This window comes from Haliotis rufescens, unplaced genomic scaffold (genome assembly GCF_023055435.1).
Source record: "Haliotis rufescens isolate VD_foot unplaced genomic scaffold, xgHalRufe1.0.p SCAF_4, whole genome shotgun sequence".
Classification (NCBI taxonomy): Eukaryota; Metazoa; Mollusca; class Gastropoda; order Lepetellida; family Haliotidae; genus Haliotis; species Haliotis rufescens.
In genome coordinates, this window is record NW_025964112.1 from 4,622,337 (window position 1) to 4,673,084 (window position 50,748).

The 50,748-nt window shown below is 39.9% G+C and overlaps 3 protein-coding genes across 3 annotated transcripts; 1 reads left to right on the forward strand and 2 right to left on the reverse strand.

Moving 5' to 3' along the window:
* Nucleotides 1-17,259: 17,259 nt before the first annotated feature.
* LOC124143002 (heavy metal-binding protein HIP-like) lies at nt 17,260-19,517 on the reverse strand. Its single transcript, XM_046511780.2, has 2 exons — nt 19,071-19,517; nt 17,260-17,931 (listed from the first exon to the last, which is right to left on the reverse strand). The coding sequence occupies exons 1-2, from the start codon at nt 19,480-19,482 to the stop codon at nt 17,528-17,530; spliced, it is 816 nt and encodes a 271-aa protein (XP_046367736.1). The 5' UTR covers nt 19,483-19,517; the 3' UTR covers nt 17,260-17,527.
* An 8,704-nt stretch (nt 19,518-28,221) lies between these two features.
* Nucleotides 28,222-32,123, reverse strand: LOC124143003 (GATA zinc finger domain-containing protein 1-like). The gene is made up of 4 exons (XM_046511781.2): nt 31,687-32,123; nt 31,008-31,070; nt 29,986-30,166; nt 28,222-28,569 (listed from the first exon to the last, which is right to left on the reverse strand). Exons 1-4 carry the CDS (start codon nt 31,996-31,998, stop codon nt 28,250-28,252), a joined length of 876 nt encoding a protein of 291 aa, XP_046367737.1. The 5' UTR covers nt 31,999-32,123; the 3' UTR covers nt 28,222-28,249.
* A 4,757-nt stretch (nt 32,124-36,880) lies between these two features.
* LOC124143004 lies at nt 36,881-49,809 on the forward strand. The gene is made up of 9 exons (XM_046511782.2): nt 36,881-36,977; nt 37,988-38,161; nt 38,974-39,058; nt 39,921-40,067; nt 41,109-41,175; nt 41,781-41,924; nt 42,451-44,821; nt 46,941-47,022; nt 47,417-49,809. The coding sequence occupies exons 1-9, from the start codon at nt 36,921-36,923 to the stop codon at nt 47,857-47,859; spliced, it is 3,570 nt and encodes a 1,189-aa protein (XP_046367738.1). The 5' UTR covers nt 36,881-36,920; the 3' UTR covers nt 47,860-49,809.
* Nucleotides 49,810-50,748: the final 939 nt, after the last annotated feature.

Sequence of the window (50,748 nt, forward strand, 5' to 3'; positions counted from 1 at the left end):
AGAAGTCTGTGCCATATATGGAATTGTTACTGGCCTGCCTGACATCGAAGTGTATTAATCCCATTGGTTGACTGTATGTAAATTGGATTGCCGTTCTGTGACAATAGCAAAATATTAGCCAATGAAATATCGTAACATGATCACATGATTACATTCTCGTGAAACTTGACCCAGTTCATTTGCATGCTCTACTTGGCCTGCCATTGTGATAGGAGAGTTTTGGAATCTCTGATTAGTGGTGCGTGAAATCTCAATAATCACAGAGATTAGTCTGCCCTTGAGGAACTGGGGAGCCACTATCGATGGAGACGTCAAACTTCGTCTTAGTGGATCTGAGATATTGTGTTTAACCCGTTGAATAAGATGATTTCGGTGAGAAAGCAGGAATTATGTGGCCATCCATACCTGTGCAGTTTGAAGATCTACGTGCATCTTCAGTATGTTATCCAATGCACTATGAATGAAACCAACTTGTTCCAAATTCATCTCAACTTTTGTGTCACAAGGTCGGCCAGTAAATTCCTCACAGTTAACAGGGGGAAGTACATGTCTGATGCCTGCTGCAATCCAGTTCATATACATGCTTATATTTTTCATCTGCTTATTAACATTGTCAAATTCTTTGAATTTGTTCATCTCAACATTTATCCTGGTAATAGTTTAATAGCATTGTCTCCCTTTCTGAGGATAAGGCATGCTGAAAGCTTTACTGGTAGCAGCGTTTAAAACCACATTCATTTTGCGACCACATTTTCAGTGAATTAACCTTCCCTCTTTTCTACAGGATTTTCATAACCAGCCCGTTCAATAAGCACCGGATCCTCTGCATCGTTGCTTGGTGGCTTGACAGATGGGATCAATTGATGGATTTCATAAACAATATCTTCAAAAGTGTTGTCGTTTGATTTAAACGTGAGTGTACTATTAGCATCCTCCTGAGAAGCGCCCGGAAAATCCTCTCGGTCGTACCCCCCCGGGCTCTTACCACTGGGGTGAGACGGTATCACGTGGTATATGGTTAACTCTCTGCTGCGACTCCTGGCTCGAGCTGCACGAGGATTATACTGTATAACTGTAATAGTTAGGTGATACATAACTGTCCGAGCTATAGACGCGATTCTCAATTGTGACTGTGGCTGAAGGAGCGCCCTTTTGTAATGGAACCTTTTAGTTTAGCACGATTTTCTTCAATGAAAGTCGTGTTAGGTTGATAAGCCCGGCTGGAAGAATGGTGTTTATTTTGTGAGATTCTCGTGATACATGTTTCTTTTCCCGAGAAGCACGGAAAAAGAATTGGAATAGATTTGGGCTCCACAGTTACTTTAAAACCATGAGTTACCAAACTACCCATAACACCCGGGCATAAGGCGGTGGTCCCAAGACAAGAGCTGGATGCCTGCTCCTTAGCTTTGGGCAGGTGGGTTGAGCAACGTGATTTTCCCTCACAGCAAAAAACCGGGTTCTCTTTTTGCATCACCCCTTTAGTGCCCGTGTGTTTCTCTGAGGAAGTCAGTTTACCTGAGAGACAACACTTTTGATTTACATTTGATTTAGATTTAGTTTTGGTTTGGGGAGAGATCGATGAAGACTTTTTGTCCGATGATCTAGTCTTCCGTCTGGATTTAGACTTAAGACAATTTAGAGCGTTATAGAGCTTGTCAATTTTTTCCTTTGATCTGCAGTATGTGCATCTTGATCTTGGAGTGCACGTGCTCTTTCTACAAGTACACATCTCGGGTGAGGGTCCCCGATCGCTTGATCAATTCCACACCCTGAGCAGAATCCCGATGACGGTAGTGGGGAGGCATCCATACCCCACACTACGTAAACTAAATTTATTTACTTACATCAACGATCTTGCTTCTTATGCCACTGTTCCCAGCAAGCTTGACTGTAGTAGGTCGTCTGCTGCAAACTTGACGATCGTAGGATGTCTGCTATAATCAAATGACGATCGTAGGTTGACTGTTGTAATCTTTTTGGATCTTGTACTAGCTGTGAATTATTAACCAATACGTGTTTGGATTAATGAGCAAACCATTTTGCTTGTTGATCCAACTCACACAGGAAAGAAGTGATGTTTTCCCGCCTTACGCATGCACAGATTCAGTTTGACAAGGGATAGGGTTTACCCCTAAAGTATGGGATAATTGGCAGTGAAGAGGACGTCTGTTGGAGACAAAAATCTAAAGACTTTATAGTGTGATTATTGCCAAAATGGGAATTGTGGCTATGATGTAATAGAGGTAGGGTATTCGCAGGAATTATATATATACCATAACAGTTTTTTTGTATTGAGGGTGATTTGTCTTTATTATTCTTTGATCACTGTGATTTAGTCAGATTATGCACTTATAATCATGTATGTGCTTTATCATGTTTTCCCAGGGACTTCCCCCCCCCCCCCCCCCTCTCTCTCTCTCTCTCTCTCTCTATCTCTCTCTCTCTCTCTCTCTCTCTTATTACTCGACAACAACCATCGGTGGTACATGAGTTGTACAACAACAAAAACTACAGTACTAGTACTACAGCTTGATGGCATATGTTGAAGAATACGTCACAGTATAGCATTCAAATGTCTGAGGAACTTGGAGAGGCTTATTTAAAGAAACCAACTTTACCATTTGTGAGCAGTTTACGATATCTACTTATGTTTAGCCAGTGTGTGTAGTATTCATTAACTCATTCAGCGCATAAGGTTAAAGAGGAATTACAGTTGAATACATAATGGCATTCGTCACCAATTCCTTGGCAGTCACACAATATACATATCTTTTTCTCTCGTGATATAATTTCCCATCGGCCTGTTTCTATTGGTAGTTTGTGCTTACCAGTTCAAGAAAGGGTAAAAGTTTAGAAATATAATCAGGGAAAAGTAAATATTATATATCATCATGTTCAAAAAGACAACACTAAATATTGGAAAAACTTGGACACTTTTAATTTACTCCATAGATGTACATTTGACAAAATTATCAAATCTCACACAAGATCATCCAAACACAGCTGCCAGATCTCTCAATCCACATTTCATCTTTCCCTACGAAAGCTGCTGGCCGTCTAAGCCGGTATACACGTACGTCTAGGCCGGTATACACGTACGTCTAAGCCGGTATACACGTACGACTAAGCCGGTATACACGTACGTCTAAGCCAGGATACACGTACGTCTAAGCCGGTATACATGTACGACTAAGCCGGTATACACGTACGTCTAAGCCAGGATACACGTACGTCTAAGCCAGGATACACGTACGTCTAAGCCGGTATACACGTACGACTAAGCCGGTATACATGTACGTCTAAGCCGGTATACACGTACGTCTAAGCCAGGATACACGTACGACTAAGCCGGTATACACGTACGACTAAGCCGGTATACACGCACGTCTAAGCCGGTATACACGTACGACTAAGCCGGTATACACGTACGACTAAGCCGGTATACACGTACGACTAAGCCGGTATACACGCACGTCTAAGCCGGTATACACGTACGTCTAGGCCAGGATACACGTACGACTAAGCCAGGATACACGTACGTCTAAGCCGGTATACATGTACGTCTAAGCCGGTATACATGTACGTCTAAGCCGGTATACACGTACGACAAAGCCGGGATACACGTACACGTCTAGGCCGGTATAACGTACGTCTAAGCCGGTATACATGTACGTCTAAGCCGGTATACATGTACGTCTAAGCCGGTATACATGTACGACTAAGCCAGGATACACGTACGACTAAGCCGGTATACATGTACGTCTAAGCCAGGATACACGTACATCTAAGCCGGTATACACGTACGACTAAGCCGGTATACACGTACGACTAAGCCGGTATACACGTACATCTAAGCCGGTATACATGTACGACCAAGCCAGGATACACGTACGACTAAGCCGGTATACATGTACGTCTAAGCCAGGATACACGTACATCTAAGCCCGTATACATGTACGACTAAGCCAGGATACACGTACGACTAAGCCGGTATACATGTACGTCTAAGCCAGGATACACGTACGACTAAGCAAGGATACACGTACGTCTAAGCCAGGATACATGTACGACTAAGCCGGTATACACGTACGTCTAAGCCAGGATACACGTACGACTAAGCCGGTATACATGTACGTCTAAGCCGGTATACATGTACGTCTAAGCCGGTATACATGTACGTCTAAGCCGGTATACACGTACGTCTGGGCCGGGATACACGTACGTCTAAGCCGGTATACACGTACGTCTGGGCCGGGATACATGTACGACTAAGCCGGTATACACGTACGTCTAAGCCGGTATACACGTACGACTAAGCCGGTATACATGTACGTCTAAGCCGGTATACATGTACGTCTAAGCCGGTATACACGTACGTCTAAGCCGGTATACATGTACGTCTAAGCCGGTATACATGTACGTCTAAGCCGGTATACACGTACGCCTGGGCCGGGATACACGTACGTCTAAGCCGGTATACACGTACGTCTGGGCCGGGATACACGTACGACTAAGCCGGTATACACGTACGTCTAAGCCGGTATACATGTACGTCTAAGCCGGTATACATGTACGCCTAAGCCGGTATACACGTACGTCTGGGCCGGGATACACGTACGAGTAAGCCGGTATACACGTACGACTAAGCCAGGATACACGTACGTCTAAGCCGGTATACATGTACGTCTAAGCCGGTATACATGTACGTCTAAGCCGGTATACACGTACGACTAAGCCAGGATACACGTACGTCTAAGCCGGTATACATGTACGTCTAAGCCGGTATACATGTACGTCTAAGCCGGTATACATGTACGTCTAAGCCGGTATACACGTACGTCTAAGCCAGGATACACGTACGTCTAAGCCGGTATACATGTACGTCTAAGCCGGTATACATGTACGACTAAGCCAGGATACACGTACGACTAAGCCGGTATACATGTACGACCAAGCCAGGATACACGTACGTCTAAGCCGGTATACATGTACGACTAAGCCGGTATACATGTACGACTAAGCCGGTATACATGTACGACCAAGCCAGGATACACGTACGTCTAAGCCAGGATACACGTACGACTAAGCCGGTATACATGTACGTCTAAGCCGGTATACATGTACGACTAAGCCAGGATACACGTACGACTAAGCCGGTATACATGTACGACCAAGCCAGGATACACGTACGTCTAAGCCGGTATACATGTACGACTAAGCCGGTATACATGTACGACTAAGCCGGTATACATGTACGACCAAGCCAGGATACACGTACGTCTAAGCCGGTATACATGTACGACTAAGCCGGTATACATGTACGTCTAAGCCGGTATACATGTACGTCTAAGCCGGTATACACGTACGTCTGGGCCGGGATACACGTACGACTAAGCCGGTATACACGTACGTCTAAGCCGGTATACATGTACGTCTAAGCCGGTATACATGTACGACTAAGCCAGGATACACGTACGATTAAGCCGGTATACATGTACGACCAAGCCAGGATACACGTACGTCTAAGCCGGTATACATGTACGACTAAGCCGGTATACATGTACGACTAAGCCGGTATACATGTACGACAAAGCCAGGATACACGTACGTCTAAGCCGGTATACATGTACGACTAAGCCGGTATACATGTACGTCTAAGCCGGTATACATGTACGTCTAAGCCAGGATACACGTACGTCTAAGCCGGTAAACATGTACGTCTAAGCCAGGATACACGTACGTCTAAGCCGGTATACATGTACGTCTAAGCCGGTATACATGTACGACTAAGCCAGGATACACGTACGACTAAGCCGGTATACATGTACGACCAAGCCAGGATACACGTACGTCTAAGCCGGTATACATGTACGACTAAGCCAGGATACACGTACGACTAAGCCGGTATACACGTACGTCTGGGCCGGGATACACGTACGAGTAAGCCGGTATACACGTACGACTAAGCCGGTATACATGTACGTCTGGGCCGGGATACACGTACGAGTAAGCCGGTATACACGTACGACTAAGCCGGTATACACGTACGTCTGGGCCGGGATACACGTACGAGTAAGCCGGTATACACGTACGACTAAGCCGGTATACACGTACGACTAAGCCAGGATACACGTACGACTAAGCCGGTATACATGTACGTCTGGGCCGGGATACACGTACGAGTAAGCCGGTATACACGTACGACTAAGCCGGTATACACGTACGACTAAGCCAGGATACACGTACGACTAAGCCGGTATACATGTACGTCTGGGCCGGGATACACGTACGAGTAAGCCGGTATACACGTACGACTAAGCCGGTATACACGTACGTCTGGGCCGGGATACACGTACGAGTAAGCCGGTATACACGTACGACTAAGCCGGTATACACGTACGACTAAGCCAGGATACACGTACGACTAAGCCGGTATACATGTACGTCTGGGCCGGGATACACGTACGAGTAAGCCGGTATACACGTACGACTAAGCCGGTATACACGTACGTCTGGGCCGGGATACACGTACGAGTAAGCCGGTATACACGTACGACTAAGCCGGTATACACGTACGACTAAGCCAGGATACACGTACGACTAAGCCGGTATACATGTACGTCTGGGCCGGGATACACGTACGAGTAAGCCGGTATACACGTACGACTAAGCCGGTATACACGTACGACTAAGCCGGTATACACGTACGTCTGGGCCGGGATACACGTACGAGTAAGCCGGTATACACGTACGACTAAGCCGGTATACACGTACGACTAAGCCAGGATACACGTACGACTAAGCCGGTATACATGTACGTCTGGGCCGGGATACACGTACGAGTAAGCCGGTATACACGTACGACTAAGCCGGTATACATGTACGTCTGGGCCGGGATACACGTACGAGTAAGCCGGTATACACGTACGACTAAGCCAGGATACACGTACGACTAAGCCGGTATACATGTACGTCTGGGCCGGGATACACGTACGAGTAAGCCGGTATACACGTACGTCTAAGCCGGTATACATGTACGTCTGGCTTGTTAGATTTCCTCCAGCTACACGCTGTGTTTGCCTGCCCTTATTGCACTCCGGAATGACAGACCAAACATGAACGAATGTTTCGTGGGCTTGGTACAAACACTTTTAACAACGATGAAGTAACTTGTTCCTTATCTGCAGGTGAGATTTTGAATTAGGGATGATACATTTATTGTCGGACCTCACTAATAATTCATTCTACGTGTGACAGAAATATGACTAATACACCCCATCATGACATTCACGTGACAGCATGACTGGAGCCGCAACGCTGATGTAGGCGGCCTATTCACGAAGCTGTCTTAGCTCTAAGAGTGGCGTAAAGGTGTAACGAAAAACGTCTTAACTTAGCGCTAAGACAGCTTCGAGAATAGACTTAGCTATCTTAAGTTTAAAAAACAAATAAGACAGGGTCGCACCTGTCGTAAACCACAGGACCATGTAACTGATAATAATAATAATAATAATATACAAACTCGCAGTCGAGGCCGAGAAGCAATGCAACAGAAAATTCCAAACTCGCCCGCCTCCATGTTTTGTCTATTCTTCGTCTTTTCATCTATCACGATAAAGGTATGTGCAAAACTGTTCCGTATACATTCCCCAAAATCCATTGTATTGAATCACCCACCTGTCAATCAAAATTTAATCAATAATGTCCGTAATCCATTCTTGCTCGACTTCCGGGCTGTCCGGAGCATCGAATAAAAAGGTAAGTGAAATTATTTATAATCGATAAGAAAAAAATATTCTGGAATAGAAATAGGGTAAGTGTATTATTTTCATTTATAATTCACGCATAAAATCTTCCAAATTAATTATTCTTGATAAAATTCCGGGCAGACAACTCTTACACTGACGGGGAAAAAAGCACGTAATATGAATAATGACAGCACGGACTTGGTATTTGCCATGATCGATAATACCATAATAATGATGTTATCAGCTGGTAAGATTTTCACATCTTTATATGATCCTTTTTTATTCTGATTGTTGATTTTCCACCTAGTGTAGATTCTTGTTTTATCCAAAATCAACAGCTGTCACGGTTTTTCGGCTGACAACTTGGATCAGATTGGTCTATTTCTATTGAAAACATGATCATTACAATTTACAAGCGTTTTATTATCTGGTGCTTTTGTTTTCAATTTTAAAGATGAATACCCCACGCACTGTGACTCAGATACAATATGCTGCGTCCGAGTCAACCAGTGTTAACTTGGCTCTTCACGCAGACGCTATATCCACTAGACCAAGTATACAGTATATTGTGAGTTCTAAAATTTGAAGGGAACAAATAACAGTCTGAGTGTATAGCGTAAATTAATATATTTATTGTTTTGTCAGAGGGCCTTGTTGTGGTTCCAATGACAGACATGTACTCAATCTCTGTATTTTTTACATGGATGTCAAATCTGAGGGTGTGATGGCATGTGCATTACTTTCCAAAACTTGCACATATATATATTTACTGTCCAGTAAAATATCAAAATAGATAATAGCACCTTAGCAAAAGTAAAAAAATAATTTTAATTATTTTATCCATGAGATATAAGCATTTAGTTGTTTATAGGAAATATTTAAAAATTACATGTAATCAGAACCACAACATTTTCGTATAAAATCATACAAATTATTCTGCCGTGTGACATTTTCTATGAATCAATTTAAGTTCCCAAACAGTAAGTATAACAAATGTGTTTTCCAGAATATGCAGGTACTCAGGTTCGTTAAAAAAAGAATACATAAGAAGTTTACTGTTCTCACATGAGCTGATATGTTTCTCCACAGCAAACATGTATCCACACAATGAGCAATGCAATTACCACGAAACCTTACACACTTTCTCTTTTTACCTTTCGCTATCCATAGGGCGGTGGGGTAGCCTAGTGATCAAAGCGTTCGCTCGTCGCGCAGAAGGCCCGGGTTCGATTCCCCACATGTGTACAATGTTTAAAGCCAATTTCTGGTGTCCCGAGACATGATATTGCTGGAATATTGCTAAAAGCGGCACAAACATATCCACCCACTTACTCGATCACTCCCTCTGCAGACGATTTATCCACTAGAATACGGACGCAGTTGATTCGGTTTTGAAGTGATCCTCAGAAATAAATATTTGTTTTACTGGGCGATTTCATTAATCGGATGTTCAGGTTTGGCGTACACCGACGTCCTGGATCTTTGCTGTTAATATCAATCACTACACTATTTTTCCAGGGCCAGATTTGATTATTTACAGGCCAACTTCATATAACTGCAATATAGGAGGGTTAAACAACAGCACCCGGTGTGTATGTAGGCCAACACTTACTACAAGTACCAGTAACAGCAAGGATGAGCATGCAGGTAATATTCCCTGCGTCAAATGGCGACCCTGGCTTAGAATCGGTTACCAGTAAACGGCGCGTTTTGTTAGAAGCGACTAAAGAGCCTCGGGTAGTCAGGTTCGTCATTTGGTTGATTGCGACATAGTACCTGTTGACGTGGAACGTTGTTCATACTTAAACTACTCGTTTGTCTGGCCAAGCCTCGATTACATGTACTTATATCGGGGTACATGGCACCACACATTCAACCAAGTCACCAAGCATGCCCATCCGGTCCATCGATAGTCGTCTCACGTAAAGATGAAACGTCTGACACCAGGGCCCACTTGCACAAAGCGATCTTAGTGCTACGACTATTGTAAACCTATGTTAAAGCATGGGAGTTACGATCATCTTAGCGCTAAGATCGCTTTGTGCAAGTGGGCCCAGAACTGCTGGACATTAAATGGAGTGCTCACATACGGTATCCTACAGTGCAACCAATTCGGTGAGCACTCCATTTAAAAGCCTGCAGTTCCGACAGTTTCCTATCATCAGTTCTGGTGTCAGAAGTTTCAACTTTTACGACTATAAAATTTTAATAATCAGGGACAGCTAGAGGACTTCGGCTGTGTACATGTGTGAGCTCGGTTTACTCTTAACCGCTCTTCTCGTTGCGCATCTCAGTTTCAGCGTTGCCATCAAGATCGACGGTAGTCATGAAAACTTGGATCTGTAACTAACGCAATCATTATTTCATTCTACATCGTGAACTCAGTTTCTGTTGTTTGCCTTACCCAAAGTAATTGGAATCTATCAATTTAAATTGAATTGAAATCTCATAGTTTTTCAAGAATTCAATATTTATTTTGAAATAATGCCTTACGCACTGACGGATTTCAAGTAAGACATAGTTTAAATATAGTGTTTATACAGTGAAATAGTAACCAATTTTTATTAAATGTAGATGTTAAAAGAACTTTCACCAAAATAGTCATACATTATATTTGAGGAGTAAAGTGGTGTCACGGTAGAACCCTTGGATAGAGTTTGTATTCGGTTAGTCAGGTCTTAATTATACCTTATTCTATTGTATTTATTTTGTGAAGATTATCATTATACCTGAAATGGAAGAATGACGATTTTCATATTAGCATATGGGAGAGCGTAAGCGGAGTTTCATAACTGTACGAATGGTTTATATCTACAAACCTTTATCGGGTCGACATAACTTGAGCCGACACAGCTGTACGCAGAACTTAAAAGGAAAACTTAACGATAAAGCAGATTCTACACAACACGATCGTTTATGCCTGGACAAAAAACAGCACTCAAACATCTAGATTTGAAAAAATGGTAGTCTATCATACAGACCCTGAAACAAATATAGCAAATACAGCCCATACAAGTCTATAATTGTTTGGCAAGTCTAGATTCCTGCAATATCAGTATCTGAAAATGAATTCTCTGGGCTCCTTTCTATTATATTTTATAACCATAATTTAACAACTGTTTTTTGCAGAGACTAGATGTTAGTCTACCACAATGCTTACTCCCAGGAAAGCTGTCTCGAAAGCATTCAGGTCGAGGGAACGCGAGTGTACATCCTGTCGTTGACCTCTCTTCCTGAGAGGTACTACATTCCCCAAGCATAGCTGTGTGATGGCTGTGTAAGGTTGGAGGAGGTCAAAGGTAAGCTCTCCAAGGGGGCGCGTTAGAACTGGTATTCAGCAACACATGGTTCTCGTTGGTTTGGTTTGTTGATTAACGCCGCACTCAGCAATATTCCAGCTATATGACGGCGGTCTGTAAATAATCGAGTCTGGACCAGACAATCCAGTGATTGACATCATGAGCATCGATCCACGCAATTGGGATCGATGACATGCATCAACCAAGTCAGCGAGCCAGACCACCCGATCCCGTTAGTCGCCTTTTACGACAAGCATAGTCACCTTTTACGGCAAGCATGGGTTGCTGAAGACCTATTCTACCCCGGAATCTTCACGGGTCTACAAAATGAAGGACAAAGAGCTATTGTTAACATTATATAACGAAGATAAAAAATGTATTGTTATCCAGTGGATAGAGCACAACATCGGGATAAAGTTAGCACATACAGAAATTATTAATCAGACTGAGTGAGTTGGGTTTAACGCTGCTTTTAACAGTATTCCAGTTATATCACGGCGTGTCAGCCTAATGTGGGGGGAAAGCCCGAAGTGATGCAGGTCTCGGACGTTTACCACTTCGCTGAAACCACAAGAACGGGTATGGTGCTGACAAACCTAGAAACATAATCGGGGCGAACCGGGATTCGAACCCACAATCATAGGTTTCTGGCGTGCCCAAGGGACGCAACTCTCACAGCGAATCGCGGCGCCTTAGACGACTGGGCAACCCGTGGCCCCTATGAATCAGAACTAAATATGAATGGAATAGATATGCCCGTCCCCATATCTCAAATTTCAAAGTTTGAGAAACAAAATGGCATTCCAACCAATGTATTAGCTTGGGGTGAGAAGAATGGGGTATCTCCTTCACATATATCAAAGTTCACATTTTCCACCCGGATAGACATTATTACTAATAAGGAAGAAAAGAGAGATTCTGTCTTATTAGAAACATGCGTCGTTTAATGGAAGACAGGACTACACATGAACATAAAACATTCCATCGCCCAGGTTCAGCAACAAGGACCTGTTGGAGTTGCAAACACCTTACTATGTAGGACAGAGTATGCAGGTCAAAGTACCACAAACTGAGGAAGAAAGATGGGACAGGCTTAATCATATATGTCGTCAAATCTGTGTACCTGTGTGATATACTGCGACCTAGAATCCATTACTAGAAAGATTCGTGGCTGCCACGGATTCCAACCTCTTCTCACGCAATATTGTTTACAATATCAGAAACATGTATCATCAGGTTACTGGTTTAAAGCTGTGTCCACTGATCCCAGATTCAACAAATGTTCTCTCATTCCTAGGGGAGCCAATGTTATTCAGGACGTAATGAAGGAAAAACAACAGGACATTGCTGAGTGCGGCGTTAAACAACAAACAAACAAACAAACTTATGAATTTGTCTTCTCAGGAAGATAAAGACTTTCAAATGGCTACCATGTGCGACATTTGTCAGAAAGAGTTAGGTACCGACCCTGTTCGAGACCGTGATCATCTCACTGTTACCTTTCGAGGGGCCGCACATCAAAATTGTAATTAATAATTTCAGTTCCGAAAATCAAAAGGCAAAAGAACAAATATAGTGAGCGACAAGAGTACTTCATTGCTGTCATTTTCCATAACCTCAAAGGCTATGATTCACTCCATCTGATAAAACATTGGGATTGCAATGAAAAGAGACAGACTGATTGTCATGCTGGCAACATGGAGAAAAACTATGAAGTGAAAAAAACGGTTCCAAATATTTTGAATAAATCAAAGTATGAGTTGCAATGCAGAAATTTACAATTCCACTCGAAACGGTATGACGCTGATTAAATCCATAGGGCCATTCAATTTAAACAGTTTTCCTGATTGAAACCTTTCATTGATTTCAATACAGAAATGAGAAAGTAAGTAAAAATAATGAAGCAGATTAAGTGCATTTCAAACTCTTTAATAACTCATGTCTTGGACGTCCAATAATGAATGTGAGAAAACATGTAAATGTAGAATTGATCTATTCATGTAAACTGTTCAGAAACCTATGTGCCAAACCCACTTCATTACAAATCTTTAATTCTGAACTGGCCACTGGCCACTGGCCACACTCTATACCTTTACCAACCTGTTTATGCAGGGTTTGCTATTCTAGATCTATCAAAAGAATTTATGTGTCAACATCTTGATTATGAGGAACACAACGTTTCGGAGTATATCTAATTTAGGTAGTTTGCTCAGAGGTTCCCCCCTCTGTTTACGGGACATCATGTTCTCACATGATGCTGTAGATCATGACTATTCTCAAACATAAGAACACACTCGTCACAAGTACAGTACTCCAATCTGTCTAGCAGGGAGATGAGCTCCATGTAGACGATTTCCAATCGCCTGACCCGTAACTCGTACTCCAGTAGCCAGATCAAAGCAATTGCAGCAATTCTATTTAGTAGAACCTAGTTTCGTATTAATCGGTCCTGTACTCTTGTCCTCTTCTTTGAGAGGCATTTAGAAGTAAGGATAAGATATATGGATGAACAACTTCTTTATTACAATTAGGAACGACGTTTCGGTGTAGGTTCTAACACTGTTATCAAGCAAATGATGTACAGAGTATGGTTGATATGTATACCGGATAGGAGGCAGTGTTTATACAGTTGAGTAGGTTTAAGATGCAGTTACACTGCTGGAGTGGAGAAGCATGTTATGTACACAGAAGGGTAAAACATGTTGGCCGGTGAAGCCTGTAATATAAGCAAAAGGGTGAACCAGTAATATAACAACAAAAGGACTATGACTGATTGGGGTCTTCGATGAATTGGTGGTACGCCGGTGGTATGTAATAGCCTTGGTCACGGTTGATTGATGGTTGGACTCTTTGCATGTTGAAGACTTCTTGCAGTTGTCTGATCTTGAAGTCTTTGAGGTTGGTAGTGAGGGCTTTGACTTTGTCCACTAGATGCTGTGGCTTGGGTTGTCCCGGATATGGTCTGATAGAGCTGATTTAGAGTCATCTTTGGAGACTGACTTTGATGTTCTTTAATTCGGGTTTTAGGGGCCAAGATGTTTCGCCAATATAAGCTTCTCCACAATTGCACGGAATGTGATAAACTGCTTCTGATGGTTCTAGCTTGTGGCTGGATGGTGGTTTTCCCGTAGCTTTAGTTGTGTTCTGAATGCTGTGACTTCTTTTGAAAACTACATTTATGTTGGCCTGTTTCTTTAAGAGTCTCTGGAGTTTGTGGCTAACTGTTCCAAAGTAGGGAGCCTGATCACAAAGGGTGAAGGTCGTTGACGGGCAGATTTCTGAGATTTCTTGGTGATGTTCTGTATCGTCTGTTGTTCCAGCTGCTCAGGGTAGAGGTTATACTGTGTGAACACTTGTTTGAGGTGGCTAAGTGTAGTGGTAAGATGTTGCTTCATAGAACAGATGTTTTAAGCTCGTCTTGTAAGGGTTGAGATGATTCCTCTCTTGACTTGAGGTGGATGGTTGAGGCATAGTGAAGATATTAATCTGTGTGGGTTGGTTTCCGGTAAACAGTGGTCTGGAGTTTGTTGTTGTGGTCTTTCTATACAAGCACATCAAGGAAGGGTTGTTGACGATTGGCTTCTTCCTCCATGGTGAACTGCATTCGTGGGTTTTGGGTCATTGTTGGGATGTAGAATGACAAAGGTGTCATCTACTTTGCGGAACCAGCAGATGGGGTTATGTGAGATGTTCTAGGTGGGTCATAAACATCTTGGTGATGCAGGGTGATAGTGGGGACCCCATTGTGAGGCCGTGGGTATGCTGATAGATGGTATCTTTTCGGATGATGCTGTCAGTTGGGATCGGTAGATTTCATCGATGCTGGTTCTGATGATATCATTGGCCTCGTCCCGGGGTACATTAGTGAACAGATCGACAACGTCATAGCTGATAAAGGTGCCTGTTGGGGGATGTCGTGGATCTTCTTGTAGAATTCAGACGAATCTGCCACAAAGGACTTGGCAGTCTTCCCAAGAGGTGCGAGGAGGCGGGCTAGGTACTGAGCCATATTGTAGTGGACAGTGTCTCTGGAGCAGACTGGGAGGCTTTGACGGGGTCTATATGAATTTAAGGTGGCTTGGGGTGAGGGGTGATGAGATGACTTGGGACGCCCTGAACAGGGTCGATCGTCAACATTTTGGCTTTGTTGGTGCCTGTCCCATTGTCTGCTTATCACAGCCTGTGAAACATGGAACGTATTGGCCACTGCACGCTGACTTCTGCCAGTTTCCAGCCTCATCCCGTAATAGCAATAGCCCATTTCCAGCAACAGCCCATGCCAGTAGCCCGTAAACGATCCGCACCGCTGCTTCGTACACAAACAATGAATAAAAGCAAGAAAATCACAACCGTTTGATAAGCAGGATCAATAAGATTGACAGAAATAATGGTCCCAAGAGATTAATCGACCTTCCTTGAAAGTGTCAAAATCAGGAATAACCTCCTACGCACGTGTGGCGCTACTGTGTACGGCACGTGCAAACTATTGAATGTGTTTTGGTGTTGTGCTTTCTTGAATAAAAGCAAGAAAATCACAACCGTTTGATAAGCAGGATCAATAAGATTGACAGAAATAATGGTGCACAGAGATTAATCGACCTTTCTTGAAAGAGTCAAAATGAGGAATGACAGCCTACATTCATGTTGCGCCACTGTGTACGGCACGTGCAAACTATTGAATGTGTTTTGGTGTTTTGTTTTACAGACATAAACGCTCTTGCATAGGATGTTTGTTGCAAACACTTATCTTTGGTTTAATATAACATCACGATCCCCTACTTTTTGCTGGAGTATATTTTGGGCCATATTTGACAAAGATCGTTATCGCCAACAATACATACGTCTGCTGTAATTATATGCAGTCTCATTAGAGCAGCAACAAATTGTGGACTGTATATCATGAGCCGCCAAGTCCACATTCTGCAACACGTTGCTATAACTGAACAACTTAAGAAGTTCGTATGGGTAAATGAAACTGTAAGTGGTTCCTGAAACTGTAAGTGGTTCCTGAAATTTGAAATATTGTGGAATTAATGCAAGTTTTTTGTAAGTTAAGTATCAATTCCCTTGTTTGCAGGAATCAAATTCAGAACCATTCGGTCTTTTTTCTAACTCAATGAGTCTGTTTTGGCCAAACGTTTTAGTTTTGCTGTGTGTCCTTCCTGGTGAGGCAATGTTGTAATGTAAGGGAGAATCCATTTGACTTTCAATTCTATTTTTTCCCCAGCTATATCCGACAAACTATTTCTTTACTGAGTACCATCAAACAACTTATTCATATTCACTATTAACACAAAATTATGACGCTTGGCTATTACCTAGTTAATAATTTGGTTATTTTTTAAAAAAGAATAGAAATCTTTTTTTACACTGCCTACAAACTATTCATTTTGGGCATGTTCTTTAACAAACTATACATTTTGTTATTGTACCACATAGGTGTGGGGCGTTGATCGTGCTATTTAACACTGGTATGGCAAGTCCATCTGTTATTATCCACAGGCCACCCTATATTTGCCAGGTGAAAATCCCCAAGACTTGAATATATGACACTTTTTGGTAACAACTTCATTTATTCTTTGTCACGACGTATCGGAGCTACCCCTTGCTCCTTTATCAGATAACTTGGTTAATGAATGCCATCGTATCCCAACTGCGTATATCGATGTTCATGTGTCAATCACTGGAATGTCTGGTCCAGACTCGAATATTAACAGATTGCCACAATATAGATGGAATGTTGCTGAATGCGGTGTTAAACACAATGTAAACACATAATGTATTTGGCAGAAATCATAAGTTGACATGTTACTGCTGTTCCAACAACAGACGACCGCCTCCGTGTTATAGTGGTAGAGCGTCCGCCCGGAGAGCGGAAGGTCCGGGGTGCGATCCCGGCCGCGTCATACCAAAAGACGTAAAAAGATGGTACTTGTTGTTGCCCTGTCTGGCGCTCGGCATTAAGGGGTAATAGCAAGGACTGGTCAGCTCGGAGTCAGTATACTGTGTCTGAGTGAGGTATTCATGTTAAACTGCGGCATGGTATCTCAGTGGGATGGCACTATGAATCGACATCGGTCCGTTCTAATACAAGCAACCACACACACACACACACACACACACGTACATGCACGTCGCTATATAAGTGCAATAATCTTGGACGCGACGTTAAACCCAATTTCACCTCACCTCCAACAACAGACAAGGACTTGATACCACATATTTATTATTGACCAGTGTACATGTATCGGTGTGAATTTGCAGTGGCTTATTACTTTATGCTAATTTTTACACAGCGAAAATTTGATTTCATAAATGAAGACGAGCCTGTTGAAGCGCCAATAGATCGGAATTTGCAATTATATCATTAGTCTTTCATTCTATGTCAGAATAAAATAATAATTAAGATGAGTTAATATGTCACTGCTGTTCCAACAACGGACAACAAGGGTCAGACGTGAGACGACGCATTTTGCTTTAATTAGTGCGTATGATCGTCCCTCCATAACTCGAGAATCCATCTCCCCTGAGTGGAACAACACCTGTTCCTTTGATGCTCATCCAGACCTGGTCTCCTCCATGGAGGTGTGTAGCTGTGGTGATGGATGCTACGCCATATTGAGAGCCCAAACGAGTGTGGCCAAGACCAATCAGCTTCTTATCTTTGTGGATCCTGACGTCCATATTAGGTTTTCCATTCGACATAACATATGCCCAAAAGAGATATGTGCCCGACACGGGCGCTGTGAAAATACCAGTCGCCATGTTGTAGGCATCGCCTTGGTTGTACAAGATGTGGTCAAATTTCAGATGCGTTTCCTGGGGCTGGTTTGTATCGGAACTCAGAGACACCTCGTATGCTACATCAGTTGCCTGTGTTGCTGAAATATAGAAAATATCAGAACCTCAATTTTAGACAAGAATTTCTGTTGGAATTGCGCTGTTATCCCTTAATGAATCAAATTCCCCACAAGAAAAAAATTCAGAATTGACATTCGACCAGACAGAACATTCGAATTCATCTGGTAGACAAGGAGACAAATTCCTTTCCCGCTAAATGCTCTATTAAGGCACTATTCAGTCAACACATTTTATACTGTGTTTAAATGTGATATTGTATTATTCTTTTTTAAATACATATGTATGCATCTGGTATTACTTTAATTCAACAATACAGTTCATTGTGGATTGTAGATGTGCTGAATTGATCGAATATTTAAGTTACTGGTTAAAGATATTTGAAATGATCTTTGGAACGATAGGTTTACAGGTACGAAAGCACTATGGTATTTGTTTCGCATATTTTGTGATAATCTTCACACTGTTTCATTAATATTATACAACATACTTTTGAAAGAAATACGCTACCTGACTAATCAAATATGTTTCGGACTTTTGACAAAAAGAAAGAAATTGCCTGCACAAAAATTACATTGATGCAAGGTGTTTTTGTTTCACAGAAAGTCAGGCTAATGTTCTAAATAATAAAATATCTGGTGTTGTAGATGTAGCTGATAAAAAGTTGTGCAGGATCCAACATAAACAATAAAGAAAGCCCTGTGGGGACTCTGGGTTAAAATGTGTCACCATCCTATATCTGTAGTTACGGGTCACTAAATGGATCGGGGGGTCAGGAACTGGACTTGCATGTCATCGTACTCCGACAGCGTTTATCGCTCATGATGTGAGTCACTAGATTGTCTGGTCCAGACTTTATTTACACGCCGCCTTCATATACATGCCGTTTGAATACTGAGGGCATCGTTAAACAACAAACCTTATTAACATGAAATAATTTCAAAAAATAAAAATGTACAAAAATAATACTGACTTTGTCCATGACAAGAGTTCTGACAAAAGTGGTAAAAGTATGCATCAGACTTGGTACCACAGTTGGGGACACCAACTAAAATCATATCTTACTTCACACTCTTTACTTTACACACATGAACAGCTCGTTTATGTATTAAACGTATTAATACAGCCCTCTTGTCATGCAGACAAGCGTTTTTGTACTCACCAAGAGAACGGGTAATATTCTTGAAGAAAGCATCCTTATCACTTAGCTCTGACTTCATCGATGACAGTCTTTCTTCGCTTTGTCGCAGCTGTGACTCCACCGACTCCACCTTCGTGGACAAAGCATGCAGCGCACGTTCCAGTCGGAGCACATTAGTGGTTTCACTGTCCATGTAACAGTTCTGTATGTGGTTCACTACAGGCGTGGCGGTGGTGGTGGGTGTGAGTGTACTGGTGGGGGCGACGGCAGCGACAGTCACCACACTCAACACCAGCACGCAGAGACAGCGCATCATGGTCATTGTGCTGAGAAATGTAGTTGGGGAGTCCTTGGTGGTGTATATGTCTTTGTGCCTGGTGTGACGCATTGCAACAACATTGGCTATCCCAGTACCAGTCACGAGCACATCCATCAAGTGCCCCAATATAATAGCTTGCGTCGTACATCACTCTCTCGACCCGCATCCTTGACCTCTCACATACAATCCTAAATGTAAATGATGTTAAACATAACGCGAAGAAGATACTTGACTGACTGACTGACTGAGTTGGGTTTAACGCCGCTTTTAACAGTATTCCAGTTATATCACGTCGTGTCAGCTTAATGTGGGAGGAAAGCCCGAAGTCATGCAGGTCTAAGACGTTTACAGATTCGGTGAAACCCACGAGCACGGGTATGGTGCTGACAAACCTAGAAACATAATCGGGGCGAACCGGGATTCGAACCCACAATCATAGGTTTCTGGCGTGCAAAAGGGACGCAACTCTGCACAGCAAATCGCGGCGCCTTAGACGACTGGGCCACCCGTGCCCCCAGAAGATACTTGAAGATCAATTAATACAAAATAGAAAATCTCAAAAATTGTTTTACTCAGAATCTTAAAGCAGAATTGACTCTAGAACACTTTCTCCCGCGGTCCATTAAAAAACTGCCCTCAGTGAAGGTTAACATAATATACTCAACAACAAAAGTTCCCGTGACACCAATATTTTAGTGCATTTTTCAAACAAGAAAAATTTGGTTTTCAATATTGTAGTACATGTATGGAATCAAGTCACAAAAACGCAACTGCTACGGAAAAGCATGCATTCCATGCAAAAGTTGACTTTTATGCAAGCCCCATGCATTTCACTACCCAAGAATGGGTATAAAAACATGTTCGTTAACGGGATTCCATATGCATTGTTTAGCATCGTGCTGACAACAACCACTCAGAAAAACAACAAAATTACGCAATTATTCAACATTACGAAATGCCACGCCTGTCCGAAAATGAGCGTCTGCGAGCCATTGGTATGCTTGAAGCAGGATTGAGTCAACGTGACGTTGCAAGACAATTTAACGTCCACAGAAACACCATTTGGTGTTTATGGCAACGTTGGCAACAGACGAATGCAGTCAGAGACCATCCTCGGAGTTGGCAGGCCACGCGTAACCAATAATCGACAAGACAACTGGATTCGAACAACACGCCTACGAAATCGACTCCAGCCAGCAACAATGACTGCAAGAAGCATCCCTGGCCTTCGACGAATATCTTCACAAACCGTACGTCGTCGACTCAGATGTGCAGGGATTGTCGCCAGAAGACCCGCCAGACGTCCCATTTTGACAGGAAACCACCGCCAAGCACTTCTACGTTGGTGCACAGGAGCGTCTACGCTGGACGGCCATGCAGTGGGGACAAGTTCTATTCACTGACGAGTCTCGTTTTCACCTCAGCCACAGCGATTGACGGATTCGAGTGTACCGACGTCGAGGTGAACGTTACGTCAATCATTGTGTCATGGAAGAAGATCGGCAACGTCATTGTATGGGGTGGGATTACAGCAAGACAGAGGACTCGTTTGATAGTGATAGAGAGAAATCTCAATGGACAGCACTACCGCGACGAGATCATCGGCGTTTTTGCGTCGTCATGGCCCAGGCATTACCTTTAAACATGACAACGCCCGGCCTCATATTGCTCTACTTGTTCAGGATTCTCTTCAACAAAACAACGTGAATGTCATCCCCTGGTCGGCTCGCTCCTCTGATCTCTCACCAATCGAGCACATGTGGGATGAGATGGATCGGCGCCTTCGACGTCAACCACGTGTTCCACAGACAGTCCAGGAACTTCGAAACATGCTCCAGCAGATATGGACAGATATCCCCCAGGACTTTGTGCGACGCCTAGTCCATTCCATGAGACGAGGATGCGTTGCTTGCATCGCAGCGGGAGGTGGACACACACGCCGTTGATTTGTAAATTGACATTTTGGCATGTTCATGTTTTTTTTATGAAATCACGCATTTTCTGAAGTCAGTATGGCAAATTAAACCATTTGAACGCTTACATGCGTCTTTTATCTGTTGCAAACCGAAATTGTTTCAGATTTTGTAAAAAACATAACTTTGCATTAAATCTTATTCAATGTTACGCGAACTTTTGTTGTTCAGTATACATTCCTTCCCAAGCCTACCCCACACACACACTCACACACAATATTCCTAAGAGCGAGGGGCTCTCCTGCCTCTTGGCAGCTAGTTAATTAAGTACCTGGTATCCTCCCACTTGTTAAAACATTTCCAGATAAATGCACCGCAAGGTTTGTTTGTTTGTTGTCTAACGCCTCACTCAGTAATATTCCAGCTATATGACGGCGGTCTGTAAATAATCGAGTCTGGACCAGACATTCGCGTGATTGACGTTGTTAGTGCCCTTGGTTCCTCTGTCTCGTTGTTCCAAGGGAAGATTTTTATTTTCGCATATTGATATGATTTCATTTTTTTCTTAGGCTGCTCTTTAAAACAGAAGGGAGAGATGCCAAGCTCGGCCCTGCATGACCAGTTTTGTTTGTTGAGAAATTACCAGAACGCGTTTGCAAAATTTTGGTTGTAATGTTTCAGTAAATGTATCTTTATGCCAGTGCAGAACTGAGTTCGGCCAATCGACTCTGATTTTGGCAGAGATTTCTTATGAATGTGTAAAAGGATTTTGTCGCTTTTATTTACAATAGATTCCAAACCATGTTTAAATGTAGAATTTGATGAAATACAACACCTTAGTTTTGCGTGTTTAACGCCGCACTCAGCAAGATTCCAGCGGTCTCTAAATAATCGAGTCTGGACCAGACAATCCAGTGTTTGACATCATGAGCATCGATCCACGCAGTTGGGATACGATGACATGCATCAATTAGAACAGCGAGCCTGGCCCGTTAGTCGAATCGGATAAAAGAAGCCAATCATCAGCAAACAGTAAATGACATATTTTGAAGCCATCTAGAGTTTGGCTATTTATATCTTTATCAAAATAAGATTCAAGATCATTAATCTGTCCAAACTCATCACAGGTACAGCCATTGAAACATTGCTTGAAAAAAACGTTATTATGCAGTTTTGAATTTTGATTCCGACAGGAAAAATACTCGAAAACTATTATTTTTGCCCATTCTCAACTTGAAGAGTTTCGTTTATAGTGTTTGAATAGAGAAGGATCTCTTATCCAGTGAGGTGTATGTCCAATAGTTGTTCGAGCACCTTGAAAGATGACTAATAGAAACCATTGAATGATCATGACGTCAAATCATTGCCATGCAATGCAGAAGCTTGGATGTGTTATAAGATCTTTCTACAAATGTCCAAACGTTGGTAGTTATTAAAACAAAACAAACTCAAACAAAAATACACTTGATATTCCTTGAGAGCAACTTTATCGACACCTTTTCTGACAGTCATGATCTCATTTTTTCTGCTTTTCAAATGTTTTTGGTGTGGTTTTTTTAGTTGAATTTTGATGTTTCATCTCGTATGGTATCGAAACAATCCCATACTTCCTATTTTTGCTGATTTATTTCAAATATATCTGCAAATTAAGAAAACAAAACAATAGAATTAAGTTACTTTAAAAAACTACCCTGACATACAATAGACGGCAGTCATATTATAGATAAGTTGTTTAAGATGGTTTGTAATGTATTCATAAATACAGTTCTGATATACATATTCGCTACTGACTTTATCAGATACATATAGCTTTCATTGGCAATAAAGAAAAAAAGGAATATTATGTTCGTGTCGCCAAATTGAAAAATCCCAGCTTATTCACAAAGGGGAACAAACGGTACTTCACTAGGCTCCCGAAATAATAGTGGCCTAAAGGTGAGGTGAAATGGTGTTAAACGACGCGTCCAAGATTATTGCACTTACATAGCGACGTACACGCGCGCGCGCGTTGCTGCTTGTACTACTCTGCAAGCCCACTGAGATACCATTCCGCAGTTTAACCCTCTTGGTGCCACGGACCATATATGGTCCCTCACTTTTCACACCCGCATAGTGCCAGGGGACCATATATGGTCTCGAGAAAATGCCCTATTTAAACTGTGAATTTTGATATTTAACACTATCACGTATGTCCTTAAATGTACATGTACATACCTAGCTAGGTGTAAATACACTTCTAAAGTCGCATTTATAAATCAAATGAATAAATAAAAGAAAAAGTGGTATTTCATGGACTGGCCATACAAGTATATTTTGAGCAAAGGTCTAAGTTAGGCAGCCAAGTGCGAAATACGAGCTGATACGAGGATGTATGTTTTCTGGTGGTCATAGTGAAACAATGACATATGGCGCCCGAGTTGCGAGTGATCGAAAATAGGTTTCTTGATTAGATTTGCTGCCCATGAAAACGTTTCAACAATTTTGATTGAATCTACATGTACTTACTCTTGGGTGGTATTACGTTAGTATAATCTTGTAAATTATTAAGAAATAATAATGATGCCTGATATTGAGCGATGTCAATTTGAGTATTGTTAGGGCTGTTTAGCGATCTTTCACATTTTGTCCTTTGAAAATGTACGATGTCAATTACCCCGAAGTTGTTTTTATAACTATTAAAAGAGCACGGTCATTGAAACATACATGGACGTAACCGGGATTTCTTCAAGATATACATTCCAAACTGTCATTCGTTTTGTGACATAATATTTGAAACAGTCTGCGTATGAATTAATCACGACCACTTCCGTCAATTTTGTTTTGACGTCAAAAACACGCACAATTTCATCGGGATTTTTTATCGGTAAATGTAACTCACGGAAAATTCTCAGTGAATGTGTACTTCAACATAAATATCATATGTCTATCACTGTTAGGACATGTACTTGCCAATGATATGAATTATTGGTCATTTAGATTTCAAACAAGGGCGCTTACTTGACTTTACTTGCCATATTCGGGTGCGTCCATATTACGATTAATGTGGAAAAGTAGGAAACTTATAATACCAGCACTTTTATCGATGGCTGGGCAGTGCATAGATCTTTTGGATTTGGTGACTTTATAGGATACTGTTGGAAAGACAATCAACTCGAGTTGCATGTTATACAATTTGGTTACACTGTGTGGAGAAATAAAGACGTTGCAACACTTTTGATACAATGTATACGTTTTTGTAACCGCGACGTCAGCACAGTGCGGCACTGAGCGGTTTGCAGGCTGACTGACGTCCAGGCACTATTCGTTCAAGGCTCAACATTTTCAGAATGTGCATTAGGAAGGGAATCGGAGGAAGAATTAGGGAAATTAAAATAGATACATTGCAATGATTTGATATTTTCAACAGAAGTTGTCAAAGTTACCGTTCTGTGTGACGCCATGACTGACGCAAAATCACGCACAACGACAACGGTATTTATCGGAATTTCTGACTATTTCCGTTGGTTTCAATGAAAATTATGACAACAAATAACAGTACATAGATTGTCAGAATGTTTCTGATTACTTACATGTCACATTTATGTGTATACGATCCCTGAATCAACGAAAGTCCCCACGTAAAATCCCGCGTACTGTTGACAGTGAACACGCCATTTTGTAAAAGTCGGTCACAGGTAGTGATGTCATACGTCAACATTGTTGTACATATTTGGTAATTTCTTTGAGGTGAAGGTCCTTGAATGAGAGTGCACACGATCATTGTATCATGCTGTTTACAGTTTCAGTTACGATGTAGATTTTGCATATGTTTTATACATTTTTTCACACAATTAATTTCACTTTGGATATTTGTCAATGTTCAAAATGATATCATACGTAAATATAGGCCGCAACATGTATGAACGAACCTTTGAAAATCTCCTGTTTGTTTGAACATAACAATTGATATGTTTATAGTGTCGACTACGATATTTCTTTCCTTTGGACAAGTGTTACAAGATGAAGTGTAAATGTAACTGCATCATGTACGTATTTCTTGGGATGTGTAATAGTCAATATTATATATAAGTTCATAACCAATGTCCATGAATAGCCGTTTCATTTTATTTTATAACTAAAACTGAAAATAGTATTACTTTAACAAATGGATAATATTTTTCGGTAAAATAAATGAACACATTTGTGAAATGTCTTGGTCTTGGAATTGTCTTTTATGTCGTTGGATACAGAGAACAGTGATATCTAACAATTCGCCAGGTGCGCGTTCGTCACAAACAATTTACGAATTATTCCTCTCGTTTTGCATTATATAATCAATGGGTTCATTCTTTTTTCAATATTGTGATCACAGGATAGTAAACTGTTTACTTTATTTCTCCAGGAATTGTAAAAAGTATAAAAATATAACCTATGCCAGGTACCCCGTTGGTTCAAACGTATACGATTATCCTGATAATTCTATACCAATATAACTTTCTTCGCATCTTTTAGTGTGTAAGAAATAATAACATAATAATGAACAAATATATGTCCAATATTGAATATAATTTTGGTTGTTTTGTAATATTCTTTCGGGAATTTCATTACGTAAATTGATACCAAACAGGTGCGTGTCTTGTCCAATTAAGATACACGATAAACTATCTAATTGTTTACATATTCAAGACATTATTTACTTGGTGAAGGCAGTCATTTTATGTTGTGTCGTCAAATTCCGTTCCAAACATCGAGATTTTCCATACCATGAACGAAGATTAGGGGAGATATATATTAATCAAAATACCAGTGTCGTCTTTCTCCGACGTTATCAAAGACATAAAACCAGCCATGACGTCAAAGGGAATGGTGTTATTTTTAGGGTATTTCATTACATTTGATGATAAGGCTAGCGCTCCATTAATAATGATGCAACATTAGTGCATCACAGTTTCCGTAAAGCTTCTTAATTAAAAAAATCGTCGCACAGTACTTTTATCGGTGTACGATAAAAAGCGGAGAAATTGTTTTTCAACGCAGAATAAATTCTCGGACAACACTTGCAAGTGTCTTTTTTTTTAAACCGGTTTAATATTTGTAGTTAAATTTACACCATCAAATAGGAAATTTAATATTCTCCACCCATGCGTAATTTTATAGCCAGAGGTAGATCCAGTGCCGCGTGAGCGCAATTCTCGCACAACCTTCACTTTTCCGATCTTAGGAAAATGTGCGTCAGAAAAAAAACCTCGGCATCCAGAGGGTTAATGCTGAGCGACAGGCAGGGTAACAACAAGTACTATCTATTAACTTCTTTGGTATGAGGCGGCCGGGTATCAAACCCCCTGAACTTCCGCTCTCCTGTATTGTGCACCGCCAATGTAATTACTTTGAAATAATTTGTATTGATTAGTAAACCTAGTTACTTTAAAATACAATTGTTAATTTATAGCTGTTCTTGGTTGTTTTTTGGTTTCACACTGAATTCTTTAAGCATATATTTCTGGGTTAACTTATTGTTTCAATTTGGAAGTCGGGTGGCCCAGTGGTCTAAGGCGCCGCGAATGTGCACAGTTGCGTCCCTTGGGAACGCCAGAAACCTATGATTGTGGGTTCGAATCCCGGTTCGCCCCGATTATGTTTCTAGGTTTGTCAGCACCATACCAGTACTCGTGAGTTTCATCAAAGTGGTAAACGTATGAGACCTGCATCACTTCGGGCTTTCCTCCCACATTAAGCTGACACGCCGTGATATAACTGGAATACTGTTAAAAGCGCCAACTCACTCACTCAAGATGTTGTCAAACTTCAGATGCGTTGCCGTGAGATGGTTTGCATCGGAACTTAGTGTTCAGCTTCAGATTATCCAGCTTCCATATAACGATTAATGTAGTAAAATAGCAAGCTTTCACCGACAGCTAGGCAGTGCATATGCCTTTTGGATTTGCTGAATGTAGATACTGTTGGAAGGACAATCAACTCCAGTTGAATGTTATACGATTTGTTTACACTATGTGCAGAAATAAGAACGTTGGAACACTTTTTACGAAATGTATACGTCATCACAGTGCAGCACTGGGCAATATACAAGGCCAGACGACGGCCAGGCACCGAGTGAGTTCAATGATGACGTCAAGCTATTGTTCTTGCAGTTGATTCTGAGCCAGGAATTCACCGACCATTCTGATCATGCATTCTCTGCAGCACCTCCAGAACTGTCTCTCCACACCCCCCCGCTGGTGCTACAGGAGCAAGGTATTACATATTTGACATATAATATTGACAAAATGGCAATAATTTCTTTGATCTTATTTTCGAGCATATAATTGATAAAAAATTAGACAAAGATTTCATTTCTTTCTAATTGGATGTACAAAACAGGTGTTGGAAAGAAAGTCCATTTTGCCAAAATAAGTACCTCTTAGAACAGAAAAAAATGTCTGTCTTATTTGAACACGTTAGTCGGCAATAGCTGGTGATATACATTGTGTACAAGTTCTATATTCTCTCAGGTGAGGTGAGGTGAAATTGGGTTTAACGTCGCATCCAAGATTATTACTCTTATATATGCATGCACGTGTGTGTGGCTGCTTGTACTATTCCAGATAATCAAGTCTGGATCAGACAATCCAGAGACTGACATCATGAGCATCGATCCACACAACTGGGATATGATGACATGCATCAAACAAGTCAGTGAGCCTGACCACCCGATCCCGTTAGTCCCCTCTTACCACAAGCCAAGCATAATGGCCTGTTACCCCAAGTATGGGTATGCTGAGGACCTATTCCCTAGTCAGATCTTCCAGGGTAGCATGTTAAAAGGAATTCCCTATCAATACCCATGGTCAAGTTCATGACATGTAAATAATTTGAAACATGGTTCCAATTCAGACCAAACATTTGATCAGTCATGTTCCACTGGACAACTGCCAAATAACACGAATAATGACACAACAAAAGAAATGATAAAAATCTTCACATTTATTCATCTAAACATCCTTTTCTACTTTGATCAGTTTTTCATGCTTGTCTGTATCCTTATCCTTCTGTTTATCATGCTTATCTAGACGTTCCCTGTCCTTACTGTCCACTTTGGTTGTTGCACTATTTTGTGTCTTTTTTAAGCCAAACATCTCATCAATGGATGGTGTTGGCTGTACCTGAGGGCCAATGTTTGTCCATATGTAACACAGGTCTGGCTGGGAATTGAGCGAATGGTAGGGGGCATTCTTTGCCTTATAGTAGTCCGATGGGGCATGACAAACAAATTCCATGAATTCAAGTTTCCGTGGCAAATCCTCTTCTGGGCCTGAAATCAGAAACATTTAAGAATGAATAACAAGAAACATCTTAGGGTGGGTTTCATGAGCATATATTTTTTATGTCACTTCATGACCACAATCATGTTTTCATAAAATTGTTTTTTCCTAATTGTTGTAATACTTTTGATTACTAGTTTATTTACAGTCGCATGTGTCTTCCAGAGTTTGGTGGGATCTACATGAAAAACAGCAATGGAAAAACATGAAAACGATGTTATATTAAAATCTTATTATAATACAGTATTACCATTGCTGTAACTTATACAAAGCCTTTCAGATAATAAATAAACTCATTTTAGAGACACTAAAATCAAGCATGCATCTAAATGTTAAAGCAGAGATTCATCCAGGATTTTTCACTAAGCCCCCTGGCAGGGAAATTAGGAAGACAGAGTTATTTTTGTTCAAAATTATCATTTATTTGACATGTTTAAGGCCTTATTTATATAAATTCAGAGGTAGGCCTTTTTTGACATTTTATTTTGAAATTGCATCCAATGCAATAACATATAACTGAGCATCACAACACCTTCCTCTTTATCCGTCCTGTGATCATTCAAATACAGGTTATTGCTACAAAGCAATATTAGTCACATATAATAAGATGAATTGGAAAAACTTTTAATTCCAATTTAGAATTTTTAATAACATTTGCTGCAGACTTGTAAAAGTGCTGAATAACCTCTTTGCTCAGATCATCCATGCAAACTTTAACCTTTGAATACTTTGTGGTTTCAGCTGTGCTCATGGATGTTGAAAAAAAACGTTTACAACTCGCAGTGGAACCTTTCATAAGCATTGATAAGATGCAACTGAGCTGAAATAACATAAACCTGTCAGGACGATTGAGTATATAAACATGACATCCTTCCTTGATTATCCAGTACATTAAATCTCCATTCCAATATTATCCACTGGACCTATCGCTACCACAACATTAAAGTGACGCCACTTGATACTGAATTTCTCTTGCTCATGAGCTTGACAACTTATCAATATGCCTCTCCGAATGCATGTTTGGCATAGATCTCTCTAAAGACAATAGGATCAGAAAATAAATTAACTCTCAGCTGCAAAAGATGTTTTACTGAGTATTCAGACTTAAAATGAAGACATGGTGGCAAATAGGTCCAGAGTATTTATGATAATAAAATGAACAACACTGCCCTATGTCCGATATTCTGTTTAACATCGAAATCAGCAATATGAGGTTGGTCTGTAAATAATAATGTCCAGGGATTTACATCATGAGCATCAATCTATACAATTGGGATACGACAGTCTTCAACTGTCAGCAAACCTGACCAGCGAGTGATCCTCTTAGTCGCCTCTTATGACAAGCATGGGTTGCTGAAGACATATTCTAACCCAGCTCTTCACGTATGTCCAATACTCTGACTCACCGAGAGTGTAGGTGCATGGATCGAACCTATCCTTGGGACTTGATAATGTGGGAATCATCCATGTTATGACAGCACTCTTCTCATTGTACTGGTCTTGCATGAAGCCACGAATCTGGGCATAGTACACGGAGCTGTCGTGATCAACCAAGGACACAATGTCACCAACTTGAAAGTACATGCCCTGCAAGAAAAAAACACAAACATTTGTGAAACAACAAAAACAGAATACTGAATAGTACTAGTATTATTACTGTCAAAGAGCACAGCGAGCACTTTGCATCTCAGGGGTGCATGACAGTAGATAATGAGGGGGAGGGGATTGGGGGTGGGGCAAGGCATGAAATCATGTTAATAGATAAACAGTGACACGCCCTGAAAGATACAGACTTGTCTCCTGAACAAACAGAATAGTTCACAGATCCTATTTTGGAATGAATTATCTAATATGTCTAAGTGTGTTTGAAATAAAAAGAATTGCCAGGGTGCCACAGTCTTTAGAAGCTGCAGGCCCTGATTAAACTCTTCGGGCCCATTTAAAACTACAGCCTATTGTGATAAATCAACATGTAAATTTACTGCAGGTCATAAGGAACCATACAGTTTTAAAACAATGGGTTCGATACAAGATCTACCTGCCATGGGCCTACAGGCAGGCACTTATCTCGAAACACAAACACAAATGTCTTCAATGACTATGTTTGGTCTTTTAAATGAAAAGGTTTGTCATAGCCTTACCACATGTGCCATGTCACATTTCCTAAAGATAAATTGTATCTACATTTTGCAACAGCAATAACATTGATGATTTGTTTGCTTTTTACTATCATATCTCAATATGCCTACTTTTATAACTATCAGTGCACTGGAATCATAATTTTCAATAAACAATGATAAAGAATGACCAAATTGTACATTCTAGATTTTTGTAACATATTTGAAACTTGAGTTGTAGACACCTTTATTTCGACTTAATATCTCTGCTAGGAAATGGACATCGTGATCGTGATAGTCCTGATACTTACATTATGGTATACACTGTCACCCGTTACTACAGTTGCAACAGCTGTTGGGGCCTTAATGGGTTGCTGGAAGGACAAGATGAAACAACATTTCAGTGAGGTAGTGGGAAGCTGCTTTTTCTGACGGCAAACATAAATACAAAATCAAATGTTTTCAAACAAAAACATTTTTCAATATCATGTAACATGTCTATCATAGTTTCAGGAGCACACATCCGATACATCTGCAGCTCCAAATACAAAACAGTCTCTGGAGAATTTCAGAGCTGTGGTACGTACAGCATTTCACATGCATATTTTGACAATGGCGAAATATGCCTGATGTAATTTGGAAAGAAAATAAAAATTAGTTGGTTTGTTGTTCAACGCCGCACTCAGCAATATTCCAGCTTTCTGACGGCGGTCTGTAAATAATCGAGTCTGGACAAGACAATCCAGTGATTAATATCATGAGCATCGATCCACACAATTGGGGTCGATGACATGCATCAACCAAGTCAGCAAGCCTGACCAGCCGATCCTAAAAGGATTTAACAATCAAATTATAAACATTATCCTATTGACAGTGAAAGAAATAGAATGAATAGAAGTTCATCTCTAAACCGAGCATGCAGAAGTGAGAACTCTATTTTTTCCTACAATAATTCACTGCGTTTGGTCATTGTGTTGTTTGTAATCTTACACTTTTCTTGAAGATTATTCGTCTGCTTTTCCCTTTCGTTGCTAGAGCCTTGGTCGCCGCTTGGAATTTACTTTTTGATGGTCTGATCCTAGAGCTTTTCCTCAACACGGGTCCACCGACTAAACTCGACAAACCATTGTTTTTACCCAAGGACGTCCCATTCCCGTTTGATCCTGCCTCTTTCCCGCCGCCATTTCCAGACTGTTTGAGAAAGCAGGTATTGCACATCACCTCACCTTGAACCCCTTTCCTCCATAGTGTCGAATTTGATATTTTACAAGAGTTACACGCTGGTTTTGCACCGAGGGGCATGTTAAACAAACCAGCAAACAGCAGTCTTTTGCAAAATTAACAAAAACCGCTTGTTTCAGGGTAACTTTTAGTCGTTTCCGGTATTGAATTAACTGGTCTCTAGAAGTGAAGATTCAACAGAGGGAGGTAACTCTGTCAAGTTCCCGGCATGTAAATCGAGAGATTATTTTGAAATCAATATACTGTTAAAGTTGGAGTGCTGTTTCCCTTTAATAATAGAATTTAGTCCTACCCTACAGGGTTCATCATTGTGATTATCAAGGGTACATTTTTACATTGAAAATTACAAATATTAACCCATCCGAAGGTCAATATATATATTTATAGTCCCTGTGGCTGGATAAAAATGGCCCCATTCCTCAGTGAAAACGGCCCCACTCCACATTGGCAAAGCTGCCCAGCTAGTCAATTTAAAAAAAAATCCCCACTCGATCTTGTTTGGCGACAACGGACCCATTCCTCATTAGTGAAAACAGCCCCATTCCTAATTAGCGAAAATGGCCCCACTTTTCATTGGAGGAAATGGCCCTTATCCTCATTGGCGGAAATGGCCCCACTCATCATCAAAAACTGCCCCGCTCCTCATTAGAATCGGCCCCACTCCTAATGAAAAAACGACCCGTAAATGAAACGACAACGGATACGATAGAAATTAGGGCTGGGACGGGTAACTCGGGTACCCGGGTCGGGTGGGTACTAATTTAAGTAGCACCCGGGTACCCACAGGATTACCCGGACCCGTGGTTAGTCACGTGATACGTTGATGATTGATAAAAGTTATTTAGAACTCTATGGTTACACTACAAGTCACTAATGTTTGCATTTCTTTCTGACTATGCACCCATTCCTTCTGATTTTTCATATGGTTGAATAAAGATATAACTTAATTCAACTTCAGTGTATGAATGACCAGATTGTTTAATACATGTATCCAAGTACGTTTTGCCAGGGCTATTCTAAAAATGTTCCCATTCGGACATTTTGAGACATCTCCTGAGACATACAGTGGGTACCCGGGTCGGGTAATAGGAGGGTGGGTACCCGGGTCGGGTAATAGGAGGGTGGGTACCCGGGTAGTAAATTTGGACTCGTCCCAGCCCTTATAGAAATGTAAGATTGTGTGTTTATATATTTCAAACATTTACACAATATCATAGATCGTTTCCCCTACAACCCAAACCATGACGTTCTACCCTTTCACAGGATGACGTACGCGTATAACAGTGGTAAGGCATGACGAAAGTTAAGATCATACTGTTTCATTTCTACATGTACTTCCATCACAACTTCTTAACTGGATGGCTATGTAGAATTACGAAAAACACGAACGATATCTCTTATGTAAAATACCTCAGTTTGTCATAAAATGAACGTGTAATCTGGACGTCAGTTTGTTTCGCGAATTACATGTCAGGTATACTATGCATGGGCGGATACAGCTTATTTGAAAAGGGGGGGGGGGGGGGGTGTGTGTGTGTGTGTGTGTGTGCACAATTAAGATCTATTTATTGTCTTTGGTGGTAATTTATACAGAAATACAGATTTTTTTCGAAATAAAAAGGGAGGGTGCGCAACCACTCCCCCCCCCCCCCCCCCTGTATCCGGCCATGCTATGCTACTATGCATAATAAAATTAAGACGATTGTCCACACCCCTACACCCCCACACCCAGAGACAGACAGACACAGACACAGACAGAGAGAGAGAGGGGGGGGGGGGGTCTGAGTCGGATTCCAGCCTCGCGAAGATGGTTCCTGACAGTCTGGTCCAATATCCACATCAAACCAGGGATGCGTCCTGCAGTTTTCGTAGCTGTGACATTGCGATGACGTAGGTGGAACAGTCGAATGTAGCGATCCTGTGTAGGGGTGATATCTCTTGGTCGGCCGGTTCTCGGACGGTCTGCAGTGGAATTGAACTGTGTGTATAGGTCACAAAGGCGGCAAATGGTGCTGTGGTGGACGTTCAAAGGGCGTGCAACAGAAAACTGCGATTCCCCTCTTTGGATACGTCCAATGGCGATGTTCCGATCGGCAGCGCTGAGTCTCGGCATTTTCGAACTTGAAAAATGTTGACATTTGAATGACAAATTATTAGCTTATGCTTGCCTTTTTAAAGCCGCTGCACCACGAGTAACGAATGCCATAAGTTGCACGTGTATTTTGCTTTAATGTTTTTCTCCATGACTTTTTTTGAACAAGTGTGAAAACAATGCCGTTTAAGACATTGCAAATCAGCAATGGCTGCGTTTTGACGCAGCGTTTGTCGAATATCAGGCCACCAACATTTTCCAATAACATATAGCAAATTTATATACCGGATTTTCTTTGTTGTCAAGTTCAATGAACTACATACTGCCAGTGCGTTTCTTTTTTTGATGAGTGTATGTGTTGGGTTAAGGGTGTTCATCATGCTAGAATGCGCTCTCCTACCCACCAGAGTTCCATGCGGCCAGCATAGCATCTCTGCAACATATCTGTCAAGTTTACACATCTTGATAAACATTATGTCATGGAATGGTTAACTTTTATTGAGAAAATATCCTAAATCGTGAAAAGCTATTTCCATTTGCGTAGTTATCCTTTATTTACATTGGTTGTACGACCCCACGTGCTGTCATCGAAGCCCTACAGAGAGTTGGCGATATGATCACTTTGATGGATTATATTGTCATGCACCTCACTGTCGCAATTTAAGGATAAGGATAAGTTTTGTTCCACACTGAAAGGCCCACAGTACAACATCGGGGATGGTCGCAGATACGTTAAATTAACAGGTCATATTCTACTTAGCATAGCATGGTAAATGAACATTAATAGTTTTTTAAGGGTATGATTAATCGGTTGTGGACACGATCGATATACATTTTTGTTGAGTGGGATGCACATAAAAAAGGCAGTTCTATATATTTACTTCTTAGATAGCCGTATTTTGGACAAACTAACAGAAAATGAAACTTATCTTCAATCACATTTAAATCACATTACTCACACATTCTCATTACTCTAGTTATGTTTCTATGTCTGCCTACGTAAACCATAAGTCTATTAGAGCTGCATCCTGTGCTAAAGCTATTCTTAATCCTTTCTAATTGATATCAAACAAATAGTATTCTGGGGAAATGTGTGTAAAAACTGCAAACACGCCGTAGTAATATTTTTGATAGATACCCATATCAGTGTTACAAAATGTTAAAGGTACTTGATGATAATGGTAAAAATAATTGGGTTTCAGATGTGAGAAATCTATTATTTGGCTTTTCATATGTATGGATTTCCCAAGATGTGGGAGATCCACAGTTATTTTTATATTCATTTAAGCAAAGACTAAAGGATATATTTTGTCAACAGTGGCACCAAAGTATTTCTGAATCACTTTATCTTAGCAATTACAGCAAAGTAAAATCATTGTTACAAACTGAAAGATATTTAACTTGTTTAAATGATAAAATTCCAATAAGAGCTTATTGTAAACTTAGAAATTTATTACACAATGTTAATGTACATATATGTCGCAGGTCCAAAGACGGTTATATTGCGAGCTCTATTTGTACAAACAGTTCATCCGGAGAAGTAGAAGATGAATACCATGTCTTACTTATATGTGAAACGTATTCCAATTTAAGGTATAAATTTCTCCCAATGTTGCAAGGTATTTTTAAAGACCGTCAGTTAATGATAAATCTGCTTAACTCTGAAAATCCTGTTATGATCCATGCGGTTTCTGTATTCTTAAAACATGTCTTTAAAATGAGGAATGTGTAACTAGATTTAAAATCTAATCATGAACATCACGTGACAAATGTTATCCAATCTGCATTGTACTATGGGCCTTGATGCCTCAATTACTGAATAAACTGTCTGTCTGTAATAACTGCATTTTTCTGAACTTAAAACATGCGATGACCATTTTCGAAAGTAGATATCCTCAAGTCTTTGGCGAATAGAAACTGAAAACGAATCTAGATTGTTGGGCACACATTAATTATCCCAAACATATCCATAACCGCATTCATTTAATAACGATTTTACATCATATACCCAATCGCGAATTCCATGTCTTTCATGCAATAACATCATATTATAACATTTTCTTGGTAATCTATCAAGAGGCATTTTTAGAATCTTGAACCAGAACCTAAGAATTCTAGCAAATTGAAATATGTAATATATCACATCCACCATATACCATAACACTCGATGTACACTGTTTTAGCCAAGGAATTATTTACAAGCATAAAGATGGACCAGTTCTATAGCTCTGTATACATTATGACACCTGACCTCAGCCCTATATAAAAGAAGGGGTTTTGTATAAAATATTTAAAAAAAACCGTTTTATATAAAAGATCAGTGAAAGCGTTTAAACTATGTAAGTTACCAATCGGTATCTTTTTTTGCCAGCATTGCCGCATTCATGGTGTGACAATTCTTCCACGATAATCTCCCCTCATGGTTTATTCTCCCTGCAGTGTTTTATTGCATGACAAACAACTTCCCTTCGTCATTTATTTCTTAAATACAGTATTTATATACCGCAACTCCATTTACATTTTGATAAATAATCCACAAAAAATTACTCACTTTGATACTCACATCATCTAAAAGAAATAATGACCACATTCTATTTCTGTCGCTGCTGTAGTAGCATAATCTTGATATAATTATGCAAAATAATATGTAAAGCGCCCCAAACGGCTTGCAGTAGGCCAATCTGTTCTGATTTCAGAGTGCGTTTGTTTACCAACAAGAGAAAAGTCCGGTCACGTGGTGTTATGCGCAGTCCCAAATTAGCACCGGTGTGAAAGGAGAAAGAGTTATCGCCCGTCTTTCAAGATCGTGTGAAATCGGAACGTTTCGATGCGACTTTAGATATCTCGACGTCAGCAACTTATACGTGCATGTACGACAAGTTCTGAATGTATGGTGCAGACGCCATGGTTCCCTACTTGCGAAAAATATGATGTGTCCAACTTCAAGGTAGGGAGCAATGTAATGATGTGGAAAGGAGAACTTTAAGCGTCACGAAAAGTATATCTTATACATGGACCTTGTGATAAAATCGCATTTTACGATCTTTGTTTTATCACTGAACGGTGCCTGTCAAGGTAAGATACGAAAAGTATATCTTATACATGGACCTTGTGATAAAATCGCATTTTATGATCTTTGTTTTATCACTGAACGGTGCCTGTCAAGGTAAGATACGGCCACTAGGCCTAGGCAAAGGAACCTTTCAAAATAGCGAACTAGGCCTAGTTGGCTGTATGACCAAAAAGGTCTACCCCAGTCTGGAAAAAAAAGATGTCAGACATTTCCATCAAGAAATGAGCGCAGAAATGAACATCAATCTAAGTAAATATTTGATTTGTCCACAAAGCTAGGTTAGATCAGACCTACCTGTGCGAAATCATCATTTAGCCTAGTGACAAACTGACAATGTATTGAAATTGTAAGTTCTTTAATTTCCCACTGCATGTGTACCTGCATAGTGGATGAGAAGGGTGCCCTGTCAATTATTAGATGCATAGAATCCAGAACTGTATCTAGCCTAACCCTAGACAAAAAGGTTTTAGTTTCATAACCATTGGAACAAAGATTGTTCCTTACCGCTCGAGATCCTCAAACAAATTTAACTCACTGTGCTTTTAATAACCAACGCCCCCCCCCCCCCCCCCCCCCCCAATTTTTAAAACTAGATTTGGAGAAATCATAACAGGTCCGTCTAGATTTTCACTAGTCACAGACAAGTTACATCTAACCTTGCATCTGTACCCAAACTTTGCTTTAAAAGAATAAACAAATCAAAGATTTAGGGGTTACCTAGATTCAAATACTATAGGATCAAATTTCAAGAACCCAAGGCCCACCTTAATTATGTAACACTGATATAATACAGTTTCTAAATGTCATTAATTCTAGCGACATGGTCCATTCCACCTTAAAGTTGGACTTAAATAGTTTATTTACTTCATGTTGTATATTTGCAGCTATGTTCTTCAAAAGTCAAAGATGAAGAAGCATGTCAACTGCCCCTGTCAAAGATGTCTGAGCTGTGGCCAACTGGAGAAACCAAGAATACATTTTTCCTTTACATTGGAGGTGTGATTGGTCTATTCTATCTAGTGGCAGTGATGATTGGGTTTTTACAGAGAAGATGTCAGGTAACAGGCTTAAACAGAAAGTATCACGTTTATAATTTATGTGGGACTGTTCTGATATTATTGTACTCACAACTTAACAGGTAATTTTATTGTTATCGAAATGTTCTGAATCAATCCACGACAATGTGTTTTGTTGTGTTTTTTAAAGTTCAGATGTATATTATTATCTTCTGCTTCCTCAAATTTGCCAAAATAATTTGTGAAAGGTCCAATCAGCTTTAATTCATGTCAGAAGAGTCATTAAACATGAGTGCATGCACTGCGCCATGTGCATCTAGGTTGTTCCACATAGAACTTCAACACAAATTGTAGAATGTTGTTTCCCACTGTTCTTCAGGAGAACAGATAAAAACAATTAACATATTGATAAATATTTTGAGACTTCCACATGACTACTTTGATCTATCTCTGAGTGTAAAACAGATTGTTAAACCCCTGTGTGGAAAGAGGCCAAACTTTAGCCCAGCCTGACTGCCATCAGGTTATATTTCTTATAAATGTAGGTATCATATTGTTTTAAAAGAGAATTTTAAGAAGCATGGGTAACAAATATGGCAGGGAAGAAATGTTCCACAGTCCTTGGGAGACGCAAGGTAGCAAGATAGATCATACGATAATGATATGGCAAGAAAAACTCTGCTCATAGTCCCCTTTACTTGAATAAAGACAATGTTCAGGGGTAAACATCCAGTGGAAAAGTATGGTGGAAAACCTGGCCTTGATGGGGAAAGATGGTCTGAACACCAGTTGTTAAAATAATATCTTTCATTGCAGGATAAATATGTGTTTAAAGTTTCTCCCTATTTTTATAGCCCATCGTTGTGCCACTGACAAACCCAGAAGAACACGAGAGAATGCATGAATATATCTTCGTGGTGAAAACATCACTACTGCCATGTAAGTAATGTAGTAGCTAACAGTATCAGGAAGTTAGTTATCTTCAGCGGTCTATATTCACCCACAAGTCTGACACAAATTTCATTAAAAAAATTCTCAAATTGCAATATGAAGAATTCCCATGTCAAGTTACTATAGGATTAATAATGTTATGGCATTGCAGAGGTTACTTGGATTTCACTGATAACAGGACCAATGAACAGGAAGAGTATTTAATGCTTAAAATAATTTACAACTTTGACATTTTCTTATTACTTTTTACAAGGAACAGACTATATGTTTTATTAAAGGCATTTAAAGTCTTAGATACAGGAAGTGACTCTTGAATAATGATATATCTATTTTGTCTAAACGCATGTTTATCCCCACGTCACATGTTTTCGAGCCCCTTAACAGTATGTGACCACACGCTTAATGACGTTATCAAGGTACCGGTAGACTCTTAAAGCCCACGGAAGACACCAATAAGCTACACAAAGTGAGACATTCAGAAAGTAATAAAAACATACCTCAAACTTAATTTAATGATACATGGTCATTTGACCATCCTAGTGTTAACAGAATTTTTTTCTCGAGGGCTCAATAACACAGTACACGAGGGATAGCTAGGGCAACAACTCCTGCAAAAATAGCACTTGTCCAGACTATACCTTTGGTCACACAAGTCAAGTTTAGGCAGATTCCACTGTAATCTAATGATACAGAATATGATACTACAACTTTCAAACATTATTTGACAGAAACCCAATCTTAGATTGACATTTTCTAGATTCAAATAATGGTAAGACTAAGAATTAACGGCTGTGTTGCAGTTTTATGGGCTCCTACCACAATGAATGAAAAGCTGAAGAATTCCTTTCAGATTCTGGGTGTCCTTCGACTACCAAGGTGTTTGTCCAGCTTCATGGTCAGTTTCACAACTCAACTTTTTTTCATTTGAAGAAAATGTCGGCCACAAAAGACATTCTCACAAGAGGCAGCACTGACATCTTTGTCATTCACACATCAGGTATGTACATATATATTTAGGTAAGACCCAGACACAAAATATGTGTTTTAAATGTTTCAGACCATCCCAAAATAGTGTAGGCTGGGGTTAGGATTTTTTTAAAACTTTATTTATTGTAAAGACCTAGTAGTATAAAATACAGACAATTTCAAGGGTAGTGATAAGAACTATGGTGCAACATGAAATGAATGGTTTAAGCTCTTGGGCTGCAGATCGTTGATAAATCTTTTTTTCCTTTACACTTCATGATTGTGCTATTATATAAACAGATTTTGGCGTAATAGTTACCATTTTGAGCCTAAACTTACTATAATGATAGTGTTTTATATTACTTATAGGTTTCAAACCCAATAACTATGGGAAGGACAGATTTCAAGTTCATAAGTTCCTGTGATAAGGATGTATCTGACAGTGTTACTGCCAGCCTGCAGGATTGTCATCCTGGACGTCTCATATATTTACAGTGAAACTTCATTAATATGAACTTTGATGACTTAACCTGTATCATACCATTAGTATTCCAAGCAGTAGTTGAATGTGTCAATATGTTGGAAAAGTTGATGGCAGAATCACTGCAAAAGCTCAATTAAAACCTCCCTGACAAAACTGAAGCAATTAATATGGTCAACTAAACCTACATTAACAATTGGAACACGTACAACACTGACCAGTACTTACTGTAGTGTTTGTGGACGCCAAAATATTTAACCATTTGTGATCTCAGTCTGTTTCAGAAAACCTAAGTCTATAAAAGTGTCTTCTAATCCATGAATTCAGCTTGGCTATACTATTGTTGTCATATTTGCTGAGACCCTGTGGCTTAAGGACTGACTAGTAGTTGCAAAAGTTAGAAAAAGCTTTAATTTTCACTTTCTGAAGATTGTAATTCGAATGTTATGAAAATTTTAAGTGAGGATGATGAACAACATCTGTACATCCCTTGATTATGAATGACATAATAAAAACATGCCTCCTAATGAAGTCAACTTATTACATTTGAAGGATGATATTTTAGTATCTCAGTTATAATAATATTTTCAGAGGATCTAGGAGAAATTACAGCAGTTGGAATTGAACTGATCAATGAAATTGGTGTCAAGTCTGTATGGTAAGTGCTCTTTGATTTTTAGGTTATTTCACATGAAATGTCTCCATAATGTAAAAATTCTTTGGCTTGACCTTATTTCATGGCAGGTTCCCCAAAAGTTGCCTGAAAATCTTTTATCATGACTCACAAACCAAAAGAGCAATGAAGCTGAAACTTTGCATGGATGGTCAAACTGATGACCAGTTTAATTTTGATTAAATGACAGCCACATTTGAAAACAATTTGAAAGATATTGGCCTTTTACTTATTACCTGTGGAGCTTATTGTGACTGACATGGATCAAGTGATCAGGCTCGGTCACCTGGTTGATTGTACGTCATCATTCCCTGATGGCGTGTGACGTTCATCATTTCAACCACAGGTTTGCCTTTGGCATAAAAAAACATTCACTCTGTCACCTACAGTAATGATTTATTGAAATTGGTGTGCAACCAAAGTCGTCAAAACAAAAACAAAATAATCTGCCTCATTTGTCATCGATTTTTTTATTGTATTTGTTGTACATGTTATGTCCTTCAATTGCTTGTACTTTTATCAACTGCAGACTTTATGCAGTCAGAAGGAGACTGTCCATGTTAATTCTTGTCTCTATATATCTTTATTAGGAGACCATCACATCTAGAGGTTTATTCTCCGGAATTGTGTATGTTATGGTCATCTGATGACTACATCCCCAAGATGCTGTGTGTACAGAATCTGGAAGCCCATGTCACACTGACAGCCTGTGAAATAACAGCCAAAACATTCAGGTGACTTAATTCAATTTGAATTTCAAAAATTCAGGACTACTCCACATGGTGCTAGAGATTAGCCTGGGGAAATTCGGTGGGAAACCCATGTTCAGAGCAAAATTTTTAAACCATTGCATCCTGGATTGCATAACATTGATACTGTGAAGAAGTCAAGTGCTCATCCCAAGAATCATGGAATGGAAACACTGTTATTATTCTTCCTCTTTCTGTCGATGATGAAAGATGCCGAAAGTTTTAAGATTTTGTTACAAATTAACTGCTGAAAATACATAACATTCTTGAAAATAGTTAAATGAAGATAACATTTTTCTCCTTTTGAGTCTTGAAATAATAAAAAAAATTCATGTTAAGACCTATGGATTGAGACAAAACTACATGTCCAGCCACACTTTCTTAGTTGAGAGAAAATGTTTGCCGTAAATAATTTCATCTCATCTAAGTTCATTGAGTATTTTGGCTAATCTGAGCTATCCTCTACCTCTGCTATCTATATATTCATTAAACCAAATCATATTTCTTGCAGGGACAAGGGCGTGAAGTATCTATCTAACCTGTGTGTACAGCATCAGTGGTTATCCATGGCGTTGTGTTCTGTCAGATTGGGTCCGTTTTCTACAGTTGTAAATCTGATCCTGTTCTTTTCCATCCTGGCTGTCCTCCTTGCTGCAAACCTCATGACTTTGTTAATGATACAGGACACAAGCACTGTGTTCAGCCTGGCTGATGATGAAGTTATTGGATGTGTCCTTGTCGTTATTGTCGCTGTCTCATTATCATGGTGTCTAGAGATTCTTTTGAGAAATGTGAGCCCCTCTCCAAAGCTTCGGAAGCGTTTCTCCTTTAATGGTTTACAAGAGTTGAAAAAAGAAAACATCGCCTTGGAAACATCTTACAAAGTAGATGACTCTGCATTAGATGACACCATCATTGAAAATTTTGGAGCCAAAGCAGTAGATGATGATAGAAGCACACACAGACTGAGGTCAGGTCATTCTGATGCACACATATCTGCTTTACAACTTGCTGCAGAGGTCAGTGAAGATGATAAATTCTTCTCGAGTTCAAAAGAGACCAAAGAAATCGAACATGTGGACATTTCCAATGGTTGTCTACTGGAATGTAGTGGTGTTACGGATGTGGATAAAGAACAGTTTGCTAAAAATCTATTCCAAGTTCTGATGACAGAATCTCAGTTCTCAAGTCCATTTTTTCTGGCTGAGCATTATGCTGGGATTCTGCTTTCTTCAACAGGCCTGCTTTTTAACCAACTTACCCATGACACAAGGGTTATGGAACAATGCCTTCATCAGCTACAACACTCTCTGAATCACAGTATGTTATTTCTTGTGAACAGTTTTCCAGACAACTTTCAAGAACATGTTCAGAAATCATCACCAACAAACACAAGTTTAACTAACACTCAGACTGATACAGATAGCTCGCATATGATTGAATATATATCAGTGTTCGATCGTCTCAAGCACAACATTCCCTATTTGGGACAGACACTTGACACTCGTGGTTCTGTTACTATGTGGATTGACAGCTGTATGACTCTGCAACATATACAAAGAAATGCAGGCTGCAATATCACAACTCACAAGAGTGTGGAAGATAGAGGAAGAAAAACGGATTCAGAGGAAACAGAAGATGATAGTATATTCAGGACAGTTCGGGTGGCATTACCACTGATCTTAACCCCAAAAGAATGTTGGTTGATATCTACAGATGTCTCAAGCAAAAGTGTACAACTTTCAAGAGATGCTACAAGTGTCATGGCATGCTACTCCAAACCAGGAAGTTATGGTCAGGGATTGCTTGATGCTTGTAGAAAAGTTAGCAGTGACAAAATGTTACTCACCCACTCGCTACTTAAAGGACTATCACTTGTCATGATTCGGAACTCCTTCTGTTATGTACTTGAAATGTCTCAAATTGAAATGTGCTGGAGTCAGCTTGATATTCAAGAACTCAGGAGACACATGAAAAGAAGGCTTAGTGAGATGATTTATTCCTTTGTGTGGAATGTCATTTCTCTCTCTGGGGAAACAGGCTCAGTTGCATCGATTGATGAATACACCTTGACAACAGAGATTATTGCTGCTGTCATCACCTATGGCGTATTGAACAGGGCTGTGGAAGTTGTGAAAAACCAGGAGCACATGAAACTTGTACAACATCAGGCTCACATCATTACACAGAGGGTTCTTGAAGCATCAGTGATGTACCTTCAGTTTGAATTTCAGCTGGACAGAACTGTGAAGGACTTATGTGAATCTGTGATAAAAACTGCCTCAGATGAATTGTTGGCTGATTATCAAGATCATCTGTACGTATTTTCAGAGAGTGTCTTGAAACAATCAATGTTGGATCTTATAACCCAAATGGGTGATGATGTCCTTGAGAAAACACATCATGATCTTAAGCTCACCAGTGAGCTTCAAATTCTTCAAGAAGCATCAACAGGATGGGTCAGTGAGCTTGATGAACTGCCTATGAGTCCAGATGTTCTCCTGGCTCAGAGTCTCATCTTAAAATTCAAACTTGAGCGTTTGAGTCTATGTGACTTTTTCAAGTCTTTGTCAGAATACAATGAATCAGAATGGGAAGTTCGCAAACTGTGCTTATCACAGGCAAAGACTTTAGTGAAACATATCCTGAATATGGTTCAGAAGGAGATGTTCATGACACATGGACAACACAAGAAGGGAACAGTAGCATCGGTAAGAAATAAACTTGACATACACCTGCTACAAGGCATTTGTGTCTATGTGGAGAAGATACAACTGTCGTCACAAGTTGTGTTGCAAAAGGTCTTTCAGCAACTTCTGGCCAGAGCTATTGTTGAAAAGGCGACCAAGGATGCAAAGTTGAGCTACAAGACAGAGTGCCAGGTAGGAGTTGTTGTATTGGAAGTAAACTTTCATAAAGCCATCTTTGACAAGTATGTCAATTAAAGGTTTATATTTTCCAATATTACCCATTAGTGTCGAGTGACTGTGTTTAATAACTTTCAAATATTTGGACGTGTGCATTTAGCATTTTTCAATGCTGATTGGTAGAGGTGTAATGATGTAGTGGTTTACAGCATTTTTCATTGGGTAACCAATATCTTTTCACTCATCTATTCATCACTCTATTGGGTTTTCCCAAAATGAGTAAACATTTTAAGATTTCAAGGAAATGAAATAGTGTTTTGGTTTTAGAGAGGCCTCTTTCAACTGTATTTCAGTATATCAAGTAGGCCAGTACCTTGTATACTGCAGGATAAAATGTTTGTATTCATGTTGTGGTATTTGAAACTTGATGCATTGAAACTTGATGGCGCTGCCAAGTAATTGCAAAACATCCACCATGTTTGAAAATGTTCTGCTTAGCAACTCGGACCACGCAAACTGCATTATTTTATTCGGGAGGTGATTCATCTGATTCATTTACTCACTAACAATCTAAACTAAAATAACAAAACAAAAGTCATTTCGTTGTGTCTTGTAATATTGGACTTTTGAATGATACTGGTTCCATCGTAAGCACACACATTGGTTAATTTCAATGTCGTTTCATTTATGCGACACAAACTGCAGCTCATGAAAAGTGTTTCACCCTTGTTTTCAAAAATATGTCATGGAAACTTTGTTTCCCATTCTGTGATTGTTCGTTTACTAACACTTCTGTGTTGTTTCTGTCTTTCCATGTACATTGTCAATAACTGGTGTCAAAAGAGCATTAACCAACCAGTCAGAGATCAGACACATGGAAATAACCTTATCCAAAATAATTTCCACATTTTGATTGGCTTCACGTTTTGCTACATGCATACGGTCATGCAGGCAAACAACATATTTTTCTGTGTCGTTCGCTGCAATGATTTTCTACCTAGGTGAATGGAATCCACTATTTCCCCACAACAAACAGTAAGCTACGTGCTTAGAATTCATTTCAAGCTCGTGACAGCAAAGTACTTGCGATTATCAAATTGGGAGGAAGTGCTATCACATAGCATACTCTGCAGCAGAGTATATAACGGTTCTAATTATAGCCTTGACTCGGAAAGGATACATTAGCTAGTAATTGTTTTTTGTAAATGAGCTCTGTTGTACGTATGCTTAAAAAGCTTCATTGGGTATTTATGAGTGCTGTTTTTATACATTTCAGTTTTTCATTTAATGCATGCGTTTCTGTACGCAAATTAGTTAAAAGTAATTGGGTTTGGAATATATTTGGGGGGTATTTTACGCAAATACGCAGCTTATCTGTAGCTCTGTGTATTGCTTATAACATTACACCCCTACCGATGTCACAGTGCTTCATTGTTGAGAAAAATATGGTATGATGTCATCCATTGTTCATGACGTGTTAAATTGATCACACTACCTCATCTACACAAAATGGTGCCTTCACTGACTTTTCTCTGAGAAAGGTTGTCACTGCATATATTGCTTTTTCTTCATTTTCTCAGTCAATGCATAATATGCAGAATATCCCACTCAAAACTCGGAATTATAAATCATCTGTCCCTCATGAATGAATGCAGTCAGTCCAAAGCCAAGGTTTTGGATTAACACTCTTTATTCACTGGGGCGGATAATCCGTAGTTCCTCGTAGCTGGTTGATTGTTCTGTAGACATCATCTGAATGTCAATGCTTCACATTGCTAGGGACCACTGTCCGATCAATATGGACTCACTTTCTCCCTATTTCTAATATTTGACCAATCGATTTCTCAAGTACTGGTATTCAAATCAGTCTGAAGCTGTGAACTTATTCATCACTCTGACCTACCGGTACTTCCAATGAGGACCACAATGCCATATTTTAAAGTTGAAGAAATGTGAATGAAAAAAGGCTTTTTGTCAATATGTTCATGGATAACCTTTACATTGGATGAAGTGGTACTGGTTGCCAAAGTTGAACCAAAGTCAAGTGTATCATATAAGGAGTCCAACTGATGGGCCATGCACATTTGGGGATTTCATGATATATCAATAATGTGATAATAATCATATGTTTAAGGGACAGTACAGTCAGTTTGGCCAGAGCAACCAAGGAAATGAGTCTGTGTCTAAATCATCAGAGATATTGGAACTTGCTCAAGGTAAACATGTGAATGCATAAATATGAACATTTGTGATGACACTTTTCAGTTGATCATATTCAATGTTAGAAAAGTAACAAATTGATTAGCACCTTTCTGAATGGGGTCAATCATGATGGCGTACCTGTCTTAAGGTGTCACAGTTCGCTGGGCACAGTTGGGTCCATTGGACATTGTGGCGATTGTAGGGTTTGTTCCCAGATTCGCTGTGTCTCGGTTTGTCGGCACCATATCCATACCTGTAGGTTCAAGATGTGTGGGTTTAACGTGTAAGACCTGACTCAATCACTTTTGGGAACATTGCTACAAACTCTCCCTGAAATGTTTAAATATTTTTCTTTGTGTGCTAAAGGATTATGACATTTATGCTCTTCTTTCATACCTTGTTCCCCAGACCTGAAATCAATAAGACAATACCTCCAGTATGTGAAGATAGGAAATAAGCAAAGAAATGACAAGGAGCTGAGAGACCACCTCAAGAGAACTGCCAGAATACACAAGGAATTGGTCTCCATCAACCTACAAAACAAATTGGACTCCTTCTATGTGACAGATGCTCTGCCCCGAGAATACACAGAGGAAGAACTATATGTCGTTGAGTGGTTTGTGAGTGGTGATCTACGCAATGTGCTGCCATTTTGGATCAAGCCAGTTCTAATTGTGCTGATGCTTGTCTTTACGCTGGGTGCCATGGTGTACTTCATCATGATTGGTGCTCAACTGACAACTACCCAGGCACAAGAGTGGAGCTGCATGTTTCTCATCAGCTGTACTCTCTTTGGGTTTGTTTTTGAACCCCTGAAAGTTCTTCTAGTAATGGCATGCATGAAGGACTGAGTGTGTTTCTAGCTTCAGTTTCTTCAGCTCTTTACACAGCGTGAGAGATACTACAATTATGAACTTGTACTATCAGCGGTGTTCATTGCTAGAAAGCAGTAGGCACATCTGTCTTGTGTATGAACTCTTGTTCTTACAGTTGGTTGCCCTTTCTTTGTCAGCAAAGTGTCAAGTGTTTTAAATATGGCCCCTGAAATATGAAATAGAGGAGTGACAGGACCTTAACAGGATATAAAGGTGCAGCCAAGTCCCACTGTACAAGTACTGTCACAACGAATATAATATCCCCTACTTATCATAGGAGTACACTATCGGCATATTATGGTTCTGCCCCCAAACGACAAACACTCATTGCACCAGAGCATGTTGTTGTAATGTACTCAACCATGTTGTCAGACAGACGAATGGTATCAATCAAGGGACACTTTATGCCAGGTTTGTACAGTCGATGAAACAGTTCAATAGGACCTTTCTTACATGGCAAGAATCATGCAGTCATATTTGCATGCTGCTCATTAATTGTAAGGTATTCTATGCATATTGATCATGGACATGTAAATATTAGAATACTAGTTACATCTGTAGGCAGTGATGTTAATACTAATTGAGCAACGTTTTTTCTTTAATAATATTGCCAAGTGCAACAATCAATAAACAAACAAACAACCAAATCTTTAAATAACCATTAGCTTTGGTTATTATCAAATTTGTCTGTTAAATGTAAGATGTTAAAATTGTATGGAAATTTTTTATACCCAAATGTTTGGAAGAGAAGCACTCGTAAAATACCATTACTGTCCCAAGTTTTCATATTGTTTGTTCAGCTTCTAGTTGTATCTTAACTATCGTATTTATATTGTTGTAATTTTCCATCAATCTCTTAAAGTTGGACATATTTCCTGTTTCATAAATATAAGTTGGGTCCTTACAGGGTCTGGTTTGGTTACACAGTTCGAGAAGTAACCATGGACACACAGCTGCAGGGTTTTAACTTGACCAACAAAACTGGGGGTCCACAGGGACCCCAATAATTAATAAGAAGGGTCCTTACAGGAAATGTGAGGGTCCTATAAAGCAATAAACTTATGTAGTATACTGTACTTTAATTTTTGATATTAGATTTAATTTTTGACAGAACCTTTATATTTCTTGCCATGAATTTGGTACAATGAATATTCCTGCGCATCTTGAGGACACAGTATATTTTGTTTCTGCATCCATTCTATACATTTGTGAGTACTGGACACACATTTCTGCCTTGTGTAAAACCCTGCAGTTGGAAATTTATAATAATTTTATGACATGGTTAGAATTGAGTTTTTCATTGAGCTCTGACCATGCCTCTTGGTGAAATAAACAGCATATCTGTCACACAGCAAACTATCCCATTTATAAATACCACTAGCCAGTCAGTAATTGACCCAAAAGAAAATGGAGGTTGCCATCAAGTATACCGGGTGCAGTCATTACTGTAAACCGAATAAGAATATTAATTCAAATTGTGAAACATAAGCTTATGTAAGCACTTAAACATAATACCAGTTATATGAGACACTTCCTCAGAATGTGCAAAAACCCATATATTTTTCAGATGTTCATTGTTCAGAATACTCCCAGCACTTGCAAAGTCAGCACCATGTGGCTACCAGTTGCATTATCTACAGTAGGCCGTTCATTGATGCTGTTTGGTTAAAACATTCCTGCAGACAGTAAAATGGTTATTAGAAATCCCATGTGAATTCTGGCTAACCTGAAAATATCCAATGGCCTGATCTTGTTGGTGTGCAGTAGTCTTAACTGATTGCCAGAAATGATTGATCAATGTCTTTTTATACCCAAGGCTGCCATGTGCATCTCGTGCTTGTGAACTTTTATGCCTTATTGGTCATGTTTTTGTACAGGTTATGCTCTTATGTTATTGTTAAAACATTAAATGTCCAGTTACATTGACACAGCAGAGTTTTGGATTGGTTCTTAACTTCATTTTCAACAACACTGACTGATTTTCAACTAAAATGCCCTAATATGTTTTTCCAGATTTGGTAATGATATATAGAAGAGTGAGTGAGTTGGGTTTAACGCCGCTTTTAACAGTATTCCAGTTATATCACGGCGTGTCAGCTTAAAGTGGGAGGAAAGCCCGAAGTGATGCAGGTCTCAGACGTTTACCACTTCGGTGAAACCCACGAGCACGGGTACAGTGCTGACAAACCTAGAAACATAATCGAGGCGAACCAGGATTCAAACCCACAATCATAGGTTTCTGGCGTGCCCAAGGGACGCAACTCTGCACAGCGAATCGCAGCGCCTTAGACGTCTGGGCCACCCATGCCCCAGATATATGGAAGAATGTCCTATCAAAATTAGATAAAATCATGAACATGTCCTAATTCAATTTGTCTCTAGCACAACTACTGCACAGTTACATAAGATTAACTATGTATAAAACCTGCATTTCTTTGGAGTTTTAGTTTTATCAGCCCTCGTTGTGACCACCACAATGCCAATATTAATCTGCATGTGAACCGCATTTAAACCTTTTGGCTGAAACATGTCTCTTGACATTTTCAGTAGATTATAGTTTAAATAGACAGACTATCATGATCAATAGCTAGGCTTGCAAGAATAAATGTGAAGGCCTCAGACTAGTGACTATGGCTGCACTGGGGATATCTTCTCCCTCAAGATTCCCACAGGATACTGATGCAGCCCAAACTTTATTAGTTTGTTAAAGAAAAATGTATGTATGCCTCCTGGTTGAATTGTTTAAGACCCGAGTTATTTTGGTTAGAGAAGGAAATTGCAGCAGTGTTTGATTTTCCATCTATCATGGAGTGATTCTGTAGGGTGGTGTTTTACTGATTGAGCCAAATGTTTGGTTTCTATTTA

Bases quoted from the DNA above. Each gene is read 5' to 3' on its own strand.
- LOC124143002 (XM_046511780.2), bottom strand. From the start codon at position 19,482: ATGGATGTGCTCGTGACTGGTACTGGGATAGCCAATGTTGTTGCAATG. The intron at 17,932-19,070 runs GTGAGTACAAAA...TCTATATTTCAG, and splicing joins GAATATTACCCGTTCTCTTG to CAACACAGGCAACTGATGTA.
- LOC124143003 (XM_046511781.2), bottom strand. From the start codon at position 31,998: ATGCCCCTCGGTGCAAAACCAGCGTGTAACTCTTGTAAAATATCAAAT. The intron at 31,071-31,686 runs GTAAGATTACAA...TTGTCCTTCCAG, and splicing joins GAATAATCTTCAAGAAAAGT to CAACCCATTAAGGCCCCAAC. The intron at 28,570-29,985 runs GTGAGTCAGAGT...TTCTGATTTCAG, and splicing joins TCCATGCACCTACACTCTCG to GCCCAGAAGAGGATTTGCCA.
- LOC124143004 (XM_046511782.2), top strand. From the start codon at position 36,921: ATGGTGCAGACGCCATGGTTCCCTACTTGCGAAAAATATGATGTGTCC. The intron at 38,162-38,973 runs GTAACAGGCTTA...CTATTTTTATAG, and splicing joins TTTTACAGAGAAGATGTCAG to CCCATCGTTGTGCCACTGAC. The intron at 44,822-46,940 runs GTAGGAGTTGTT...CATATGTTTAAG, and splicing joins GCTACAAGACAGAGTGCCAG to GGACAGTACAGTCAGTTTGG.